Source organism: Diceros bicornis, chromosome 7 (assembly GCF_020826845.1).
Source record: "Diceros bicornis minor isolate mBicDic1 chromosome 7, mDicBic1.mat.cur, whole genome shotgun sequence".
Classification (NCBI taxonomy): domain Eukaryota; kingdom Metazoa; phylum Chordata; class Mammalia; order Perissodactyla; family Rhinocerotidae; genus Diceros; species Diceros bicornis.
In genome coordinates this window covers 32,299,168-32,371,256 of record NC_080746.1, presented here as the reverse complement: position 1 = coordinate 32,371,256, position 72,089 = coordinate 32,299,168, and the positions used below count along the sequence as shown (strand labels likewise).

At 39.3% G+C, this 72,089-nt stretch overlaps 2 protein-coding genes across 2 annotated transcripts; both read right to left on the bottom strand.

Annotated features, from left to right (window-relative positions):
• Positions 1-41,848: 41,848 nt before the first annotated feature.
• On the bottom strand, positions 41,849-53,625 carry MMP27 (matrix metallopeptidase 27). Its single transcript, XM_058544515.1, has 10 exons — positions 53,524-53,625; positions 52,462-52,700; positions 51,153-51,301; positions 50,931-51,059; positions 46,692-46,853; positions 46,394-46,514; positions 44,704-44,834; positions 43,714-43,873; positions 43,051-43,154; positions 41,849-42,090 (listed from the first exon to the last, which is right to left on the bottom strand). The coding sequence occupies exons 1-10, from the start codon at positions 53,623-53,625 to the stop codon at positions 41,849-41,851; spliced, it is 1,539 nt and encodes a 512-aa protein (XP_058400498.1).
• Positions 53,626-58,673: 5,048 nt separating this feature from the next.
• On the bottom strand, positions 58,674-68,528 carry MMP8 (matrix metallopeptidase 8). Its single transcript, XM_058544514.1, has 10 exons — positions 68,343-68,528; positions 66,440-66,684; positions 65,646-65,794; positions 65,433-65,558; positions 62,655-62,816; positions 61,196-61,313; positions 60,296-60,429; positions 59,570-59,723; positions 58,940-59,043; positions 58,674-58,783 (listed from the first exon to the last, which is right to left on the bottom strand). The coding sequence occupies exons 1-10, from the start codon at positions 68,451-68,453 to the stop codon at positions 58,674-58,676; spliced, it is 1,413 nt and encodes a 470-aa protein (XP_058400497.1). The 5' UTR covers positions 68,454-68,528.
• Positions 68,529-72,089: the final 3,561 nt, after the last annotated feature.

Here is a 72,089-nt window from a genome sequence, read left to right as displayed (position 1 = left end):
TCTTTCCCTCTCCTTGATGTTTATCTTAACCTGATTTTATCTGAATGCAATGGCAGCGGCGGTGGTGGTGAGCTATACCTTCTTAGGACTGACTCTTTCTGGGGTATTCTGTATCTTCTAACTCTATCTGACCTCTTGGACAGTGAGGCCACACTTTGACTTACACTGCAAAATAATCTGACGCCAGGCTGGCAGCCCTCATGGAGTTATACTCCCATTTTTGGTTCAGAGCCTTATTCTTTCTCTCATTTGGCATTATCATCTACTGTTATCGTTTTGTTGTTTGTCTCCACAAGGCTAAGTTGATAGGCTTGTCATGTTTTGATAAGAAGGCTAACAGGATACAGTAGTACTGCAAAGGACATGGCTTAAGATTTGTGAGTAAATGTATCGTTCTATGTCTTAAGGGGGAATTTTTTATTAGGTAGCATTTTCACATAATTTCGTTTCAGTACTTATCTCCTTTTATTTGGGTTATTTATTGTATTTCTGTCTCCCAGACTAGATTATGAGTTCTCTAAAAGCAGAAAAAACATTTTACTCATCTTTGATTCCCCGTCCTGGTAAGATCTAGCACAAACTGCAGAGAGCAGTTTAGCAAATATTCGTTATATCAAATAAATTATAACAGCAGCAAAAATATTGACTTGGAACCAGAATGATGTTCTGAATGCCGAAGTATTTACCTTTTTCTTTCCTTGAGAACCCAGGATCTGTTTTAAAATGCTAATTTGCAGTTTGAAGCTGTTTAGGTGAAAAATACAAGAAGCAGCAGCAAAAGAGACGAACAGGCACTTTTGGATATTATAATTACACCTAAGGTTTGTTTTTATTATAGTTCTTCGGATTTAATCATGCTCTTGATTCTGTGAAATGTCATAGAATCACAGGACTGAGAAGGGCTCAAAAGGTCTTTTAGTCTCTGTCTCTAAGGAGACATGAGTTTAAACTTCTGCAAAAGTTTGCTTACCCTATAGTTCTCTTTTAAAATATCTGGGAAAGGAAAAACACATAGAGATCCAACATTTTTTTTTTGAATAAATAATATTTTACTTAAGCCTTTTTTTGTTATGTTTTAACCATCCCATATATCCTTAGTTCTTCCTTTTCTTGCCACTTCTGAGAGTTTTCTTTGATCTCTTTTTCCTTCTCTTTTCAAAGAGAACTTTAAATTCCTCACTTCTGTACTATACAGAACAACTTAGCAATCAATTCTTGTTTCTTGAGCATGCGCCTACAGGATGTGGTGATTCTCACCTTTGACTGGTGGTGGTTAATTAAGACATTTATTCCAGGACAAATACAATGCTTCCCCTAACAGGGATTTTGGTGACTAAGATTTTTCTTCATCTCATTACATTTTCATGTACTCTTCTTCTAAATAAATGACTCCATTCCTTCATTCTTTCAACATAGCTCTTTCTTTCCAGAAATATAATACAACCTTGTTTCCTCCCTTTTTGGTCTGCTCAGGTCAACACCCATCATCTAGGTTTAGACCCAGAGCTGATTACAGGGTTCTAAAAAAGGCCAGACCACTCCAGATTGTAGCATTCATGGGTGGTTGAAAGTGCTGATGACTCAGTTCCTGGGATTTGCCAAATATCGCCACTGCAACGCAAACTATGTTTTGTCATTATTCTTTTTAAATCTTCATTTGTTTTCCATCAGATTTCTAGGTTTTTCCACCTTACTCCCTTTGTTCTATTTTCAGACTTAGTAGAGTAAGGCTGTTCCTTTTTCTTTACTTTTCAAGGCCAAAAGATTCTAAGGTTAAAATAGGGTATATGCTGGTTGTTCGACTGGTTTTCTTTGGTCAGTTCAAGGTATGTGGATTGTACCAACTCTGATCATCGTGGTTGTGGTCTGCCTGGCCCACAGGAAGACTTTTGATAAATGTGGTAATAGAAGGACCATGCAGTGTGCTAAGGGAGCAACATGGGAGGGGAACCTTTAGGTGTGGTAGTTAGAGAAGGCTTCCCAGAAGAGGGGAACTCTTTCTGGTGTCCTAAAACCTGAGAAAGAGAATGCCAGGTGAAGAGGACAGGAGAGTAGAGAGAGAGGGTTGCAGGAAAATAAAAGAGCGGATGAAAAGACCTGAGGGTGAAAGAAAACATGGCCGTGTTCAGGGAGACTTGGGAAAGTTCAGCATGGCTTAAGCATTAGACACAAAGCTGGGTGAGTAAAGGGTGAAGAGGAAGCAAGGTATAGACTTTTGTCATGTTGGGCCTTGTAAGTCATGTTAAGAAGGCTAACAGTGATAGAGAGCCATGTAACGGTTTTAAGAAAGGGAATGACATTATTAATTGTATTTCAGAGGGCTTCCTTTGGCCTTGGTGTGTAAGACTGGAGGCAGTGGGATTCTAGTAGCTGGATGTAGCAATAACCCAATAGAGAGATGATGGTGGCCTGAACTGAGGAGGGAAAAAATTAGATGAATTTGAAAAATATAAATAAAGTAAAATGGACACATGAGACAGAATACACTGCCACTCCCATCATATTTGCAGTTAAAATTATACACCAAGACTTAACCCTAACCAGTGGAATTGGGAGCTATAGTAAGCTCTCGTGGGAGGCGCACTGAGGAGCAGGAGTTCCTTGGTTTCTTTGATTGACAATTTGCTTCTGAATAAGCACTGTCTGGAAGTAGAGTAACCAGTATTATGGGGCATGAGATTCCTGCCTTGCATGTATGCTGGGATTGGATGACCATCCTGCAGGAGATGAAGTGCCCTCCCAGATGATTCATTGATCTTAGGGCTGATCAGAACACACCTGAACCATTGTGACTAGTTCTAGAGCTCACATTTTAAAATGGTCATAACTGGAACCTCTACAGAGAGAAATCAGAAGGTAAGAGGCACTAGGGAATATAGTCAACAATATTGTAATAACTTTGTATGATGACACGCGGTTACTAGTCTTATCAGGGTGATCATTTTGTAATGTATATAAATGTCAAATCACTATGTCATACACCTGAAACTGATACAATACTGTTTTTCAACTCACTTCAATGAAAATATAAAAAATAAAATAAAGTAAGGGGAAAAAGTTCAAACTGCCACAAATAGAAAAAGGAAAATAAAAAAACACATCATGTAAGGAATAGTTCAGAAAGTAAACGTATTAAAGAAGAGAGGAAATCCCATGGAGATACAAAATAGCTCTCTTCGAATACCTGCAGGGTTCTTAAACTTGCCCTGTGTGACCTCAGAGGCTGGACTGGATCAATGGAGGGACAGAAGTTCCTAGGGGATAGATAACAGCTCACCCTGTGATCTAAGTCTTGGAGCTGGCTGAATAATGGAAGCAATGTGCTCCCTGCCAATGTCAATATTCAGCAAACCAGGCTAGGACCTCAAAGGTACCTTCCAACTCTGAGTCACTTCAACTCTGAGTCACTTCAGTTTTAAAAATACTTCTATTTTCCCTTCATTCATTCTGCTATTGATAGACCTTGCACAGAGCAAAATAGGCGATATCTTGCCACTTGCATTGCACATAATAAATGATTAATAAGCATATATTGAATACTGCAAACACTTCCTGTATTATCGTCTCGGAGTTGTCACCATATTCTCTTTTTGTCTGGATCTTTATAAGCCTATCTTAGAATGAGGTTTCCCAATTATGTATCAAGATATGCTGAAATCAGTAATGATCTTTGTCTATACTGACGTCCTAGGTTTCCTATTTGTGTCAATCTTTGCCAGAAGGATTGAAGGTGGCAGTGGGCATGGGAGGAGGGTAATCATGATGGAGAAAGCAGGGGGATGGTTGGGAGGGAGGGCATGAACGTATTCATATTACAGTCCACATATATAGGCCATCTCATTGGCAGTTGAAGGATGCAATATCTAAACATCTGGCCCACCTTTTATTGAAAAATTTAATATCTACTTGCTCACATTTCTTATTAAAACGTAGTCTCAAAGATTAAACTCCTTGCTCTTCCTCTTTTTCCCTCTTTCCCTTTCTTTTTTTTTCCTTTTTCAAACAATTTAATCCAGAAGGCATTAGGTGGAGTCAAAAGGTAGGCATCTGTGCCAGTGGGGGGAGAACTGTGGTAGTCCAAAGCAGGATATCAGAGCCTAAATGGGGTGAGGGGGTGTCCACCAGTGGGGAGGCCCAGCACAGTGTACTCAAACATGAGTGAGGTGAGGAGGGTGTCCATGCAGGGCTGTGGTGATGGCAACCCAGTGAGGGGCGTTGGAGCCTGAGAGGTGTGAAGAGGGCATCTGCATGGGGTCCCAAGGCACCCAGGAGATTTGTTACACACAGGAGAATCAATTAATTAAGTAAATATTGTAAGAATAGTGGGAGCCAGGTTTCTCACAGTCAGAGGATAGGATTATAAGGATGGAAAGAGAAAACTAGGTGTTGGATTGGAATTGGAGATATTAGTGTGAACTCATGGTTTTCAAATATGTATAGATAAAGGAATAAATATAGCTGTAAAAGTCTGTGTGTGTGTACACATATGAACATGTATGGTATGCATATGGTTGGATGTACCTATATTCCCTAGCTTTATCTGATGAGAGTGTCCTGGAGTAATGACACTCCAAAAGTAATAAACACAACTAGCACCTAGATCTTGGTTTCTAAATATCATTCTCTCCTCAGAGGGACCAGGGATCCTAGAAGAAATGACTGATCCTGGGATGGATATGGAAAAAACACAAGATGAGCCTAGAATATCTTGTTTGGCTAGAGAGTAAGGAATTGTTTAAACAATAACAGAGACTTTCAAAAGGATGCAATAATCAGCTTGAATGGATCCCGCTGGCCAAATCTGGAGCACTTTGAGTATCAAAATAAATAATAATAGTAGCATAGTATAATTGAATAAAATAAGACTCCATTAGTCCATACACATATAAATTTAAAAAATAGGTAGTTTAATGACATTTGAGATATTTCATAGTCTCAAAGTACTTCCTTATGAAATACTTTTTTAGTTATAAAGAGAAAAGGAGTAACTCAAGAATTGAGAAAATGAAAAAAGAAAAAAACCTCACAAGAATTTTGAGAGAGGGGCTAAAGTCCTGAAATCCTATATACAGGGAATAAAAGGCAAAAAAATTTGGACATCAACGTTACCGGGACTGTATTTATACTTACAAGTTGGTGAGGAATGTGAGTATTCAGATTAAAAGTACATGATCTTGTTTAAGTTTATCCTCACGACAACCATAAAATATAGGCATTATACCCTCAATGTCCATTCATGTTGTCACAAATGGCTGGATTTCATCGTTTCTTATGGCTGAGTAGTATTCCATTGTGTATATATACCACATCCTCTTTATCCATTCGTCCCTTGATGGGCACTTAGGTTGCTTTGAAGTCTTGGCTATTGTGAATAACGCTGCAATGAACACAGAGATGCATGTATCTTTACACATTGGTGTTTTCAAGTTCTTTGGATAAATACCCAGCAGTGGAATAGCTGGATCATATGGTAGTTCTATCCTTGATTTTTTGAGGAATCTCCATATGTTTTCCATAGTGGCTGCACCAGTTTGCACTCCCACCAGCAGTGTATGAGAGTTCCCTTCTCTCCACATCCTCTCCAACATATGTTGTTTCCTGTCTTGTTAATTATAGCCATTCTGACAGGCGTGAGGTGATATCTCATTGTAGTTTTGATTTGCATTTCCCTGATAGTTAGTGATTTTGAACATCTTTTCATGTGTCTGTTGGCCATCTGTATATCTTCTTTGGAGAAATGTCTGTTCAGGTCTTTTGCCCATTTTTTAGTTGGGTTGTTAGTTTTTTTGTTGTTGAGATGCATGAGTTCTTTATATATTTTGGAGATTAAGCCCTTATCAGATGTATGGTTTGCAAATATCTTCTCCCAATTGTTAGGTTGTCTTTTTGTTTTGTTGATGGTTTCCTTTGCTGTGCAGAAGCTTTTTAGTTTGATGTAGTCCCATTTGTTTATTTTTTCTATTGTTTCTCTTGCCCCGTCAGACATGGTGCTTGAAAATATGTTGCTAAGACCGATGTCAAAGAGTGTACTGCCTATGTTTTCTTCTAGAAGTTTCACAGTTTCAGGTCTTACATTCAACTCTTTAATCCATTTGGAGTTAATTTTTGTGTATGGTGTAAGGTTAGGGTCTACTTTCATTTTTTTGCATGTGGCTATCCAGTTTTCCCAACACCATTTGTTGAAGAGACTTTCTTTTCTCCATTGTATGTTCTTGACTCCTTTGTCAAAGATTAGCTGTCCATAGATGTGTGGGTTTATTTCTGGGCTTTCGATTCTATTCCATTGATCTGTGTGTCTGTTTTTGTGCCAGTACCACGCTATTTTGGTTACTATAGCTTTGTAGTATATTTTGAAATCAGGGAGTGTGATACCTCCAGCTTTGTTCTTTTTTCTCAGAATTCCTTTAGCTATCCGGGGTCTTTTGTTTTTCCGTATAAATTTTAAGATTCTTTGTTCTATTTCTGTGAAAAATGTTGTTGGAACTTTGATAGGGATTGCGTTGAATCCATAGATTGCTTTAGGAAGTATGGACATCTTAACTATGTTAATTCTTCCAATCCAAGAGCACGGAATATCTTTCCATTTCTTTGTGTCTTCTTCAATTTCTTTCAGCAATGTTTTATAGTTTTTGGTGTACAGATCTTTCACCTCTTTGGTTAAGTTTATTCCTAGGTATTTTATTCTTTTTGTTGCAATTGTAAATGGGATGGTATTCTTAATTTCTCTTTCTGCTACTTCATTGTTAGTGTATAGAAATGCAACTGATTTTTGTATGTTGATTTTGTATCCTGCAACTTTACCATATTTGTTTATTACTTCTAAAAGTTTTCTGGTGGATTCTTTAGGGTTTTCTATATATAAAATCATGTCATCTGCAAATAGTGACAGTTTCACTTCTTCCTTTCCAATTTGGATCCCTTTTATTTCTTTATCTTGCCTGATTGCTTTGGCTAGGACTTCCAGTACTATGTTAAATAAGAGTGGTGAGAGTGGGCATCCTTGTCTGGTTCCCGTTCTTAGAGGGATGGCTTTCAGTTTTTCACCATTGAGGATGATATTAGCTGTGGGTTTGTCATATATGGTCTTCATTATGTTGAGGTACTTTCCTTCTATACCCATTTTATTCAGAGTTTTTATCATAAATGGATGCTGTATCTTGTCAAATGCTTTCTCTGCATCTATTAAGATGATCATGTGATTTTTATTCTCCATTTTATTAATGTGGTGTATCATGCTGATTGATTTGCGAATGTTAAACCATCCTTGCATACCTGGAATAAATCCCACTTGATCATGGTGTATAATCTTTTTAACGTATTGTTGTATGCGATTTGCTAGTATTTTGTTGAGGATTTTTGCATCGATGTTCATCAGTGATATTGGCCTGTAATTTTCTTTTTTTTTTGTTGTCCTTGTCTGGTTTTGGTATCAGGGTAATGTTGGCTTCATAGAATGAGTTAGGGAGCTTCCCCCCCCCCTCAATTTTTTGGAAGAGTTTGAGAAGGATAGGTATTAAGTCTTCTTTGAATGTTTGGTAGAATTCACCAGGGAAGCCATCTGGTCCTGGACTTTTATTTTTGGGGAGGTTTTTGATTACTGTTTCGATCTCCTTACTGGTGATTGGTCTATTCAAATTCTCTACTTCTTCTTGATCCAGTTTTGGAAGGTTGTATGATTCTAAGAATTTATCCATTTCTTCCAGATTGTCGAATTGGTTGGCATATAGCTTTTCATAGTATTCTCTTATAATCTTTTGTATTTCTGAGGTGTCTGTTGTAATTTCTCCTCTTTCATTTCTGATTTTACTTATTTGTGCCTTCTTTCTTTTTTTCTTGGCGAGTCTAGCTAAAGGTTTGTCAATTTTGTTGATCTTTTCAAAGAACCAGCTCTTGGTTTTATTAATTTTTTCTATTTTTTTTTTTTGATCTCTATTTCATTTATTTCTGCTCTGATTTTTATGATTTCCCTTCTTCTACTGATTTTGGGCTCTGTTTGTTCTTCTTTTTCCAGTTCCTTTAGGTGCATTGTTAGATTGTTTATTTGAGATTTTTCTTGTTTGTTGAGATAGGCCTGTATTGCTATAAACTTCCCTCTTAGAACCGCTTTTGCTGTATCCCATAAATTCTGACATGTCGTATTTTCATTTTCATTTGTCTCCAGGTATTTTTTGATTTCTTCTTTGATTTCTTCATTGACCCAGTCATTGTTCAGTAGCATTTTGTTTAATCTCCACATATTTGTGGCTTTTCTGATTTTCTTCCTCTAGTTGATTTCCAGTTTCATATTGTTGTGGTCAGAAAAGATGCTTGGTATTATTTCAATCTTCTTAAATTTATGGAGACTTGTTTTGTGGCCTAATATGTGATCAATCCTGGAGAATGTTCCATTTGCATTTGAAAAGAACGTGTATTCTTCACTTTTTGGATGGAATGCTCTATATATATCTACTAGGTCCATCTGTTCTAGTGTGTCATTTAAGGCCAATGTTTCCTTATTGATCTTCTGTTTGGATGATCTATCCGTTGATGTAAGTGGAGTATTAAAGTCCCCTACTATTATTGTGTTACTGTCTATTTCTCTTTTTATGTCTGTTAATAATTGCTTTATATATTTAGGTGCACCTACATTGGGTGCGTAGATATTTACAAGTGTTATATCCTCTTGTTGGATTGTTCCCTTGATCATTATGTAATGCCCTTCTTTGTCTCTTTTTACAGTTTTTGTTTTAAAGTCTATTTTGTCTGATATGAGTACTGCTACCCCAGCTTTCTTTTCATTGCTATTTGCGTGGAGTATCTTTTTCCATCCCTTCACTTTCAGTTTATTAGTGTCTTTAGGTCTGAAGTGTGTCTCTTGTATGCAGCATATATATGGGTCTTGTTTTTTTATCCATTCAGCCACCCTATGCCTTTTAATTGGAGCATTTATTCCATTGATGTTTAAAGTAGCTATTGATAAGTATGTACTTACTGTAAGGGCTATATTCTGATGTTAGACATTGCTGGGGCCTTTGAGGAAGACCCAATAAGTAGTTCTTAGGGAAAAGCACATGAGACAGCATTGATTTCCTAAAAAGTTTAGAAATCTGTAAGATGGGCAGCCCCAGTCACCAGTTTTTATTTGAAGTGTCTTCCTTTCTTATCCAGTATATTCAAACCTCTTAATTCCACTTCTCTTCCTTTCCTGTATTCTGAAGCAATTGAAACATAAGGCAAAGAAATAGGACAGGTGGGATCAAGGTATCCTCTTTATTAAGCTGATATTGGTAAATGTAGCTTATATCTGCTAGTTCCCTTGTACTCAATCCAAGAATAAGGCAGCTTGCCCAATCAACGGCCTCCAGCAGAGGGGAGGAGAAGGGAATATGTTTCCCTGTAGGCTCCAAAGCAAAAGAAGGAGCACATGGAAGTACTAAGCATTACCTTTTGCCCCTTCCAACTCATCAGTCAGGGGAGTGGGTGAGCTGGTGGACACTGCATTGTGGCTGTGGAGCTTCCTCCCATGAAGGAAACATCAGGAGCGAAGAGGCAGTACCGTCTCCTCCACCAACAATCCCCAGCTTTTGGTCTATCAGTGCAGAGACTGGAACAATAAGCCTGTGATTAACCAAGGGCAGGCTATGCCCTTCATGGGAGAAGATCAGCAGTCTTCACGACAGACCTGTTCACACTTTCATGAGGCCTCTGCCTCAATAACAACCTCTGTTCTTCTGGGTCTGATCCTGGGACTACTGAGCTACAACGTGGATTTTTGTCTCCCGAAGGTTCTGAAGTAAGTCAGAAATGTACATTAATCAAAACAATTTTAAGTATCCTCTGCATCCAAAGCTAAGAAAAGCCAATCCTTTTTCTATTTCCCATACCAAATTATATCTAACTATATTCCAAAACTTGGCTTATCAGAGAATGGTTTACCAAGGGTGGAGAGCATACTCTACCAAGGGTAGAGTAGTAGTCTACCCTTGGTGCAGGTAATAGTCTGACACCTTATTATCACCATGCATCAATAATTCTGAACAACATCATGGTTAAAAACATTCTTCCCCCTGAGAAACTCTTTTTTCAGTTAGTCACTGTTATCAGATGTTCTACAATGAGATCAAATGGTATCATAAAATGCTCCAAAATGAAGTTCATAAACACTCTCTAATAATAAAATGCCTGCAACGTAGAGATATAAAACTATTCCCATCATCAAATTTCCAGATAGAAATTAAAGTCTAAAGATCGAATCCTCTCACAAGCTAAAGAAGACATTAAAGTCTGAGGGAATTAAATTACCCTCAGTAATTCAAGTTCTCCTACTGTTGTAAATTAAAAATCTACAGAAATGAAAGTGCCTTCTTCACTTGCTTTTTCTGCCCAATCTTAGTGAGTGAGGGGTTGGGCTCCTTCAGCAGTTGCAGCCTTGGACCCCTCTCACTGGCAGGAGTGTAGGTCCTCAGGGAGGCCAAAATTGTTTTGTATCAACAACTTTGGTTCTTCCTTAACATGATGCATGCATTTGTCAACACTGGCCACATCCACTAAACTAAAAAATCAATTAATTCCCAGGCCCTAGAGCAGTTATCCTAGGGACACTTATTTCTCCAGAACCCAGTACTTTATGTTACCAAAGATTCCAAGTTTCCTGAGTGGAAAATAGAAAGAGAAAACCTTTGTTTTAACTTTGCTAAGACATCAGAAGGTTGATGCCTGAGCTTCCAGAATCCTTTTGACAATGTATGCTTTAAGCCAAGGATAAGCAGGGAGAAATCTCCCAGAAAAATTATTATGACCTTGTGTGTCTACCATATCTTGGAGGAATAGCCACGTATACAAACATTCTCCTCTTTTACAGAGTAGCATTTGAAATATCGTTGTCTCCTTAAAAAGTTTAGAAATTTGCAGTGGGAGCCTTCTGAGTCTTTGGAACTTATTAGAAGCCTTTATTTCTCCTCCACTATATTTAAAACCTCCTATGTTCCATTTCCTTACTGTGTTTTGGCACCCCAGTGTTAATATGAGTGTGGGCTCTATCTTGAGTGTATGCATAGATTCCACCATATGAGAAAGCATTCTTAGTCCTCTGCCAAGTGGCTGATTCCACTCCCTCTAGCTATGGAGGTTGTGGGGGTCAAAGAAAACTGCCTCCTGGGGAAGGTTTCTTCATCGTATTAAATTACTCAAATGGGTGACACTGAATGGGGGATAATTCTTGAGTCCATGTATGAGGCTTCTTAATTCCCGGTTAGACCTTGTTGCAGATCTCCCCTGGGGAATGTAGAATGGATGCTGGGACAGCCAATCTGTAGCACTGCTTATGTGGTCCAGACATGAATAATATAAAGTTAGAACCTCTCTAGTGCTCTATAATGCACATGGATTTACCTTCCTTTCATTTAAAAGAAGCAAATGCTATTCTAGCACTAATGTCTAAGATGCCTATGGGAAGAAAGACTTGAATTTCCCTATAAATGAATCCTTGCCTCAGATGCTCCTGCTGATTCAGGCCTCCCAGCGTATCCCAAGGCATCTGCAGAGGCTCCTGCTGCCCACACAGGTGTGTTACATGTACTTGAATGTTGAACTGCATTAGTCAATACCCTGAGGCTAGCTGCACCTACTAAAGGCCTAGAACGTTGCTGAGGACAGAGAAGTCAGTTTGGTTGCCAGCCCCTGTGTGAACTGCCTCTGAGTGAAGTCTTCTCTCTGCCACCAGATATCCTTCCCAGTGCTTTTGCTAAGACCTGTGGGCTCCAGTGTCTTTGCCGAGGCCCAAGTGGCCTCCAATTGCCATTTTTCTGAAACCACCCATGGATCAAGTGCTGCCTGTGGAATTAGCCTTCTTAACCTATAATCATCCACAAAAGTCAAAACACGATGTGGCCCAGATTCAAAAGCCTCCTGTGCAGGTTGCAGCAGTTAAAAGCCGATTCCCCAACTGGAAAAACCTCCGTGCAGCCAGCTAGCTCCCAAAAGAAGAAAAAAAGAAATGGATTGGGCTATGTATGCCCAGCTTCTCCCTCCAAATTCATCAGTGAGATAGTGGACAGTCACAGGTGTTAAAATTATTGGCGCTCCTTCTCAGAGAAGGAAATATCAGGGGTGGTGAAGAAATGATCTTCTTAACAGATGTTGCTGCTACCAGAGAAGTAGTTTAAAAACCTGGATAACATCCAGAATCTCCTGAGGAGCGTATGGGGGATCAGAATTGGCCACCCCAAAATGTATCTCTTTGCTTGATTATTTTTAAGAACAAAAGACTCTGAAAGAAACTTTGGCCTTCCCCCTAACTGCCTAAAAGAATTTAAGATATAAGGCCCCAGGATGGGCCATCACCATAGATAACTCTGGGTATCTAGACTGGGAGGGTCCTTGCTAAGCCCATTCTTATCAAAGTTCTGTTTACCAAACATTTGCTTTTCCCTTTCCATGTGAATTGCCTTCCTCCCCTTTGAAGTCCCAAACCACTACCCCCAACATCCTCCTTTGTCTTTAGCTGATGATGGTATTTAAGATGAGAGCCTCCACTATTTTGTTGAGTTACCCAGTTTTCCATGTATACATGTTATAAAGCTTTGTTTGATTTTCTCCTGTTATTCTGTCTCATGTCATTTTAATTCATACCCCAGCCAGAAGGACCTAGAGTGGGTAGAGGATATGTTTTCCTTCCCTACAAATGTTTGAGAAATACCAACTCCCAGGCCTGACAGTGGAGAAGGGAAATCCTAAATACTACTGCAGCTTGTATTAGTTTACAGTAGCTGCTATGACAAATTGTCACAAATTTGGTTGATTAAAACAACTGAAATTTACTCCCTTAAAGTTCTGGAGCCCAGAAGTCTGAAATCAGTTTCACTGGGCTGAAATCAAGGTGTTTGTAGGGTTGTGGTTTCTCTGGAAGCTCTAAGGGAAGATCTGTTTCTGGTTTCTTCCAGCTTCTGGTGGCTGCTCACATTCCTTGGCTTCTGGCTGCATCATTCCCATCTGCTTCCATGGTCACATTGACTTTTCCTCTTCTGTCTGTTTCAAATGTTCCTTTACCTCTCTTTTGTAAGGACAATTGTGATTTAATTTAGCATTCACACTGATAATCCAGGGTAATGTCCTCATCTCGAAATCCTTAATTTAATTGCATCTACAAAGACTCTTTTTCTAAATAAGGTAACGTTTACAGGTTCTAAGAGTTAAGATGTGGACATATCTTTGGGGAACCATTTTTCAGCCTACCACAGGCTTCATGGTCATTTGCAGAAATAAGGATAGTAGCATCTAACAATGTTTTCTTTTATTATGTATCCCAGACAGTTGAACTAATTGTCTTCTTTTCTTTCCCTTCTTCACCACCTTCCACTACTTAATATTTGTTATGGTTATCTCTACAAATTAGTCTGTAGATGACAGGATATTGAACGGGAGAAGGAATTATAATACGACCATAGGAGAATGAACATCACTCAGAGATCCTGGACTTGGAATGGAAGCAACAAATAATTATGAGACTTTGGGTTGACTATTTTTTAAATATTGGGACAAAGGATGAGCATATTTTCAGTTGGACAAGGGATGGTTGGTTACATTATGTTATGTAGGAGCATTTGTTTTATAAGTGTAAATATGGAAGAAGGGTGGATATTGGTGTAGGACACATAAAAGGGTGCACTTCATTGGACATTTTCATCCTTTGCAATTGCCCAGTATCTGAACTTATCCTCTGTTTAGAAGATCTATTACTTATGAAACAGAATCAGCCTCTAATATTGAAACTGAAATTGCCAGGCATTTGCTTACAGCTAGAGCATGATCAGCTTCTCCACACTTTGAATGAGCATCTAGTGACAGGAAGACTCGGGTACTGCACAGATCCATTCTGGTGAGTCTGGCAGTTGTAGTTGCAGCTATTTCCAGCTTCCAGAGGTAGAGTGGAAGAGATTGCAGTGACAGCATACAGTATCCAGTGTTAGTGCATTGGCAGTGCAAGCTGTGGTGACTATGCCCAGTGATGATGAAGCAGCATATTTATAGAACAAGTTCTGTAAGGTATTTGGGTTTCTTGGCTGTTGTAGCCTCCAAGTCTGTTCTTTAGTCTCACAAATGCTCTGCAAGCTACTCCAAATGTTTTAAGTACATTCCTTTTCTGTTTAATTAGCCTGAGTTTGCTTTTCATGCTTACAACTAAGTATTCTGACTGATACAAATAAATTGGTTAATTTTGTTAAAAATATAAATAATAGATAAAATGAAGACTGTTGTCCAGAAAATAGAATAAAAATATGAAGTGGTAAAAAATTGGAGAAAAAAGATAAGAAAATTCGAGATCAAACCAGGACAACTAACAGCCAACCAAGAAGAGTTCTAGAAAGAGAGAACTGAGAAAACAGAGAGGAAGAAATGATCGAAAAATTAAGATAGGAAAATTTCCCTCTGAAGACTGAGCATTTCTAGACTGAAAGAGTCCACCAATTACACAGATCAACAAATGCAAAAAGGCCCATATCAAGGCATATTATCTTGAAATTCAGAAAAACAGAAAGAGAGAAGGAACAGATCATAATCAAAGGGTAAGAATTCAAATGGCTAGAATACAGAACTCTAGAAGACAATGGAGAAATGTCTTCAAAATTCTGAGAGAAAATGACTGACAGGTTTTCATACCCAACCAATCTATTAAGATACAAATTAAGAGGTCAAAAAACTAATTTTCCATGTATCTTATCTCAGGAAGTTACTGGAGAAGATGGTTCAGTTAATTGATAGGATAGAAAGAGAAAGACACGGTATCTGGGAACCCGGGAAGCCAATAAAGAAGAGAAATGAAGGGAAGTTTCAGGATAAACAGTTGAGCATCGAGGTTAGAGACCTACCAGGTCAGGATGAATAGCTCCATCCTCAGTGAGGAAAAATAGAACTCAATTAAATTGCTGGATAGTATTTGAGTTGGATAATTATTGATAGGCACATATCAAATAAGCTGGAGCATTGAAAAAACTTGGAATGGACATACAGAAAGCTAAGCAATGAAAAATAAAACAATAACTAACTTTTAGGAAAACAAACTTTTTAGGAAGAACAGAAATGGAAATTTATGTAAATGGAAATTTAATCTTAGTAAACTATTTTGACTTAGAAGTAAATATTTACATAATCAAAAATTTAAACACTATTGATTAAGTAAAAAATTTTGATATGAGTAAAGAGGGAGTGTAGGGAGGAAAAGGGGTGGAGAGTTGGGAGAGTAATAGAGCTAACTCCTCTGTTAACAGAAGTCAGTGGGTAATGTATAAAGTATATCAATCAAGAAATAAATGCATAAACATATTATTTAGGGAAATGAAGTGGAATACCAGAAGATACAATTAAATATGTTGTAGTAGTTGCCTCTGGGTTGTCAGACTGGGGCATAGCAGAAGACACAGCTTTAAGTCTTTTACTACTATTTGATTTAGTTCTTGAGGAAAATTATAAATGGTTTTGCATCACACACCCTGTTAACTTAAATGCACCCCAGCATCAACTCTCTTCCTCTTCTCTCCCTTTCCCCTATCACATTTAAAGAGGACTTCCACTTGACTTGGGTAAAGGGAGCTCTCACTTGAAAGACAGAGAGAGAGAAAAATCACTTCTTTGCCTTTGAGCTTTCAAATCTTCAGGTTTTGACAATCAAGGATTATTCAAAAGTAATTTTGATTTGGCTTGAGTTTTGCAATAAACATTAATTTTATAACCTAATCCCAAATCATATTATAAATTGTTGAAAGAAAAGATAATAAATATTCATCCTCAGAATTATGGTTAAATATTATTGGAGGTTTGTCATGTGCCAGGTCCTATTCCAGGCATTTTATGTATTTCATCTCATTTATTCCTCATAGAACCCCTAAAAGTAGTAGTATAATTACCCTCATGTTTAGTGGAAACTGATGTTCATGTTGTCCGTGGATTGTGAGTGGGAAGAATCCCTGCTCTCTTTTGCTAATACCCAGTAATCTGAGATGATGCACTTGGATCTACTTGAAAAGGTTGGGATGTTGTGAGTTTCTCATCCAGCGTATAAACCTTAAAAGTCTGATGATTACGGTTGCTGTTCTCTGTTTATTTTACTGAAACATGCAGTGGAGCAGCTGCAGATCAGGAGCCAGGTTGCAGGCAGGGTGTCTTTCTGTAAGTGCTCAAGGTGGGCTCAAGGTCCAACAAACTCCTTTTGATTATCTGAGACTGTAATGCCAGACATGAATGCTGTAATTCTTTCCCCTTCTGTACTCATGGAAGATAGAACTAATTTCTCATAAAACTTTCTGAGTCTGCATATGGCTTCAGGATTTTTTTTCACAATGCAGCACTCCAGACAGCAGCTCTTCAGTGAATGGTGCTGTCCCTCCAGGCAAAATCTATTTGCCTTCCTTAGTCAGTGAGGCCCTTGTTAAACATAATCCTTAGTTCTAAACATTCGCATTCAAGTAAGGTCTGGCTTCCTCCCACTCTCAGCTGTCACATATATTGTTTTATTTTATCAGCATAACGACCCTTTGAGCTCTCATGTATTAAATATTTATTACCCAACCAATCTATCAATCAAGATACAAATCAAGGAGCCAGGCAGTCTAAAATGTACTAACTTTAATCCTTCTAGATGGGTATTGATATGCCCATTTTATTGATGGGAAAACAGGCTCAGAGAAGTGAAATGGCTTGCAAAAGCCCACCAGCTGGTAAGTAGCAGAACCAAGAGTAGAACTTGGACCTCTTGCAGGGCAATTTCTCAGTTTCTTTCAAACACTGTAACTACCTCTAGGTTTCCAACCATTGGAGTCAATTCCAGTCCTGTAGCCAGATGCCTGGTGGAATGTTGTCATTGTTCAGTAGGAGTGTTGCCCCTCCGCGTGCTTCCACTCCCTTCCTCTCTTAGTGTGTGTGTGTGTGTGTGTGTGTGTGTGTGTGTGTGTATGTATGTGTGTGCCTGCATGCGCACTAATCCACTACTTAAGCTCTTGAAATCTAACTAGGTCTCCTATTTGGCCAACCACCGAGTTTAAGAGTCTTGTAAGCACAATTATTTTTCTTATGAGACCCAGTTCTCTACCTCTTAGAAAAATCTGTCTATATAACTGAAAAATAAATCCCCAAGACTGCTCTTAACCTGTGGGATGATTCTGCTGACAGCAGCTCAGTGAGTATAACTAAAGGGTATGTAGATGCCTAACCTTATATTAACAAAGAATCAAGGTGAATAAATGTGCAGACAGCCTTTCTTCAATTTTCTGGACTCTGTCTTTGCCATATTTTATCTAAAGCATTTGGATCCTTACTGGAAAGGTATGTTTTAAAATGGAAACATGGTTATTATATCTCATTTTCTGTCTCTCTCACCTCTAGATCTTTCAGTCAAAGTTAGATTTCCAGGCACTTCTTTCTATTGAAATTGTAATACTCAATTCTTTTCTTCTTTCTTTCTTGCAATCCTTGCAAGTAGAATCTGTCACAATATGTTATAGCTATTCTTAAAAAAATTTTCTTTCTAAGACATGCATTTAAATATTAGAAGCAGTAATCTTGGGGGCAGGCAGAGGTTATGCATGACTATTGTCCTTTTTCCTTTGTGCTTTTATGTATTTTGTAATTAGGAAAAAAGTTACATAAAAATATTTTTTATTTCAGACCATGCTTTTTAACATGGTGATGAATATCTCCATAGAAATATACGTGTACCCGGTTATACCTGAATCTGTAATATTTTTATGTTAAGCCAACACAGATACAAGTGAAATAGAAAGCAAAATTCAGATGAATTTTTAAGCAAAAACAGCTATATTCAAAGATATTTGCTTTTGCAAAAATGGTTTGTACTTCACTTATAACTTCTTTGCCAGTAAAAATTATTTCCTTAGGGCACTTTGGAGGAAAAATGTGAGAAGCACTGAGTATAAGAGAAGTACTCTGATAGGATTGTTCCGAAGAGGATTTCTACGCTTATAGGAGAAGTATGATGGCCTCTGAGATCACTTTTAAGTCTTAGGTTTTCTAAATGCCTTTAAAAAGTCAGGCACAGCCTTGAAAAAAAAAAGCAAGGAGGAACCTTAGATTTCTAATTTTGAGGTGATTCTACCTCAAGGAAGATCATTTGTGTTAACTAGCTTTTACTTATACAGCAACTTACTTTTCTTCTGTACAAGATCAGGTCATAAACTAAATGATGCTTTTCAAGGGCAAAATACCCCTTCTTCAGTTGCTACAAGAAGTTCATCACATTTCCCCACATGTCCAAGACATAGATAAACTCTCTAGCTGGTGTTTATGGTGTTCACATCTTATATTTGTTTCATATCCTTAGCTCAAATTTATTTGCTGTTCTGGCCATGACCCATCGTCTTATATCCCTAGAGCACGGAAAAGCAAAAGTGGTTGTGTGGGTGGATTCCCCACGTCCACCACTAGGTTCCACGATTCGCTACGAGAACTCATAGGACTGAGCATGTAGTCCTACTTGTGACTATGATTTATTATGGTGAAAGAATACAGAGAAAAATCAGCAAAGGGAAAAGGAGCATGGAGTCAAACCTAGGGGAAGCCAGGTGCAGGTTTCCAAAGGTCCTTTCCCAGTAGATTCACACAGGACACACTTAAATCTCCTAGCAACAAGTTGTGACAACATGTGTGAAGTGTTGCCAACCAGGGAGGCTCATTAGAGACTCATTGCCCAGGGTTTTTATTGGGTGCTGGTGACATGCTCGCTCTTCCTGCTTCTGCCGGGCATGCACCCAAAATCCAGACTCTCGGAAGGAAAGCAGGTGTTCAGCATAAATCATATTGTTTGCACAAACAGTTTAGGCACAGTGAGCCACTCTTACTCATTAATGGAGGGAATCCTTCCAAAATCCAAGTTTCTAGAAGCCAGCCAAAGGCTAACCTTGCAAGCAGAGCTTTCTAAGAAAAGCAATTCAGGCCTGCTATGGTAACTCTTTTCTGCACAGTGGTCCTTTAGACATTTTCTGAAAAAGAGTTCTGGTTTTGCCAGCAAAGGAAGGACCTCTGGCCCTTATTTTGTAGTTTTTTGGAGTGAGTGTAACCACTCTACAACTTCTCTTCCTTTCAAAACCAGAAAGGACAGGAAGAATTACAGTGGGAGAATCAGTAGGAGGATTTTTTTTTAAATCCTTCAAATGGGACCAAATAAGTAGAGGCTTGTCCACATGAGCATCACAGCATGGCCCAGGTAAACAGCCATAAAAGAGATCCCTCACCACAACCCGCGTCTGCCTTAAGTATGTGTTAGAGCAGGAAAATATACACGTGCAAGAGCCACAGTAAGCACTTAGAGGTATCCTGCTGGCTTACTGACAGGGGCTAAATGCTGATTTCAGGTTTAATACACAGTCATCACATTAAACAATGTTTACTTGCCAGGATCCTATTGTGTCTGGCTGGTGCAGCTCCTTGATGCTCTTTCCTCTCCTCACCTGAATGCCACATCTAGCACATCGTCTCTCAGCTCTTTTAATTGCCTCCTTAAATGCTATGGGTCCCCTGTGTATATTCCCCAAGGTACCATCACTCTTATCAAGAGAATGGCCATAGTTTCCTTCCTCCGTTACTTACTGGTATCTCTTGGGAAAACCTGGCTCTACTGGTTATCCAGTAAGGGAATGGTGGTGGGAGAAAGAGAATTTGGTGGGGAATAACCGCTGAAAGGTGGAATGGGTTGACTAGGTGAAGAAGGGTGAACAGATGACCACTCCCCTCACCCCAGCCTCCTGGGCCCTTGGCAGTCAGAGAGCATTATGGCATTTTTTCTTGTGTCCAGCACAGCATTCCAGGCAGCCGTGGCCAATTCCTCAAAATAGGCATATAAATTGTAGCCTACTTGTTCCAGGAATAAATAGCCTTTAAGGTCCTTTTTGTTTAGAAAATAAATTGAATAATTATTTTTTTTAACAAAATAAAATTTCAGTGTGCTTGATTTTCACATATGTTGACAAAAAACCAAGAGTAGTTATATTTTAATTGTATTATATGCATCCCCAGATTATGTTTGTTAAGCAAAGTGAAAAGCAAAATGCAGTAAAATAAAAATGGTACCATGCCTTTCTTTAGCAAAGGGACTCCAAGGACGTGAATAAATGCTTGAATTTATGGGAAAAATAACTATCACCAGCAATATTGGATTGTTGTGTTTGTGTATAGAAGGGACATTGATCCCGTGTGAAATCCTGGTCAAGTTGAGTCTCAGAAGTGATGTTCTTTGTGTGAGACCAGGATGAGACTTGGGAACACGCTCGAAATTCTCAGCATATGGGATTTTGTAATATGCAAGTGGAGACTGCACTTCTCACTTTCTCTAGTCAGAAAATACGTAAGTTTTCAGTCTTTTGTTCCCAAAATAAAATTTTCTGGGCTGCATCTTCACTGTTATATATGCCCATAATAGAAAGAAAACTCTGCCTCTCTGGAGAATAGCTCAGTCAAGGAAATTCCATTTTTATGAGGAAGCACAGTTTCCCTTGAGAGGGTTGATTGGGTTGGAATCTAATGACAGTTCCTACTGGAGTATTGACAAGAGCTTTTCTAATGGTCCTGTATTATTATAATTTGATTCTGATATGAACATGTTATTATTAATTTGCTAAGTAATAATTAAAATATTGATTTATAGAGTACTTTACATTTCTTACAATATTATACCATCTGTTACTAATTTTAATTTTTCCTATAGAACCAAGAAGAGGTTGTAACACTAATCCTTCGGAGAAGGAGTATAACATGTGGCATTATTCAGGTGTAACAGATAAAAGAAAGTAACTGTTGAGTGAATCGTCAAATGTACCAGAACTATTTAAGCAGTAGGCCGAAGTCTAGAACTGAGGTCATATGAACTGAGCCCTGTATTCTTTTAGCTACATAGTTCTGGCTCTCTCTCTCTCTCGCTCTTTTATTCTTTTGTAATTTTCTTTTTTGCTTTCTCACTTTTTTTAATTGTAAAAAACTCATAACATGAAATCTACCTTCTTAACAAACTTTTAAGTGTACAGCACAGTGCTGTTAACTATACAGCAGATCAACTACTTTAATCTTGTAAAGCTCATGTAAATAAAAACAGGCTAAGCAGCATGGCACAGTGCTGTGTTTACCAAAGACGGTGAAATGTTCAATATTTTTAGGTGAAAGGTGGACAAATATTTAAGAGTTATGTATTTATTTTAATGTGAATTAGGATAATTGGCCAACACATGAATCTCATTTATGAAAGTGAAATAAACTTTACATTTATACTATATTTATTTAAAGGAAAAAGAGCCAAATTAAAGAATATTTAGAAAACAGTGTACACAGGTGGCAAAGTCACATAAGTGGTATGCAATTGACTGAAGTTTGGAAAGAGAGACAGCTTTGGGTTCAAATTCTTGCTCCAGCACTTCCTGCCCATGTGAATTGGGGAAAAATACTTAATGTCGAAGGGCCTCAGTCCTCTTACCAGCTGAAGGAGGAAAATACGGCCTCCTTCCAGTGTTGTTACTGGAAGGATTAGATGTAACATATGTTAAGTTTCTAGTTTCACAGCTGACATATAATAAGACACTCAATAATAATTAGAATTAATTGAATGCTTCCTATGTTTCAAGATAGTTCCAAGACTCTACATATATTAACCTAATCCTCCAAAAAAAAACACCCTCATGGGAAAGATACTACTATTAGCACCTTTTTGCCAATGAGGAAACTGAGGCATAGAAAGGTTAAGGGAATACTTTGCCAAGTCACACAGTCAGTAAGTGGTGGAACGGCGATTTGAACCTAGGCAGTCTTGCTCTAGAACCTTTCCATTAACTAATATTCTAACATTTTACGTGTTATCTATGATCATGAACTAAAGTTTATCATTCAGGGGCCTTCCTAGTGCCTGACATGTGCTAACAGGGACACCTGGGGTGTTCAGCCTGGCTGGGAGTGGATGGGGCATGTAGGGAAGCAATTAAGGGACATGCTGGTGACCTTGAATGATAGGGCAAGAGGCTTGGAATTTATTTGGTACGTAATGGGGACCAATTATGGGCATCAAAATACTCCAGATCCATTTTTACGTGTTGGGCATAAAAATACCCAAACAAATAAATAAGATGTGGTCCAGCCCTCAAGGACCTTCTAATCTAGTGTGAAGCAGCTGGCTAAAAATTTATTGCAATGAAGAGTAATAGATACTGTGAGAGAAGTCTACTTGCTACCGTGGAGACACGAGGTAGAGAGGGTCAGTTCTACTCAGAGAGGCTGGGAGAGAGAAGGCTCCATAAAGGAGATGGAATAAACTGATGCTTAAAGGGTCCATAGAAGGTTTTGAGCAGAAGGTCATGGTCAGAGCTGTGCATTTCATTAAATAGCCTGTTGCAACAGCCCAGGGAAGTGAGGGCCTGACCCTGGATGGTGGTAGTAAGAGTGGAGAAGAGGCGTGCCCGAGGTGGGATTATTAGGAGATGATGGTCACATATGAGGTCCAAGGACAGCAATGACCTAAAGTTCCGTGACTGGGGTGCCATTCTCAGGGACAGTTTATGGAAGAAGAGAGCAAATTTATTTGAGTTTGAAGCACCTATAAGCATAGAGATGCAGATAAAAGACTATATGAAGGAGATGTTGGGTTTTGGCAACAGCTTTCTCTCCAGAATGACTCTATTAAAAACCATGTCACTGATTAAGGAAAGAAAAGGGTCATTCCTGACTTTTCCCCATTATCTCAGGTTAGTTTATTAGCCTTGCAATTGTCCCTGGAGGCTTAAGGAATGTAGGAGATGAGAAGTGATTTCCAGAGGTGAGGGGTAGGGAACCCTGCAGCATCTAGCCTGGGCTGGTTGGACATAGAGTCTCTCCCGTTCACTTGCATCTGGATTCGCTTTCTTGAGGGAAGGAGAAAGGGTGTTGTTTCAGCTAGTAGATGAACAACTTTTGAGAACTTGGGTATTCATTTAACTTTCATATGACAAATATTTATTGAGCAAATGTTTATTATTATGTAGTAGACACAGTTCTTGAGGTTCTGGATGCTGTGGGGAACAAAACACAGGCCCTGCTCTCCTGGGACTTACATTATGGAGATAGGGCAGTAAGTAAATACATAAAGGAGTGGGCTATACAAATGGCTGGGGGAAGAGGATCCAGGAAGATGGGATAGCAAGTGCAAAGGCCCTGTGGAAGGAGCAAACCCAGGTTAGTTGAGTGCCGTTGTGGAAGAAGTCATTGCTTTTTATTCTGCTGGACCATCACTCTCTCCTTCTTTGAATTTCAGGAAAGGGCCCTAAATTTCTTAGTTACTAGAGAACAAATTCTCTTTGAGGGGCCACCTGTCATGTGGTGTCACTCTAGGCCCGATTTGTACCCTGAAAGTGAGACTTGAAGAAGCCTTGGGGATTTTACTTCCTTTGAGCTCTAATGCTCTGGGAAGCAATCGCCATCTAGTGGTAAAATGAGGAAATATACGTGGTAGATTGAGAAGAGGGAAGTTCAACCTTCAATCCTTGGCTGTGCAGTTACTCTGAAAATTTGCCAATTTCCCATTCTTACAAAAGTCCAAGCAGGCTGGACAATTAGCCCAAAATAACTTCTATCACAATTGTTTTCTGACCGAAGACATCATTTCTTTGAGATCTACTTGGCATTTTACATGTTTCCACATTTAATCTTCACAGCAACTCTGCAAAGTGGCTGTTTTCATTATCCTCATTTTTTAAAAAATTATTTATTTATTTATTCATTTTTGTGAAGACGATCAGCCCTGAGCTAATATCTGATGCCAATCCTCCTCTTTCTTTCTTTTTTTTTTTTTTGCTGAGGAAGATTGGCCCTGGGCTAACATCTGTGCCCATCTTCCTCTACTTTATATGGGATGCCGCCACAGCACGACTTGACAAGCAGTGCATTGGTGCATGCTGGGGATCCGAACCTGAGAACCCGGGGCCACTGTAGTGGAGCACGCGCACGTAACCCCTGCGCGACTGGGCCGGCCCCTCATTATCCTCATTTTGAATATGAAGATACCTAAATACTAAATCACTTTTCCAATGTCTTAGAGCTTTTAAATGACAGAGTTTGCGTTTAACCCTAGTGGACAAACTTGGGTTACATTGCCTACCTGTAGGTAGCTCTGAGCTCTTAGTAAAGGAACTAGTTCTTTTTTTTTTTTTGTGAGGAAGATTGGCCCTGAGCTAACATCTGCCAATTCTCCTCTTTTTTTTTTTGCTGAGGAAGACTAGCCCTGGGCTAACATCCATGCCCATCTTCCACGAGTTTATATGAGACACCGCCACAGCATGGCTTGACAAGCGATGCGTTGGTGCGCGCCTGGTATCCGAGCTGGAGAACCCTGGGCCGCTGCAGCGGAGCGCACGCACTTAACCGCTTGCGCCACTGGCCGACCCGGTTGGAACTAGTTCTTAACTGGACACCAGCGAGTCCAATTAAACTGACTCTGAAACCAAGTCAACTAAATCTCAGCGTTGTGCAGGAAATGCTCAGAACTAGGATTAATAGGGAGAAATCACCACAGGTAAATGTCAGCTCAGCATCAGGAACTTTCTAGCATTTAGACTTGTCTACTGTGGAACAGGATGCCATAGCAAGCAGACATAGATGGGGTTGCTGCTGGGGGCTGGCAGCACATAGATGTGTTTTGTGTGGCCCAGGCCACGTCTTGTAAACATTTGCATTTCGATGCCTTGTCTTGGAGTTCTTTCCAGTTTGTCACAGTCTCAACTGTTTCCTAATTACTACACCTGGCCCAATTCACATGTCAACCTTACCTGCCTGGCCTGGTAGGCATTTGAGTTGTTGACCACCAAGTAATTTACAGGTGTTTTATGAGATGTCCTATTGTATATTTGATGGGCTAACAGCGTTTTAAAACTAATGTATCAATTCGTTTTCAGTAGGAGGGTTAATGTAAATAACTTAGTTCTTTGTTACCATGAACATTTTTTTGTACCTAATAGATAAAAATATAAGGAAAAAAAGACAATAACAATGACTGACATTTATTGAATACTTACTTTCAGTGACCATAAGCTCTGATTTTCCCAGTTTTGTCATTGTTGATGCTATTGTCCCCGTGCAGTTATTAACAGAGCCCTCTTTCACCTTCAAAATTGTCTCTTATTCTAGGTTTCCTCAATCTCTCTCCTGCCCAGGAGCAGCCTCTGCTATTAGTCTCTTGACTATCACTTAGGAAATTTCTATAGGTATGTAAGCATATGCGTACATAGCCTTTCTGAAAGAAAAATAAATAGGAGCACATTACATTGTACATCATTCTTGACCTTGCTTTTTTCTCACATAGGGTCTTTTAAAGATTTTTTTTTACAACACACAAATCAAATGTTAAATTTAACATGAATATCTGTCTGTTTTTTTAAAAAAATCTTTTATTTTAAAATGATTCTAGATTCACATGAAGTTGCAAAGATAGTACAGAGAGAACCCATATACCTTTCTCCCAGTTCCCCCGAATGGTTACATCTTATACAATTATAGAACAATATCAAAGCCAGGAAACTGGCGTTGGTACAATGTTTGTGTGTTGTTCTATGTCATTTTACCACATGTGGAGACTCATGTAACCACCAGTGCAATCAAGATAGGGAAATAGTCCATCACCACAAAGATCTCACCACAAAGCAACCCTTTGATAATTACACCTGCCCCTTCTCCCCAACCTCCCACCGTCCCTAAACCCTGTCAACCACTAATCTGTTTCCATCTCTATAATTTTGTCGTTTAGAAAATATCATATAAATGAAATCTTATAGTATGTGACTTTTGAGATTGGATTTTTTTTTTGTGTGTGTGGAGATCAGCCCTGTGCTAACATCCGCCAATCCTCCTCTTTTTTTTTTTTGCTGAGGAAGACGGCCCTGGGCTAACATCTGTGCCCATCTTCCTCCACTTTATATGGGACGCCGCCACAGCATGGCTTGCCAAGCAGTGCGTCGGTGCGCGCCCGGGATCCGAACCAGCGAACCCCGGGCCGCCGCAGCGGAGCGCGCGCACTTAACCGCTTGCGCCACCGGGCCGGCCCCTGGATTTTTTTTAATTGAGGTCATATTTGCTTATAAGATTGTGTAAATTTCAGGTGTACATTATTATATTTCAGTTTCTGTATAGACTGCATCAGATTCACCAGCAATAGTCTAGTTTTTGTCTGTCACCTTTCATATGTGCCCTTTTGGCCTTCCCCCACCCCCTTCCCCTCTGATAACCATCAATCTGTTCTCCTTATCTATGTGAGATTGACTTTTTTCACTTAGCATTGTGTCTTTTTGAGATCTATCCAAGTTGTTATATGTATTAATAGTTCATTCCTTTTCATTGCTGGGTAATGTTCCATGGTATGGGTTTACTACAATTTGTTTAGCTGTTCACCTGTTGAGGGTGAACTGGAAACATATGAGTTGTTTCCAGTTTTTGGCTATTACAAATAAAGCTGCTGTAGCAATCATTTATTGATTTTGTGTGAACGTAAGTTTTCATTTCTCTGGTATAAATGCCGAGGAGAGCAATTGCTGGGTTGTATAAGTGTATGTTTCGTTTTTCAAAAAACTGCCCAACTGATTTCCCAAGTGTACCATTTTACCTTCCCACCTGCAATGTATGAGAGATCAGTTTCTCCACATTGCCAGCATTTGGTATTGTCACTATTTTTCATTTTGACTGTTCTAATAGATATGTAGTGACATATCATTGTGGTCTTCATTTGTGTTTTCCTTTTGGCTACATTGTATCTTCTCCTGTGCCATCCATGTATTCTCTGTAAATTGTCTCTTCATGTCTTTTGCCCATTTTCTTTCTTTTTTGCTGAGGAAGATTCGCACTGAGCTAACATCTGTGCCAATCTTTCTCTATTCTGAGCCACCGCCACAGCATGGCCGCTGATGAGTGGTGTAAGTCTGTGCTCAGAAACTGAACACGGGCCGCCGAAGCAGAGCGCAGAACTTAACCACTAGGCCACAGGGCCGGCCCCCTTGCCCATTTTCTAATTGGATTTTTTTAAAGGGAGGCTTTGTCAGATATGTGGTTTGCAAATATTTTCTCCCAGTCTGTAGCTTGTTTCTTTATCCTCTTAACAGGGTCTTGCATGGAGCAAAAGTTTTTCATTTTGATGAAGTTCTTGGAGATTTTTCTTTATAACAACTATATGTTACCTTATTCTTTTTTTTTTCTTTGTGAGGAAGATCGGCCCGGAGCTAACATCTGCCAATTCTTCTCTTTTTCCTGAGGAAGACTGGCCCTGGGCTAACATCCATGCCCATCTTCCTCCACTTTATATGGGACGCCGCCACAGCATGGCTTGCCAAGCGGTGCATCAGTGCGTGCCCAGGACCTGAACTGGCGAACCCCGTGCTGCCGCAGCGGAGTGCACGCACTTAACCGCTTGCGCCACTGGGCCGGCCTCTTACCTTATTCTTTTTAATGGTTGCATTGTATTCATTTGTATGGATGTACAATAATTTATTTGATCAGTCCTTTATCTAAGTACATTTAGTTGTTTCTGATAATTTACAATTTAAAACAATGCTGCAGTGATTTTCTGTGGCTATTCAATTTTGTGTATGGGTGCAAATATTTCCTTAGAATAAATTCCTGGAAGAGGTATTGACTGGATCAAAAGATGTGTGTATTTTAATTGCCCATCAACTATATTGCAACAGTTTACATCTCTACTAGCAGGAGGTTTGAACATCTTTTATCTACATTATGTGTTAAGACATTAAAAAACAAACAAATAACTTTGATGATCTGAGAGGTAAAAAAAAAGAATCTCAATGCTTTTTATATTTCTTTAATTATGAGTGAGATTGAGCATAGATTCATATGTAAGCCCTCCTTCCACTGGCCATGAACCTCATTTGACCATTTTTCTGTTGAGCTGGTGGTCATTTTCTTACTGATGTTAAAAGAGCTTTCCAAGTCTTGGCTATCGTGAATAAGGCTGCAATGAACACAGGGGTGCATGTACCTTTGCAAATTGGTGTTTTCAAGTTCTTTGGATAAATACCCAACAGTGGAATAGCTGGATCATATGGTAGTTCTATCCTTGATTTTTTGAGGAATCTCCATACTGTTTTCCATAGTGGCTGCACCAGTTTGCACTCCCACCAGCAGTGTATGAGAGTTCCCTTCTCTCCACAACCTCTCCAACACATGTTGTTTCCTGTCTTGCTAATTATAGCCATTCTGAAGGGCGTGAGGTGATATCTCATTGTAGTTTTGATTTGCATTTCCCTGATAGTTAGTGATTTTGAACATCTTTTCATGTGTCTGTTGGCCATCTGTATATCTTCTTTGGAGAAATGTCTGTTCAGGTCTTTTGCCCATTTTTTAATTGGGTTGGTAGTTTTTTTGTTGTTGAGATGCATGAGTTGTTTATATATTTTGGAGATTAAGCCCTTATCAGATGTATGGTTTGCAAATATCTTCTCCCAATTGTTAGGTTGTCTTTTTGTTTTGTTGATGGTTTCCTTTGCTGTGCAGAAGCTTTTTAGTTTGATGTAGTCCCATTTGTTTATTTTTTCTATTGTTTCTCTTGCCCGGTCAGATGTGGTGTTTGAAAAGATGTTGCTAAGACCGATGTCGAAGAGCGTACTGCCTATGTTTTCTTCTAAGTGTCCATCAAGGGACGAATGGATAAAGAAGCTGTGGTATATATACACAATGGAATACTACTCAGCCATAAGAAACGACGAAATCCAGCCATTTGTGACAACATGGATGGACATTGAGGGTATAATGCAAAGTGAAATAAGTCAGAGGGAGAAGGTCAAATACCGTATGATTTCCTTCATTAAGTAGTAGATAATAACAACAATAAACAAACACATAGGGACAGAGATTGGATTGGTGGTTACCAGAGGGGAAGAGGGGAGGGAGGAGGGTGAAAGGGATAATTTGGTACATGTGTGTGGTGATGGGTTGTAATTAGTATTTTGGTGGTGAACATGATGTAGTCCATGCAGAAATAGAAGTACAATGATGTACACCTGAAATTTTTACAATGTTAAAAACCAATGTTACTGCAATAAACAAAAAATTAAAAAAAAAAAAAAAAAAAGAGCTTTCCACATAATGGGCTGGCCCAGTGGCGCAAGCGGTTGAGTGTGCGCCCTCTGCTGCGGCGGCCTAGGGTTCGCCGGTTCAGATCCCAGGCGCGCACCGACACACCACTTGTCAGGCCATGCTGTGGTTGCGTCCCATATAAAGTGGAGGAAGGTGGGCATGGATGTTAGCCCAGGGCCAGTCTTCCTCAGCAAAAAAGAGGAGAATTGGCAGATGTTAGCTCAGGGCCGATCTTCCTCACACACACACACAAAAAGAGCTTTCAACATAAAGAAGGAAACAATCCCTTTCCGTACGCAAATATTTTTCGTTTTGCATTGTTTATAGTATTTTTTTTATTGATGTCATAATAGTTTATAACATTGTGAAATTTTAGTTGTAAATTATTGTTTGTCAGTCACCATATAAATGCATCCCTGTGCCCCTTGTACCCCCCACCACCCCCTTCCCCCTGGTAACCACCAAACTGTTCTCTCTGTCCATGTGTTAGCTTATCTTCCACATCTGAGTGAAATCATGTGGTGTTTGTCTTTCTTGTTTATAGTATTTTTTGCCATGGAGAAATTGAAACTTTTATTTGGTCAAATTTTTCAGTTTTTCCATTGTGATTTCTGGGTTTGTGATTTAGATAGAAAGGAAAAAATGTTTTAAAAGATTCTCTCATGTTTTCTCCCAGTACTTTAACATTTGTAATGTAATCTAAAACACCAGTTTGGGTGGAATAGATCCTTTGTACTTAAAGTGTTGTTTGGAGAATCTCAGTGTGGGCATCAACTGGAAGCTCATTAGAAATGGGGAATCTCGGGCCCCACCCAAGGCTCCCTTGTATCAGAATCTGCATTTTACCAAGCTCCTGGGTGATTTATACACACATTCCATTAGAGAAATGGTGGAGTAGGTTGTGCATGTTTGCATTTTCCCTTTTATTAAACAGTGGTGGGACCCTAGAGGATAGATGAAGGAACACATTTTCAGCTCACTGAAGTTTTCACTAGGTGGCGCACGGAGAATTTAAACAATGCTTCAGATTCAAAGATTTAAATTCAGAAAATTGTGAAAACAGACTTGACCTACTGGGTCCACTCAGCTATGAGAGTTACAAGAGGTTAAGAGAGAGCTAATCCAGGACTGTGCTTAGCAGAATGCCTAGTTCTGTGATCTGGTTCGTTCTTTTCTGATTATTGGTTTGAATGTTCTCTCACTGGCTGAATCTGGTGTTTTCTTCCTAATAACTCCATGGAGATTTGTGGAACCTGGCTGGTTGCTATCAAACTCTAAAAATGGGGGTTTTGACTTTCCCTATGGAATCACCCTCTTTAGTAATGGCCCAATCCAGGCTGAGCCCAGCTCATATTAGCAGTTGGCTAGTTCCTCTCACTGCCCCGGGCTGCCCAGGGCTGTCACAGACACTGGAGATGCATTTACTTTGCCCTCTCCTTCTTTCACTCAGAGCCTAAGGGGCAAAAATAGAGGAAGTGATTAATGGCAGCCAGAAGAATAAATCAGGAATTCTCTCACCATTAGGCACTTCCCATTCTCCTCACTAGCTAGTCACCCATCACTGTAGAGAGAAAAAGGCTGGCTCTGTCCTCAGATTATCCTTGTGAACAAGTTCCCTTTCAAAGTAGTTTGTAAAACTGATTTAATGAGTGCCCTGATGCTTCAAACAGATTCCTGAATCCTCAGAGTTCAGGTGGGTGTTGATCTTTTCTGGGAAGGATCTTCCACAGCTGGCTTTAATCACTCACTCCAGTGTTCCAAACCTTAGGGCCAGCCAAGGGAGTTGCCTTTTTTCTTTGGGGATCAAGTGGCTGCTATTAGAAAGCCCAAGTTAATGTGAGGCTGGATCCTGTTTGATAAACACATGACACACCAGTGGGGACTGTTGGACAGAGGCAACTGCTGGCAGCCTTGATCCAAATCCTGAAGTTGAGTTTATGCAGCCAGACCCAGAACAGTCAGAGGGATAGGGGCTCTCTCCCTGTCTTCCTTGGTCTTGCTTTCTATGCTCTCAAGTCTTCACCCTAGTAGCCACAATGGAATTAGAAGGATAAAAAAGGTAGGTGGGGTCAGGCGTGGGGTGGGGGGGCACCACACACTATAGCGGTTTTCAAAGTGGGGTCTCCAGACCAGCTGTATCAACATCACCTGGAAACTTATTAGAAATGCAGAATCTCAGGCTCCACCCTCTTGAGATTCTGATTTAACTGGTCTGGGATAAAGAAGCTTAATTATTAGTAATTTTAAAAGCTTCCCAAGTGATCCTAATTGTGCATGGTTATGGACTGAATGTTTGTATCCCCTCCAAATTCATACGTTGAAATCCTAATCCCCAAAGTGATGGTATTTGGAAGTGGGGCCTTTGGGAGAGAATTAGGGTTAGATTAGGTCACGAGGGTAGGGCCCTGATGATGGGATTAGTGTTCTCATGAAAAGAGGAGGAGACAGGAGATCTCTGCACACATGAACAAAAGGCCGTATGAGGACACAACCAGGAAGAGAACTCTCACCAAGAATCTGACTATGCTGGCACCCTGATCTTCCAGCCTCCAGAACTGTAAGAAATAAATGTTTGTTGTTTAAGCCACCCAATCTGTTATAGCCACCAGTCTGTTATAGCAGCCAAATTGGCTGAGGCATGCATCTGGGATTAAGAACTACTGCTCTAAGGAAGAAACTGTTATTAAATGCATTTTATGTTTTCTGGGAGAAAAGGTGGGCGCTTCTTCACAGCTATTAAAATATGTAAGTGATTTTCCTTTGCAGATTTACTGGAAGTCAGTTAGAAGAGCTCAGTTATCCCTCCTTCAGGGGTGATAGGTGGTAGGTTTCAGAGTTTCAGCAGAAGATGGCCTGGAGGAATCAGACCAGGTGTTATAAGTGGCACAACATCAGCCAATGATACTTTTAGGTTCCCTCAAGGGAATGAAGCAAAGCGCTAAGATCAAGCTACTACAGTGTGAGGTGAAGGCCAGGAAAAGCCAAAGTGGGGAATAAGAAAAGGAAGGCCCAGCAGTTCAAATTCAACTCCACCTCAGCCCAGGGTCAGCAGCCTAGGGGCTGCAACCAAAGAGAAATGTGGGCAGGTCTCAGCATGAGAGGCGTGGGGACTCAGCCTGGACTCTGCCTGAGGGCCGGGGCCAAGGTTAGCCATAGAGAGGCCAGGCTCAGGGGAGAAGGGAAGGCGGTATCTGGGAGCGCTTCAAGACTGTCCTTGCCAACTGGATGGCTGTCAGGACTGGCCTGCAGCCTCCCCAGGAAAGATCAGTATCTTGGTCATTCAGGTTAACAAACCGACTGTGTGTGTATATGTGATATCTTAAGGAAGCTACAGCTCTGTGATTTTGTGAACACCTGTTCCCACTTAAGGCCTGCTTCCAGTGTGTTATAATCCTCGGGGTGACTGGCAGCTATGCTTTTGGGTGTTAAATTTTAAATTTACTGAATGATCCTCTTCTTTGGATGATGCAAGGCAGTGAGCTGGATTTTAGCATTCCCCAAACCACCACTGGTACCCCAGGCTTGTGTCTGTTGGAATAAATGCAGTGAATACGAAGGCCCAAACCAGATCATGGAAGTATGACTGCGAGGTCATTTATTTCAATCATATTCCTTGAGGTCTCCTAGGTATTAGACACTATCCTAAATATAAAGATGCCTCAGGCATGGTCCCTACATTTAGGAAGGGAGTCAGTTAAGACTAAAACAAATAATCATCATTAATAACAACGACAAAAAGAAGTTGGAGAGGCGAAGAATGTTATACAGAAACGAGTTATAGTAAAAAGAACACAGAACCACTAGCCAGGGTGTCTGAATATGAATTCCATCAATTTTATCAGCTCATTGTTTCTTACCTTTCTTCTCTGTAAAATGGATTGATCACCACTAGCATTGTCTTTCTTACCTCCCAGGATAGAGAACTGAATAAGATCATGGATGTGAAAATAATTAATGAAATACAAACTTTTAATTGTCACGATTGTCATACTTTGCTTGTGTAGTTCTATACAAATAACTTGCAAACCCATATTTTTAGTTATTTTTGTTATTGTGAAATAAGGGAGTTCCAAGCTCAGAGGCTGGAGAGTTGAGACACGGTCGGGTTCCCCAGAGCCTCTTTGACAATTGCATTCAGCAGGAATGTCTTCGTGGAAGGATGCAGGCAACACTGGGTCAAGCATAACCCAGGTTACTATCTTTGGTCACTTGGTGTGTTATAGGATTGCTTAATGGGGAATGTACTGTGTTCTTTCTTTTTCCTTTACACACGTTGAGAAAATAAACCACAGCAATCGTGAAATCAGAACTTTTTGGTGAAACATGTTGCAGAAGAACGGGGAAACATGTTGCAATGGAGCCTGCGGGGTACTGCTGCAAGTTTGGGGGTGAACAGGAGAATCAGGTTCTTACAGGTAGACAGATAAATGTGTACAAGAGAGTTTTGTATTGTTTTGTTTTGAGTGGTGGTGATTACAGGGCATGACAGAGTATTAGAACATTCATATTCTATAAGAAGATTGAAACTGTGAATATATGAGACAGGATTTGGATCCTAACATTTATCATGTAACCTTGGGCAAGAAAAATAATCTCTCTAAACCTCATTTCTTCGTTTATAAAATGCAACAATACCCACCCTTATAGGGTTGTTATGAGGACAAATGAGATCCCATAAAGTAACCAGCGTATTGTGTTTAATAAATGGTCACCATTACTATGATTATTTGAAGAGTCCTTATAGAACTAGGTTGCAGATAAACTATCTTTAACACTGAAGACGGGGGGTTAAAAATATAGGAAGTCATTTTCCACTTGAGTGTCTGTTCCAAACAGGATGGTACTCCATTCTGATAATGTGCTGTTCTCGCCACCGGGAGTTAGGTCTGAAAGCAGGATGTTTTCCTAATTTGAATGCGATGACTGAGGGAAAATGATCCAGTGAGTTTTGTTTTGTTTTGTTTAGAAATGTTGCCTCTAATTTTAAATTCTTGAATTGATTTCTTTGTTGTTTCTTAAAACAAGTTCCAGTCTTGTAAAAAAGAAAAAAATGTCAGTAAAGTTTATAACACATATTAAAATAAAGTCTCAATAGCCCACAAAGCCAGAAACTCAGTAGACCATTTACCAAGGACGTGAGGCAGAATTCTCCTACGTCATAGACAATAGGTCTCTCCTCAAGAAGGTATGATGGAAGTTTTCTCATTTTGTAAAATTTTCCATATTAATGAAAAATGTATGATCTTTTTATATATTTACTAAATAAAACTCTGATGTACATTGTTGACAGATGATTACACGTACTTTTGAGAGTTCCACTTTGTTTAAATCTGGGAAGCTAGGGGCTAGTGCCCTCCCCTCCAACCCCATCCTGTAAGACACACCCACATTCTGGGTTGGAGAATCCACTAGAAGGGCTTAAGAGTTGTGGTAAGTCATGCAGGGTGAAGTAGTGAGCTCATGGCACAGCATGGAAAATGAATATCCAACAGGAAGAATGTGCCCATGTGCATAAACAGAATTGCTGTGGGATCAAAATGTACAACACAGTTTATCTTTAATCTGTTAATGACTAGGGAGGGACCGGTTCTCAGTTTCTTCTTGTCTCTATCTGGGTCACTGCCTCAGTGACCTAATCCAATCCTGTGTCTCTACACAATGACAACTCTCAGATTTATACCTCCATGTTCGGGCTCTCTTCTGAACTTCAGACCGATGTATCCAACTGCCGACAGCACATCTTGATTTTCTCCTCAAATTTGTTCCTCCCTAGACTTGATCACCTCAGTGAATGGACACTCCATTCTTCCAGTTGTTCAGGAAAAAAAGCTGACTCCTCTCTTTATATCACACCAGACATCCAATCAATTATCAAATCCTGTTGTCCTATCTTCAAAATACACCTTCAGACTATTTGTTGCTGCTAGCACCATCATCTGCTGTTGCAGTACCTCCTGATATATCTCCTGTTTCTGCTCTTCTGCTCCTGTAGTTTATTGTCCTCAGAGCAGCCAGAGTGATTCTTTTAAAATACAAGTCAAATAATAATGTTGGTTCTCTTCTTAAATCTCTCTAGAATCCAAAGTTTATATAATGGCCTATAAGGCCTTACATGATCTGTCATGTCCTGTCACTTCTCCAACTTTATCTCCTTCCCCCTGCCTCTACCCCCTCCCTTAATTTCTCCCCAGTCACTGGAGCCTCCTCACTGTTCTTCAACCAAGACTCAGGGCCTTTGCACTGAACCGTTCTTCCTGGAGCACTCTTTTCCCCAGATATGGTTTGCTTGCTCACTTCCTTCAGATTTAGGTCTCAGGTCTTCACTAAGAGCTCTGTGTAATTCATCCCCAAACACCTCATGCCTGTCATTCTCTCTCTAACCCGGCACGCAAAGTATTAGTCAAATGTCAACGGGAAAACAGAAATCATTCTGTGTATTTGAAACAGGGGGGATTTAATGCAGGAAATTAGTTCTATGAGTAATGGAAGAGGCTGAGAAGCCGGAGGGGACCATGAAACAACCCAGAAGTCAGAAACAGAGGGAAACCGCTAGTCCCCCTCACCCCAGGAAGGAGGGAGGAAGGCACCCATATCACCTGGAGGAAGCAGGAACCACAGTGGTTGTGGCAGAAGCTGGAGCACTGAAGAGACAGCCACCACTACAGATGCTGCCGTGGGAGAGAGAGGGAGAGACATCCCGGCTTCTTCCTTCCTCCTGCTCTCTAGTCTCTTGGCGCCTCCCGTTGGAGGAACTCACCGTGAGGTGGGCTAACGTGAGGCCTCTGCGTAGCCTGCAGGGGGCAGCACCCACCAGGCTGTTCTGGGCAGAGGAACGAATCTGAAGGCAAACAGGCCCAGCTCTGGCACAACCTGCTCTATTTTCCCTCAGAGCATTTATCATCCTTGACATATTGACAAATTTTTATTTGCGGTTTCTCTACCTTGATTGGAATATGGGGTCCATGAAGGTGGGGGCTTTGCTGTTTTGTTGACTACTATATCCCCAGCTCCTAAAATAGTGCCTGGCTCATAGAAGGCACTCAATAAATGTTTGTTGAATCAAAGAATATCCCTCAACCGACGATGAATCTATTCATAACACGCATTGGATAAATATATATTGGATAAAAGAGACTTATTAACAATTGTAATACCAAGGTAAGTGTTATGTGAAAAATAACAAGGTGCCATCTTAGTTGAAATGCTTCTCAACAGATTTTCTAACATGAGACTCCTGAGAAGATCACATTCATTTGAAGAGCCTTATAATTTATGGTGCATTTTCATATGTGATTCCTTTGACTCTCTAGTATCATATTTCCTGAGGGCTTTTAGACTCATTTGATTTCCATTTCATTTTTACAAATTTGCCTAGTTGAAATGCTCCCTATTTGATTCTTTTTGCTTCTAACCTTTAAAAATCATTCAGGAGACCTGAAACTCTGAACTCAGTTTGTTGAAAAAATAAAACAACCTTGAAAATAAATGCTTGTACTATTTATTCCTAATAAAATTGAACACTAATTCAGGAAAAAATGAACAAAAATCATTATTTTATTAAATCTCAAGATTAAAATCGGATCTGGCTCTGTGGTCAATTAAGCAATAAATACTGCATGAAACTATAAATAGTGTTGAGACAGCAACATTTCACTGTTCCGGAAACTTTTGACCTTAAGGAAGTCTTAAATTCATTGTTGACTATCTTGTTTGTATTTTCTTGGTCTCTCCTAGAGATCAAATTCTAAGTGATTCACATCAAGAATAGCTGGATTTTTATTTTCCTGTGGAAACTTTGGGTAGATAGTGGTATCTGGGAAGTGAATGAATGTAGATTTAAAATTTATGATTTTGTGACCAATTTAAGTATGTTAAGATATTTTTTAGCTACTGATCTTCCTTTTTAGGAGTCTCTAGATCTGAAGACAAATAAGGGACTAAATTTCAGCCTAAAAATATGTCATGTGTTTAAAATAACTACAAGACCAAAAAAAAAAAAAATCCTGTTTTCCTCTGGGACAAATGATTCATTCCAGTGAGCCTCTTAGGAGAGTCCACCCATGATGAACAATAGAAGGTTATGATGAGTTTCTCTCTTTGTCCCTGGGCAAGAAAAAATTCAAATATGTTCTCTCTGTATGAATTAATTTCTGTTACATCTCAAAACAAAACGAGATGCTGCTCAGGTGTCCAAAATGAATAACTATTGTCAACAAAGTCTTGTTCGTGCTTGTTTTTTAAGCTGTTTTTTTCTTTCAAGAGCCAATTACAGGCCCTTGAGAAAACTAGAAATGACACAGCAAACTGGAACAAAGTTTGATGTTCCAGTTAATTTGTTCCCAGTAAGCGTATATACAGCAGGGAAAGAATTGGATCATATTGTATTCCAATTTTGAGAAACTCTGAGATTGGCTTCTAGTTGTTCCAATTGATTGTACTTTTGGATGAATTGCTTAACATAATGAATTATAATAATGATGGCTCACACTTATCGAGTACTTACTACGCCTCAAGTACTGATTCTATGCTCTGTATGTTACCAGCTGTTCAGACTCTGAACAACTCTAACAGCCTGGATCTCTTACTATCCTCATTACATGAATGGAGAAACTGAGGAACAGAGAGGTCAGTAATTTGGCCCAGGTTCCACAGCTAATAAGTGGAGGAACTGGGCCACAAGCCTAAGCAGTCTGGCTCCAGAGCCATACCCTTCCCCAGCCTCTAAGCTAGCAAAGGGAAATTAAAATGTCTTCCTTTTGAAGCAAGGTGAAAGTGTGTTTTGACGTTCTTTTCTAGGAGAAAAAAATACCTTGTTAAGCTGCTTTTCCAAGAAAGGGGAGGCCCTGATGGCATGTTTAAGAGACAATAAAACAAAGTTTGCAGCGTAACTGCTTTACATTTAAAAAGAAAAATAATTAAATAAGTAAAAACTTAGCTTTCTCCTAGAGGGCAAGGCAGGCCAGACAGAAGAGCAGGAGGCTGGAATCCGGGGAGAAGTGTCTGGGGAGATGACTTGGGAAGTGGGTTGGCCAAAGGACATTACGAATAAGAATTTTTTTCCCCCAATTGCTTGATGGAGGGCCTTAGAATCCCTATAGGATTTTGGAAGTCAAGTTAATTTAAATTACAAAGGAAGAGTGATATCACCTGACCTCTGGGTTGTACTTATAAATCTTTAGTATAACTCTAATAGTCAACATAAATTCCTTGGAAAACTGTGTTTTTAGATATTCCACTGGGTTTTTAATTAATTAATTAATTAATTTACTTATTTTTTCCCCCAAAGCCCCAGTAGATAGTTGTATGTCATAGTTGCACATCCTTCTAGTTGCTGTATGTGGGATGCGGCCCCAGCATGGCCGGAGAAACGGTGCGTCCGTGCGCGCCCGGGATCCGAACCCCGGGCCGCCAGCAGCGGACCGCGAGCGCTTAACCACTAAGCCACAGGGCCAGCCCTCCACTGGGTTTAAAATAGGATTATTTTTATAGTTGTATCTTACCCTCTCTTATGGATCAATTTTTTTCTTGAAAATCAAAGAGAAAGTAACCGCCCATAAGCAAATTTGAGTGCAACTTCAGATGTTCTCCAGATTGTAGTATCACAGATATTTATGCCACAGAACTGAGAATAGATGCAAGGAAACAAAACAAGCTTGACCAACATCTGAGAATCTGCTACATGTTAAGTACTAAGCTGCACTACTTTTTTTAATAGACAATATTGAAGTAGAATTAACGTATAATAAATTCACTGATTTTATGTGTACAGTCTTAAAAAATATATTCAGTAATGTCACCACCACCATAATCATGATATAGAACATTTCCATAACTCATGTTCCTTTGTAGTCAATCCTTTCCTCCACTTCTGGCCCCTGGCAGCCAGCGATCTACTTTCTATTACTATTGTTTTGTTTTTTTAAAATTTTCATACAAATGGAATCATATGACATGTATCTTTTGTGTCTGGTTTCTTTCATTTACCGTAATGCTTTTGAGTTTCTTCCATTTTATTGCGTGTGTAGGGGAGAAGAATTTGCCAGCCCAAAATGTGTCTCTTTGGCTTGATTATTTTTAAGAAAAAAGACTTAGGAAGAAACTTTGACCTTCTCTCTAACTGTCTGAAAGAGTTTAAAATAGAAAGCTCGTTCCAGGAAGGAGCTATCACCATGGATAACTATAGTATAATATGAACTAGGTGTAAGAGGGAGGAACCTAACAAGGCTCATTTGATCAAAGTCCTCTTCATGTCCCGTTGTATGGGCATGTATCATGCCCATACAAGGCATGGCAAACAGCTGTTTGCCAAATATTTGCTTTTCCATCTCCATGTGAATATCCTTCCCCCCCTTTGAAGTCCCAAACCACTACCCCCCACATCCTCCTTTGTCTTTAACTGAAGATGGTATTTAAGGTGGTGGCTTCAGCCATTTTGGGAATTACTCAGTTTTCCTGGGTTTCTCCCATGTATGCATGGTTTTGAACTTTGTTGATTTTTCTCCTGTTATTCTGCCTCCTGTCAATTTAATTCTTAGACCAGCCAGGAAAACCTAGAAAGGTAGAGGAAATTTCTTCTTCCCCTACACACGTATCAGTCATTTGTTGCTTTGTATTGCTGTGTAGTTTTCCACTGCCTAACCGTACCACAGTTTGTTTATTCATTCACCAATTGATAGACATTGGGTTGTTTCCAGGTTTTAGCTATCATGAATAAAGTTAACATGAATAAAGTTTATGTATAACTATTTGTGTGAGCATGTTTTCATTTTTCTTGGATAAATATTTAGGAGTGGGGTCATTGGGTCACACGGTAAGTGTATGTTTAACTTTATGAGAAATAGCCAAACTATTTTCCAAAATGGTTGTATCATTTTTCATTCTCACCAATTAAGCACTCTAAGAGAGTTCCAATTAATCTACATCTTGTCAACACTTTATATTTTTAGTCTTTTTAATTTTAACTATTTTGGTTAAATGTATGACATTTGTAGTGGCATCTTATTGTGGTTGTAATTAGCATTTCCCCAATGATTAAGATGTTGAATATCTTTTCATGTGTATATTTGCTACTCATATAGGAAAGGTTTTGGCCATTTAAAAAAATGAGCTGTTTGTCTTCTTATTTTTGAGTTATAAGAATTCTTTTTATATTCAGGATACAAGTTCTTTATCAGATATATGTTCTCCCAATGTGTGGCTTGATTTTTCATTCTTTTAAGATTGTTTTTTTCAAGAGCAAAGGTTTGAAATGTTGAAGTTTAATTCATCAATTTTTTCTTTTATGGGTCAGGCTATTTATGCCTTATTTAAAAATTTTTGCTTAATTCAAGGCCATTTAAAAATATTTTCTTCTAAAAGTTTTATATTTTTAATTCTTCTGTTTAGAGGTCCATGGCTCATTTTTAGTTAATTTTTGTGAACAGTGTGAGGTAAGGATCAAGGTACTTTTTTTTATGTGTATGGATATTTGATTATTCCATCACTATTTTTTGCAAAGACTAACCTACTATCTACTATGTACTAGGTATTAAGCTGTATTTCTTAAAATTTACTTTCTGTTTCAAACATGCAATAAGTCTTTTCTTTTAGGAATCTGGGAACACTGAACTCAGGTAACAATGTGTGAGTGGGGGACTAGCTGTAGGAATTCCCAAGATTTTCTATGCTTATTTTCTATCAGTTGACACCTGCTCAATCTTTCACCTCACCTCATCAGAATCAAGTTCAACTGACAACTTTCCATCTTCTGGGTCAGAAAACTTATGAAGAGCTTTGCTAAGCATTCAGCTTTAAGGGTGTAAAGGTAAGACCTAATCATGAGAGTTTAGAAACTCAATCAATACCTGGTGTAACAAAGAGGACAGAAACTTTCCACCTGTAGGTTTAGGTTCAGGTGACCCATATATCTCAAACTCAGGGAGAAAATCTCTACATTTCCTATATATGAGATCAGTGTGCACAAAACTCTATTTTAAACTCTCAAAGGAATGGTTAAATGCACTGGTCTATGCTTGGGGGGTTGGAGGGAACACTACTTTCCTACTCCTGCCAGTTCCTTAATTGTTGGGGGATCACCTTTAGTGTAACACTTCCTGCATCACTCTAGGCGCTCACTCCTCTTTTTGGGAGGTGGAATAACTTAATTGATTGGTGAATTCGGGAACAGAAACTGGGCATATGTAGCCCCATCCTCCTTTCTTTCTCCCTGGGCTCCATGCAGCCTATAGGGAACTCACCTTCTTGGGGAGGCCTGCTGCTTTCCAGTTCTCCCAATGACTTGTGGGTAAGTATGTCTCATTCTAAAATTTGATATTAGGAAAATTGCTTGCTCACAGATACGCTCTCCAAAAGAAGCTTTATCAGTAATAAAAGTGGTCTTTTGTTCTCCCCACTGTATGTTATTTCTCAGTGGGTTTAGAATATGGGTAGGGATGAGGAATGCAGTTTATCAGGCCTCTCCAAATCCAAAGGTACAGACAAAATAGAATGCTAAAGATTGGTTTAATAAGTGACTTCAATATTTAGTTGTTTTAAGACACAGGGCTTACTTCTTTAAGTCTACAAAGCAAAAAATAGACTTCAAGTACAGTGAGAGTTTTGTTTATACATAATATCTTCCTATAAAAAGACTCAAGCAGCTCAAAATAGCTGTTGAATCTTTATCCAATAGACATTTAAAACTAGGACTGGCAACGTGATGTTAAAGAATAGTTCTCTTCTACTTTGAAGCAAAGTTCAGATTAAAAGACCTCTTGAGATGTATTTTAGGTCTATGAATTTATTAATAACTGTAGATTTTTTTTAGCACATGAACAATACTGAAAATAAGCAAGTTTAAATTCTTATGATGAAACATCTCCACTCCTCCTGAATGTAATTCTTTCTTGCTGATATTAAAATCAGATGATGAGTTTAATGGTTCTTTACATTGAAACCAAGTATTGGTTTTCATCATTCGGGTAATGCTCTTTGCCTTAGGGTCATATTCAAATTGCTTTGATCTACGGAAGAAATAAAAGAAACCTAGAGAGAGAGAATCATGTTTAGTTATATTGCACAACTACACAATGGTTCCACACTTTTTATTTTTAGAGTATAGAATCAAATAATTGAACATTATGGAGACAAAATAAACTTGTGTAGTTATATAGATATATTTTACTGTACTACTGTCACATGAGAAATATTATTTCGTTTCCTTGAGGAAGAGGCCAATGTATGAAACATGAATTTTAAGGAGCTTACTACCTTTCTAGCCAGACTGTGGTTTATGCCAGAGGTTCTCAAATTAGGTTTCAAAAAAATCATCTCAGTAAGGGGGAGAAGAAGATCTCTGAGGGTATGGCCTTGGGGCCTACATCCTCATTTCTCCAGGGGTGTTCTGCTTTATCTGTTTTAGATTTTGAGATTCTGTATTAGATTTTATTGGAATAAAAGATTGTGTCACTCAGAAACATTTTTAGACTCCTGCTTATTCCAGGGTCTAGGTCTTTTTCTTTGAAGTTATAGTAGCTGGACTGGTACATTAAATTAACTGAAATTCTTTTAAACTGTAGGTTCCTGGATCTTACCCACAATCTTACTGCCTCAGAAACTCTGTAGTTTTGCACACAAACCCCAAGCTGTGCGTATAATGTATACATTATAGTTTGATAAACACGGTTCAGTTCCTGTGCTTAGTCATTTTTCACACTTAAAACTCTTCAGGGAGTGTATAAAAGATACCAAGGAGGTATCTTGGATCAATGATAAGTAAAACTAATCTTGGGACTTTTGGTACAGCTAGAAATAGTATAACAGAGAACATAATTCAGGACTTAGTGATTCAGTTTGTGACAATGCCCACAGGGTTAACGTTTATTATTACATGTACTCAAGAGTAATAAAATTACATTAAAATTGAAACATTAAGCTTTTGTGCTGTCTTCCTTCACAGTTAATAAAGCCTTCCCAGTATCCTATAGTTAAGGCACTGCTACTTACCTTTCTGCTGAAAAGCAGCATCAACTCGGAGACCAATTCCCGGAAAGTATTTTACCACCCTCCGTGGATACCCTTTGTCCATGGTTTGGGTCACTTCGTCATACCTGGAGACATGGATTTGGAAGGTTTCCAGGGGGTCTTTGTTTTGGGAGCTTAATTCTTCTACTGCCTAATTTGGAGTCAAGCTAGGATATGGAGAAAAAGGAGGCCTACTAGAGGAAAACTAATTGGATCAATAATAAAAAATATGGCAAAGATTATGTTTGGCTGAATCATTTATAGTGTCTTGAAAGGAAGAAATGATGAGGTAAAGAAGCCACATCATTTGTCAGATTGATGCTATTCTGTGGAACTGATCAATCAAAGTAAGGGCTCAGCTCAGAGCTTTCATAGGTTTTGAATGGTATGTTTGTCATTGGCAATTTGATTGGCATCATCAGCTTTATTATTTTATCTTATCTTCATTTTTTAAGTTGGAGAAAGATCTTTGGACTCATTGAAACGTTCTTTTGTTTGATGAATGTCATCCACCCGAGATTGCTTTCAACGTAATTCACTTTAAGAAGACTATATGTTAGTTTTATTTTTACCTGTGTTAAAGTGATGCTATGTGGATATTTTTCTCCAGAATAAAATGAAAGTGTCAATTGTCTGTAAACTTACCTCCAGCACCAAATGCCCACAAAGAAGTAGGTTTTTCTTGTGTTGTGGTCACAGACAGCTGCATCAATTTTCTTTACATGTCTTGGAAAGCCAAGTGTGTAGATGGATTTGGGATAATCTGGCAAGACAGCATATCCTCTGATCATCCAGAAGTTGTCATCTAGGAAGAGAGAAAGTGATTAACTTCTGATCTATTTCCTAAAAGGAGAAATAGATGTCTTAAGAAGTTTAAAAATAATTAGATACCTAGTTTCTCTCAGGTTCAATACTTAGAGATTTAGTAGTTTTATGTCTCCATTTATTCTGACCACTTTCTTTAGCTGCTTATATCATTAATATAACACAAATAATGTATACCTATAGTTAATAGTGTCCATACCCATGTCAATTGGTTTCACTATATTGATTACTTTTCTAACTCTGACAAAACAGTCAAGTGTGTTTGGACATGTTCTCCTAAATTTCAGCACCCAAGTGTTCTCAAAGGCAAGTAATTCGATGAAATCCATGTTAAAAGTAGGGTTGCTAGATTACATACAAGATACCATTTAAAACTGAATTTCAAATAAACAATGACTAATTTTTGGTATAAGAGTATCCAAAATATTGCAAAAGACATAGTTATACTAAAAAATTATTTGTTGCTTATCTGAAATTCAAAGCATCCTGTATATTTATTTGCCAAATCTGGCAACCCTAGTGAAAAAGGAATATAGAAGAGAGATGGGTTACCTTTATTTGGCAAAAAAAGACTGCTTTTTAGTTTTTGTCATACAGGTGTCTTTTAGCTCCTGTGCAATTGGGATGGCGTTTATCTTTACAGCCACAGAGAATTCTTGGATAGTTGTTCTTTATGATATGAACCTAAGATGAGGTCAGAAGCCCTGTCCATTTGGCTCATATATGAAGATTATATTCCTTTCATCAAAATACCCACTGACCAGTTCAGGCATCCAGAGGGAAAAGAGGAATCATGATGGGCAAAGTTACCTTTAAAAACCAGAATCTTATCTTTGGGGTTCTCATATGCAGCTTGAATATCAGCTGGCAGAGATGGCCAGAAGGAAGAGATTAATTCAAATTCAATATTGGTGATATCATAATAGATCCTCCATACGTGCCTGTATTAAACAAAAATCACTTTACACATACAGCCTATATATATCTATTTCATTCAATGGAAACTTTGCAATCTTAGGCTTGTCTTTTATCTAATGGGTTGATATTTTCCTCAAGTAATTTAGAGCATTAACACAATTTCCCTCGGCAAGTTTAGGGGGTTGTGAGTCCAGTTCTACCCTTTGGACTATCAAAGTCCGGATGTGTGTTTGTGCCCACTCTCTTGGGTACTTAGAGTAGCAAACTGTCCGTGGAAATCTCATAAAAAGTTCTCAATGTGCTCAATGGCTTGTTTTTGCCAAAGCAGCAATACTCAACATTCTAAGCCAACACTAAGCATTCTAAGAAGAACTTTTCGTGCTGATGTTTGCTAGATTGAAGAAATGTTATCATCGGCATGGCAAAATATTTCCTCAGATTTTCCCTTCTGGCTGTAAAGTTCTGAGTCTAAGAAGGAGACTTGAAAAGCCCTTATCGTCTATTTCCCTTCCCATGCTGGCAACCCCTTCCTGACAAGTGGTCTCTCAGCCTCTGCTGTTGAGAGAATGGTAGTGAGAGCATGTCATTACAGTGCTATACAGCTGTGGGTGGAAGGAGTCTGATTTCAGGTATTTTTGTCCTTTGCCCCTATATCCCCTATGTGCTCAATAGCTTGTTGACACATATATTGTCAGATGGTGTAAGTCTTGATACTTTCTTCTGAAAATATGGTCATGGTATACATAACTGATACACCATGCTGCAATTTAAGTCCTATAAATGATACATAATGAGAGAAGAGATTTCCTACTACAGCTAACACTTTATTGATGCAACATTAAGGAAAGGTCTGCTGATATGTGTTTAACAGCTGGCTCTCCAGGTAGGAAAAAGATAATGATAATTTTTATCATTTGCTGATTTCCAGGGTGTAAATACTCCACCCATGGACAGTTTCAAACTACCAAAGCAATGTGAACTGGTTTACAAAATTCCTGAAAATTTAACAATTGGATCCTGAAATAGTATAAGTCAACTCCAACACATCACTGGGATTGTTGTATCATTTTAGCTAAGAAGTCACTGAAAGTAGACTCTACTTCACTTGCTTAAACAATGGCAATTTGAAAATTTGCTTAAAAATATTTAAAAATTAATTTATCAAGGGCCGGCCCCATGGCTTAGCGGTTAAGTGCACGCACTCTGCTGCTGGCGGCCCCGGTTTGGATCCCGGGTGCGCACTGACACACCGCTTCTCTGGCCATGCTAACGACACACCGCTTCTCCGGCCATGCTGAGGCCACGTCCCACATACAGCAACTAGAAGAATGTGCAACTATGACATACAACAATCTACTGGGGCTTGGGGGGAAAAATAAATAAATAAAATTAAAAAAAAATTAATTTATCAAACAAGTAAGATATATGCCCATAGTACAATATTCAAACAGTGTGGGCAGTTATAAAATGGAAAGTAAAAGGTACACATTCTCACTATCCCCATGACTCTCTCTTTATTCCCAAATCTCTGGAAAAGAAAAATCTTCATAGGAAGTTGAAGAGCTTAAGGAAATGGGTTTACCTGCCTTTAAAGAACATTACTTCTCTGCGGAAAGTGGTGATAGCATCAAAAGTCACATCAGGGTCACAGGCATGGGATACAGTGGGTTCTTTAGGCTTAGTAGGTGTCTTAGGTAGACCTCCTTTGATGAGAAAAGAAATACCACAGTGAATTAAGAAGGCATGTGGAAATATCTACAGAAGGATCTTACCCAAGTGAATATTTTCTTCATAAAATTTCAAGAAGTGATTTTCTCAACTTCCTCTTTGGAAAGCTTCCTATTTAGTTCACATATATTCAGATTTATGATGTTGCTCACCATAAATGGATTGGATTCCACTGATATCATCCTGAGAAAGTGGGTATTTGCTAGGATCCAGGGAGACATAATTTGGGAACATCAAAGCTGTTGGATCATTGGAGTGAGAGAGCCCCAGTGAATGACCAAATTCATGAGCAGCCACAAGAAATAAGTTGAATCCTTAACAAAAACAGGGAAAACATGAGTACATGAATCAATCAAAAGGAGAATGGTTGCATCTGTGATTAGGAAGTAGCTACGGGGAAACAAGAAAGGGCTTGCCATACAGCAGATAATTCTTATAACAAATGCATCATCACTTCTCTGGGAAATATTTCAATAGTAATAATTGGTATTAGTCACATCATGGAGCAATATAACCCAGAGGATGCAAATGGCAGGAAACAGGTGTCTCAGAAATGGACAGTATTAAAAAAGAATAGAAGTCATCAGGTTTTGATTGTTGCTAAGCTATCCTGTATGTGATCATGTTTCTCCTACATATATTCTTCAGAGGTTCTCCATTGGCTGTAGGATAAAGCGCAAATACCTTAACATGGCCCTCCATGATCTAGTCCCTTCCTTTTTTTCCAGCTCCATATTTTATTTTCATATTCCATGAGCTTGCCATATTGAATCATTTGCATTTCTCATCTATGTCATGTTCTTTCTAATCTCTGTGTCTTAATATCTCCATCTCTTTTTCCCAGAATATTATCTCTCCCACCTCCTTTTTGCCTAGTTATCCTACTTATTCCTCAGAAATCCCCTCTAGAGTCATGTCCTTCATGAGGCTTCCCTTATCCCCCCAGTCCCTATCCAGGCTGAGTTAAATGCACCTCTCTGGGCTTCCATAGACTCAGTGCTTAATTCTGTCATAGCACATAAGGGACTGCATTGTTTATTTCTTTCACCAAGCTGTGTACCCTTTCAATACAGAGACCATGTCTTAACCATCTTTTATTCCTGGTGACTGCTAAACTGCTTATCAGTAGGGGGTGCTTAGTAATGGTTGCTGGATATCCAGGTGTTTATTTGAAAGAACAGTTAGATGCACCTCCTACACGAGATCACAGTACCCTGTGCTTCCCCCTATGAGAAGTCTCACTATGCATGGTGGAATTGCTTTTTTATTTCTCTCTCTTCCACTAGTCTGTAAGGTTATAAATATAAAAGACTGTCCTTGGACTTGCAACTAAGCCTATGGATCCTGAAGAAAAGTCTGAGCCTTTCATAATGAAGCCTTGTCCAGTGATGTTTGCACAAAACAAACATGAATGGCAAAAGATTATTTCATGGTCTTTCACACTTTTCTGCTCTGGCCTTTGCTGCTGCCTCTTGTCTGGCTGGCAATATCACTGGGTGTGCTTTTGGACAAGGGATGGGACAAGTGAGTCTTTGAAAAAATAATTCAAACTCTGTTCATCTATATGAAGTCCAAACCTTTATCCTGGCTTTCAAGACCCTCTATAATCTGAATCCTGTTCATTTTAGCCTTCTCTTCCGCCACAATTCTAATACTTGAGTTCTTGGGCTATTCTGTCCAGATCACTCTCTATTCCACTTTGCCTTCTGAGTTCCTGCTTAGCCTTCAGGTCTCAGGTTTGACATCACTTCCTCCGCTGACCTCCGTATTTGCTCCTATTACTTGGCTATAGTTTCCTTTAGCCCAGTGTTGATCATACTGGTTTTAATTGCCATTTGATTGCATGTGCTCCCTAGACTGTAAACCCCTTGAGGGCAGAGTCTGTGTCTTGTACATTGTCATACACTCCATTTCTATCACAGAACCTGGGTCATAGTGGATGTTGAGTAAAAGATTGTTGAATGACTTCATTTACCAAATATTTGCAGTGCTAACCATACTATGGGCCATGTGATACTGTAGGAAAAAGATATCTCTGCCTTCTTGGAGATGTGATTAAATAGATAAATCACTGTAATCATCATCATAACCAATACCAATTATCACCAACATAATTTTCAATGTCGAACAATTTCTGAATGTTCTCTGTGGGCAAGTTCTTTGCAAAGTGGTTTCACCTTTATTACAGGTAACTTCTGTTATCTTCCTGCAAGAAGGGCATTATGATCCTTATTCTACAGGTAAAGAAACAGAGTAAGAAAGATAATTAACTTACCCAGGGCCCCTCAGGTAGTTAATGGGAAGCCCTGAAAGATACCAAGGTCAGGCCTTGGTTGTTCTTGCCACATCACAACATGTGCACCCGTAAGGCCTGTTTCAGTTGTTTAGTGCACATGTGTGTGTAGCACATACATACTCACACATGGGCTCGACACTGGCCTCATTTTAGGAGATTCTCAGGAAAATCTCTGTATTGCTTGAACTCCTCTGACATTGCCATGCAATGTCTTGTCCTTCCCTTAGGAAGCAGTGGCATTAGCAGATGACATTGTCTATTGCCCTTAATCAAGTTACACTAAGACTTTTGTACCCTTTCCAGAGACATAGCCTACATAGTCCAATAAAGGAGGTAATGATATATTATATATTATTGCCAATTTCCCTATTAAAAATACCAATTTTATTGGAGATTACATTTGCTTGAGGTTTTATGTTTTTATTAGAGAACAGGAAGACATTTTCCCTTTTATGTCAGTGAGCTAAGAGTTATACGATTGGGTGTCCCCTGGGGCCCACATTTTCGACCCTGAGGGAGTGTAACAAAGCAATTAGAAGACACTCATTTTGGTATGTTGCCTGGTTATCCACCCAGAACTTGGTGGAAGCCTCTATTTACCTCCTGCCTAGCTCAAGAAAGTTTTACCAACTTGGGGCCCAGAACTCTTTGGACTTTTTGATAATCCACTGCAAACATCCCCCTTGGCAGAGAGCTTATAGCAGTGTTGGTAATAGTAATTACTACCGAGTACTGGATTTAATAGAGATAAAAGAAACAGTGAAATCTATGATTAATCTCTGCCTCTAGATATGAAAATAAAGCCTGGCTGAGCAAAGAGAGTTACCCTGATTTTGGCAAGCAGTAGGATATTTCCTATAACTGCCTGACTGAACATATCCACGCTGCCTGTAGGCCAAATTCAAAGAAATATTGGGACATGTCTCAGCAGAAGATACACAGCAGACATGGTCCATTCAACTCCTCTGTTGTTTGGATGATGGTGTCATCCTATTTCCTTCATCCTCTTGTCTGTGATGCTAATTCACGGAGCAATGGCAGCAACCAACCCCAGACTTCCCCTGGTGCCTGAAGTCCAGTTAATACTGACTTCTTTATCTTCCTTGTTCAATAGCATTTGAAAGAACAATTGTATCACATGTTCAGACTTAGCAATGAGTGGCCACAGACCATTTTGAGTTACCAGCTTTCAGTTTTGCATAAACTATAAAATAACCCACAGACTATCTGGAGTTACTTGGTCAAGACTGAATTGTGGTCTTGTATACCACCCATCAGCAGAGCCACAGCTTCTGCTTTCCTGGTACCCTGGAAACCAAACACCAGACCCAACATGACTATTGTCAATGAAAGAAAATAATAGTGGGGAGAACCTGAGAGTCTACTGAGGCTGCTCCTTTGATTGACACACATACTTTAACCGCAGCAAAGTTTCATTTTTTGTTTGTAAATTTATAAAATATCTCCTATTTTAGTGCCAGAGAGGTTCATTAAGAGAAAAAAAATTCAACCCACTTGGTCTGAAGGAATAGGTCAAATATAAAGATTAGGGACTGATTCCTTGGCAGATGGGCAAGAGTTAGAAGAGAAAGTTCATGCTTATAAATAGACCCTCTATGGGCCATGAACCCACACACCATCCTTCAACCATTAACTCAAAATTACCACCTCCCTAGAGTCTTCTTTCAATCCTCAAGCCCTAGATGACTTCTACCATTGGTACAACACACAGCACGTTCTGCCTTATATGGTGGTATGTGGACCTAGGCCACATGAACCTCTGAAGGGCTAGAACTTTTCTAGCACAACTTTGTGGTCCATACAATACCTTGCATAGTTCCAGGCATGTAGTGGACCTTCAGGCATTGTGAGTGTATAAATGAATGCATGAGTAAGTGAAGAATGCTCTGATCACTACAGGATTACCAACTTTATAAGCAGTCTGAATAGCTATTGAACACTTTCATCAATGTCATCTTGGAATATGGAAAATTGTGGAGAAATTGGAAAGCAAAAAGAAACTAATTGCAAAGCTATTCTTTTCAGGGATTATTTAGAATAATAAAATTTTGTTCATAAAGAAAATTGGGCTCACCTACTCCATCCTTGGTCCAATTTTCATCCTCATCGAAGTGAGTGTCTCCACCCAGACCCAGACCAGGAGGAAAGGCATGGCCGAGGACTCCCAAGGGGCCATCAAAATAACGAGGACACTGCCCATGGACTGAGATACAATTCATGGGGGAAAAAAAGATCAGTCTCCTCGAAGCTCCTGAGATGAAAATAGCCATACTTTTCTCTCCGTTGAAAATCTTACCTCGGGTCCTAAACGCAATCATGATGTCTGCAATCCCCTTGGAAATCTTGGTGAATGTTAGTGGAGTAACTGTGCTCCACACTTGTAAACCTTTTTGGATAGCCTCGTCTACATCAGCTCGTGCCATATCTGGAGTATAGTTCATAATTCTTAAAAATTAACAAAAATATATCAATTTGTGCTTGTACGCGTGGGTATGCACACGCCTACTATGAAAAGAAAATCATTTCTATTTTATCAATCATATGCTACAGCAACTTTTGGTATGGTGCTATTCTTACATTTGTATGCATACATTTGTATAATACTTTACTATTTAAATAAAGTACTTTTATATGTGCCACATAATTCAATCTCTCATCTGCCCTATTAATCAGGTATATTGTAACACTTTAACAAATGAGATTCAAAGAGGTAAAATAACTTCCATAAGATCACACCCTAAGTGGGAGAGCATTAATCTCATGTATGTGTTTGCTGTGTATATGACTGTATTATAAATGTGTTCTAAAAAGAATTGAGATTTATTTTCTCAAACGACTTGTGGAAATCAGTCTTATGCACGTGTCATATATTAACAGTCTCAACTTGAGAGCCACAAAGAAGAGTTAGTTACTCAGGAAAAGATTTCCCTCTTGTTTCTATTTCGTATCTTGCTAAACCTATTTTTAACCCAATCCCTAAGACCAATAAGAAGAAGGAAGAACTATCAGAAACTCTTTAGGGCCAGCCAGGAGGGCTGTAGAGCGGTGGTCAAGGTCACTGTTTATATCTCAGGTTACGGGCACACTTCATCCTCTTCCTGCCAATGATCCAGCCCCCCTTCCTTGAGATGTCTGGGGGAAAACTCCTTACTTCACTCCCGGGACCGTCTGAGATTTGACAACTCTAACTCACATACGTCTCTAACATAAACTGGATGTGCTCCAGGGTCTTCCCATTTTCTCTTGAGCACACTTCATCTGTACCTTCAAGCGTCTGCAATCAGATGGCAGTGCTTCTGGTCCCAAGGTTATATGGATGTGGCAGAGGCTAAAGGTTAGAGCATCTCTGCCAGAACCAGTCTGCTGATAAAAGCTATGTAACCTTGACTATGGTAAATAACCTTTTGCTTCAGCTCTTCTGTGTTTAAGGTGGCAATAACAGTGGTGCCTACATCACAAGTTTGTTGGGAGGATAGAATAAATGAAATCTATGAAGTGCCACGCACATAGGAAGTACTTGGTAAAATAAACTATCATTATTTTTGTTCCTTTGAGATTCTATTGTTTCTTTAGATTAGGGGGAAATAAGTTGGCAGAAGCGTTACCTGTACGTGAGATTGTATTTGTTCCACCCAGGCAGAGTATAGCCATACTGACCCACATCAGGCACCCCACACCTGGGTGTCTTCATGATCTCAAGTGTGTTTGAGTCCAGTTTTCCAGTCACTGTCAATCCAAAAAATGCTTGCATTTCTTGAATTTTGCCATCTATAGGACTCCTGTTCGTGCTTTGAACAAGATGACTCCCTTCTATTTCAAGAGAGTAGAACTGGTTGAGATACGCCTGACCAAAAAGACAAAAAAAGGCACAAACTACAAGAGGGCAAATCTCCATCTCAGGTTAAAACAAAATTGTCTGAAATCCTTTTTGACAGTTGGGGAGGGGAAGAAAGGAAATAGGTAATGAGGGAAAGCAAGGAGTGAGGGAAGAAAGAAAAAAGGAAGGAAACAGAGAGGAAAGAAAAGTGTCACCCTGTTTTTTCAGTTTGCATGGCCTGATTGAGCTATGTGTGACCAGAATTTGCCAAACCACACAGCCCATAAAAACTCCAAACTTCCACAGAAGAGATTCAAGCTTCTCGTATATGTTAAATGATCACATATCTTACATATTTTTGCTGTTACTTTCATTGTGGTGTTTCCTTGAAACAAATTCTAGAAGAGATAGGTTTTCATTCATTTTGCAAATTTAATTAATTTAACCAAATATGGCAAATTAACTGTACTGATTTTTAGAAAGAATCTCAAAGCAATGTATTATTCCTATATAAAGGGATAAGGGGCTCCAAATCCTAGTTGGTCTCAAAATGCTTTTGTAGAGATCTCTATTTCTTGCAGGGCTGTCCCGTTTCTCCTCTCACTATCTCCTCATTGGTAACCATTGCTTAATGTTGTAGCAAACCCTGCCTTTTCCCCCACCCCGCCCCCACTCTCCACCCCTCACACAGTTCCTTGACGTGCTTAGAGCCAGGGAATTGAAAAGCAGCTCCTTCTCACAAGAAAGTTTAGGATGCTTTTATAGGAATTTGCTGTCTTTTTAGATCCCAAGCCAATCAATAAAATGAATGTTTTTTGATAGTTGTTAATAATATTTCTTGAGACAGTACCTCAGCCAGCTGCATGTTTTCTTCGTTTTCCATCTTTTGGTCTGTAGGAAATGCAGAAGAAAATGTTATAAAGAGCAAAAATAGAAGCAGAAGCCTCTTCATTCCTCTTTCTTCAGTTGAAGCCTGGTTCTGTTTGCATAGAATTTAGAAAATAATAGTGAGACGTGGCGTGCATTGGCCTGTATCATCCTTTAATTAACAACAGAAAAGGGCATTTGCCATGAAGTGTGTCATGATATGCTTTTTTTTTTCTTAGATTGACTTGATTTTGCAATCATGATCTGCAGTTGCTTAGGAAACACAGTCATTGCTCATTATTGAATTGAATATAATATGAAGTCAGCCTCCAATTTACTTTTGTCCTTGCAGAACTGGAGGTTTTCCTATCCATAAATTCTTGAGAGTTTATGAAATGATTTCCTTTGAATGAAATTCCAAAATATCTTGAGTAGCACAGTATCATGAAAAGACAATTGAGTCAGGAATCAAATTACCCTAATTAACTAGGGTAAACATCAAATGTTTATTGAGCACCTACTATTTGTCCATCACTGTAAATGTAAGCATGAATAAGATACCACTCCAATTTTGTTGGAGAATTCAGACATATACAGGACTAATATACAGACAAAATGGAGGCAAGTGGCAAAATGCACAGTGAAGGCTCTGGAGACTGAGAAGGGCCAAAAGGTGGAGAGATCACTGCTAATGGGTGTGGCCTAGAGGCTTCAAGCAGGTGGGTCTTGCACTGAGTCTTGAAGAATGGGTAGAATTTGGAGCCCACAGAGAAAGGGAGAAGGTGTGTGAATGGAGGGAGGCCAAGGAAGCAGGTACCACAGCAGAAATGAGCTGTAGGAAATCTGGTCTGATTGGAGCCAATATATATTATGGACCGCCATGGGAGATGGGGAAGGAGGATCTAAGAAAGGGTGCGAGGAAACTAAATGTTTTGAATCTTTTCACGGCTCAGAATGCCCTTTATTCCATCCTCACACTTGATTGAGAGTGTGTCTGGATACAGAATTTCAGGCTGAAATAAATTTCTCTGGGAACTTTGAAGGTACTATTTACTTTTTTTTCTAGAATCTAGTGTTGCTGTTGAGAAGTCTTTTATTCCGATTCTTGATATTTTTCTTCTGAAAAATTTTGGAAATCTTCTCTTTACCCAGATATTCAGAAATTTCATAACGACGTCTCTTGATGTGGGTCTTATTGCATTAGTAGTGCTGGGCAGTAAGCAGGCCCCTTCATTATTAAAACTTCAATTCAAGGAAACTTTCCCATATTATTTCTTTGATAATTTCTTCCCATCCATTTTTCTCTCTTTTTGGAATATGTATCAGTTGGTCTTCCTGGATTGAATCTCTGTGTTTCTAATATATCCTTTACTATTTTCCAACTCACCTATTGAGTTTTTTATTTCAGCTCTTTAATTCCCAAGAGCTCTTTCTAGTTCTCTGAGTATCCTTTTATTTATTGTTTTACTTTTTTGCATTTTGTTAGTGTTTTTGGATATAAAATATGCTTTATTTTTCGAGAATGTAAAGTATTTTTAAGTTTGACATTTTCTTTTGCTCCCAGGATCATCTCTATTTCTTCAAAGTTTCTTTTTTGGTGTCTGTTTTTCAGATTAGAAACCCTTTTTCAAATGTTTGAAGACTTTGTGCTGCAACCTGTTTAAGAACTAGAGATGAGAAAGCTGACTGGAAGCTCTGTGTGCCTGGGCAGGGCTTGTTGATTGATCACCTTCACCGCAAGTAGGTGGGGTGGCATCCAGACAGTTCACGTGACGTATTAGTTGGAATGAGATTTGGTTGAACATAATGGAAAAACTCAAAATAACAGATGATTAATAAAGTAAAAACTTACTTCTCTCTCACACAAAAAAAGTCCAGATTTGGTAGTCCAGGGCTTATATGACAACTCCGCATCATCAGGGATGTAGGCAACATCTACCTTGCTATACCACTCAAGTGCAATGCCTCCTGGTCCCGGTGGCTTCCCAACCTCTGGTGATTGTATCTGCATTACAGGCAGCAGGAAAGAGGAATGCAGAGAAAGTAAACTGCCGGTATCTTTCCAGAAGGCCACACAATAATCTGCTTACACATTTTGGCAAAAAATTAAACACATGGCCACATTTAGCTGTAAGCGAGGCTACAAAATGTAGTCTTTTAGCTGGACGTATTGCTACCTCAAATGAAGTTGGGGTCTTATTGCAGCAAAGGAAAGGGAGAATGGTGTTAACGTAGGCAACTAGCAGCCTGTGCCATATTGAGATTTCTACAGTGTCAGTATCTGTAAATCTTTTTTCTTGGGCTAATAAGTTTCTCCAGAGAAGTCTCCTCCAATTTCCTATCATTTTAATCTCCCAACAACAAAGATGTAGGAGATGCCTCTGGTGCCCTGTGTCACATCCCCTCAGCATACCTCTGGTGTTGGTTGCAGTGGTGGTGGATAGGTGTAACTCATCTTGCTCTGACGAAGTCCAACCTTAAGCATATACTGTGTATCTTTTTGCTTTCTGCCCCCAGGGGATTGAGATGCCACAGAGCCACACTCTGGGGGAGGGAACTGAAGGACGAATGTTCCAGCCTCCCATCCACTAGAGATTTGAGCAATTGAAAGGTGTTCTATAGGCTTCTCAGGAGGTCTGGGTGGAATTGAGCCCCAGGTTGCCCATAGGAGAAACCTTGATAACATGTACTTGTACTGGCTTTTCCTCCTTCTCTGTTTCAGTCTGCTTACTACTTCACTCTTGCTTCCTGGGACCATGTCCCAAATAAAATAACTACATCAAAGTCTTGACTTAGGCTTTGCTTTCAAAGAAACTCAACCTAAGATAAAATGTAGTCTCATTACTTAAATTTTAAGCTTAGATTCCTACAGCTATTGTACTCACATAAAACTTCAATGTAACAGCCAGAAAATACCACATTGTTAAGAAGAGAACTTTAAAAAAGGGAATATTTTTTTTCGAATTCTTTGTTACACTTCATATTGCTGTTCACTTTCCATGACTCTGTGAAATATAGTTAAAGAAATAAGATGCACTCAGTTCTCATCTGAAAAATGTTTAGATGAGATTTGAGCCAAGAATCTATCATAACTAGCTAGTATAACTAGCAGGTGTTCTGAGAAGATGAATCTCCCATCTTTGCGCCTATCAAACTGGCATAAGTTCGAGAAAATATGATAGTCTGAAATTGACTCTACTGTTAAAAATGAAATACTCTGTTCTTACAGGTCCTTTCACTCGTTACCTTGATGCAATAAATTACTTACGCATCTCTCTCGCTTTTCCTAGCACAGTACCTGGGACATGTAGGTAATTAATTTTTGTTGAATAAATGAATGAATGAATGAATGAATGAAAAGATAGTATGCTCTTGTTTGTTTTCTCACTTGTAAAATAAGTTGAGAATAATGTGCCGACATATTTGAGGGAATTTTTTGAGGACATCGAATATTTACAAAATATTTCATGACCCGTGAAGCAATATCTAAAAGTTTAATATCAATGTTATAATAATTCTGACAAGAGAATAAATGGCTGAAAATATATCAAAATTTGCTATTCCTTTTTATACTTTAGATACACTATGTGGTAGTATCTTAAGAAATTATAGTAGATCACAAGTCAGTCATTTAAAATATTTATTTTGAACTTATTTAATAGATAATTTTTGAACCAGAATAAGGTGCCAAATTATGCTCAATTATATATGGAATTTAAAAACTTTAACAGAAAAAGAAAATAGGATGTGCTAGTGATAAATATATTTTACAATTCACATTTATTATGTAATAAGCTGCATTACATTCTAACAACTACAAATATGACATTATAATGATTTTTGATGTCTAGACTAGCCATTATGGTCCCACAGGTCTTACAGTTCTTAACAGAAAAGAGTCTTTAGTAAATGTATGCATCTAAGCTCACTTTAAGTCAATTTAATGAGATTTATTGAATTTTGTGCCCAGCACTGTTCTGTTTGTGCAGACCCTGGTTATCTATAGATGGTGTCCTCCTGAGTATCCCAGGAAAAAAAGAAATAAGGAACATCAGATCCAACTAGCCCATTTGCTTAGACTCTAGAAGGAGAGTGTAGGGAGGAGGCAGGAGAGGAAGTAGTACCTCTCCTTTTTGCTGCTCCCCTGGAAAGATGCCAATAATCCTTACAGGGGTTCAACTTTGTCATTCTGGGTTGATTCATTTTCTTAAGTGCAGATGTACTATATTAGCTTCCTAGGGCTGCTGTAATAAAGTATCACAAACTTGCTAGCTTAAAACAACAGAAATTTATTCTATCACAGTTCTGGAAGCTATGAGTCCAAAGTGAAGGTGTCAGGAGGGTCATGTTCTTCTCTCTGAATGCTCTAGGGAGGATCCTTCCTTGCCTCTTCTGAGCTTCTGGTGGTTGCTGGCAATCCTTGGCATGTAGATGAATCATTCCCATTTCTGTCTCTATCTTCATATGGCCTTCTCCACTGTGTGTCTGTGTCTCTCCTCTTCTTTTAAGGACACCAGTTCTTAGGCCCACCCTAATCCAGCGTAACTTCATCTTAACTAATTACATCTGCAAAGACTCTAGTTCCAAATAAGGTACATTCATAGGTACTTGGCGTTAGGACTTCAACATATCTTTTTGGGGAACACAATTCAACTCATAACATATATCAACAATATTTCTTTCCAAGAGTGGAAAATAGCACATTTTTGATAAAGGCAAGGGGTACTGTCTATGTTGTTCATAATCCTTACTTCTAACCTAAATCCAGTGCTAAACTGCATGTAGCAGATATGCTTAATACATGTTTAAAGAGACTTAGGAATATATGAGCATTATAGAAGTCAGATAAGCAAATAATGAAATAGTGAATAGTGAAGTGACAAAGAGGGTTTAATCTTCTTCTTGCGATGAATTCACTGACCCGAGATGGAATGCATAAGAACTAAGGCAGCCTCTGCAAACAGCGGAATTTTCAAATGTGTTTTCACTGAAGACAGGTCCAATGAGTACAGTGATAACAAACAACATTATTTATTGTTGAGAAAAGTATAAATAGGTCACAATTTAATGGATATGCAAATTAGACTTCCCTGCCTTATTTGGAAAAGGGATACAAAAAATTTTGATTTTGCTTCAACTTCGTCTACAGTTAAGCCATTTATTGCTTCTTGCAATCCTAGTAACTCTACGAGTATTAAGATCAAATGCATAATAATATGGTCCGCTGAAGAAAAGGAAGTAGTCTATAAAAAAAAGAGATAACGTATTGAATTAGCTTGTAGAAGATCTCAGATGTTTTCAATTAAAGAGACCCCACTCCAGTCCCAATATGACATTCAAATGCAAATGTACTATTTTAAAAAATAAAACACATTTATTAACAGTTTTTTTCTACTTACGATCTTGCTGGAAAACTGCATCAATTCTCCTTTCTATTCCTCCAAAGGCACTTGCTATGCTTTTGGGAAAACCTGCATCCATGGATCGTCTTTGGTTATCAAATCTGATGAGAAAAAAAATGTTCTGTGTTTTATAAAATGTATAGGTATCATTAATACTAAAACAGGCTTCTGATTGCTGGCGCAGTGTTACTTTCAAGAAGAAGAGCTTATATTTTTACAACTTTTACTTAATTGGTACATAGTCTCTCTCTCTCTGAATAAATGTAAATAATAAGTCCAACTTGGACATCAAATTCTGTATGCTATCTGGATAACATTAGCTTGCGTGTGCTACAATTTAACTCATAAATGAGAATTAGCCTGTTTCTTTGCATCCCACCCCCTAGCGTTTTATTAAGGTTTGCTCTGTTCAGATATAGAATCCTCAATACCATGATGCAGGCATTTTAATTTTATAAAAATGAAAATTTCAAAAGCCATAACGACATCAATCATCTTGTGAAAAAGAATGCCTATCAAAGACCACCTAGATTTTTAAAACCTTTAGATGCCTGATTGTTAGTGGTTTGTAGACAGGGTAAAGCAACATAGGTTTCAATCTGTAACTAAAAAAATAGTTTCCCTTACCTCCAATATTGGTCTTTTACGAAGAAGTATGTTTTACTCTCATAGGAAACAGCTGCATCAATTGCTCGGACACTGCTTGGGAAGCCGTAGTTGGATATATCCTTGGGATAACCTGGTTGAATGTCATAGCCATTCAGAGCCCAGTATTTGTTGCCTGCCAATGATTCAGGTTATATGTTAGATAAAGTTCTTACACTCCTACAAAACGTGTACCACTTCTTCGTCTTTGCATAAATTCATCATAGAAATGAAAATGGAAAAAGTAGTGTTTAAAAGATAGAGGTGGTAGAGTTAAGTTCATTGGGCTATGATGGCCCTTGTGGTTGCCCAGCACCTATAAAAAAATTCAAACTTCTTAGCCTGACATTCAGGGCCCCACAATTGGATGTCTGATCTCATGTGACTTCTATACAGAGATTAAATTACAGCCCTGGGGAATCTTGGGAAATTACATCTGGGATGAGGGTAGAGGAAGACTAAAGATGGTCTCATATGGTTTTCTTATCTTGTAGATGAGAAACTGAGGCCTGAAGAGGGTACAGTCTGCTAAAGTTCACATAGAAGTTCGTGGCAGAGATGGGACTAATCCAGGTCTCTTGACAAAACCTTGGCCAGCGTAACAATCTCTCACTGGCTCACCTCCTCTGCACCTGGAAGGGACCACAAAGAAGTCTTTCTCCTCCCTTCAGGTAGAACTAAAATAAGATGAAAACCATAGGCAGTTACCTTTAAATAGGAAAACTAGGTCCCTGTCAAAATCCTCGTAAGCAGCCTGTATACCATTTGGCAGGGATCGCCAGAATAGAGAAATAAAATTGAGTTCCACACTTCGTAGCTGGGGATGCCTTCTCCAAAAGTACCTAATGGAACACAGGGGACAAAACCACACACACAATAGTCTAAGTAGGCAGCTTCTGTGAGACTTGGGCTAGTATTACCCCTTATAAGATTGCTGGAAGGACGTGACAATATAGTGAATGCATAGTTTCCAGCACAGTGACCAACATACAGCCAGTGCTTTAGGGTGATATTGTCCATCCTGTGAGTACTTTACAGTTTTCAGAGGATGTCATAGAAGTGACCTTATTTGGTTATATTTTGCACTGTCCCCTCCTCACACGTTGATAAGTCTTATTTTGTTAGTCTGTTTCATTAGTGTTCCTACAAAATGATGAGAATATTTAGAATATTCCAGCAAAAGCAATACAAGTACACTCAGCCTGTGATTACACAATCACAAAATAGCCAATGGAAAATTGAAAAATTCTATCAGTTAGATGATTTTCCCTGAAGCTTATTAAGTGATAATTTTCATTTACTTGACTGAATTTGGGTGGAATTGAATGCTCTTTTGGTCTTGGATAAACCCAGCTATGGAGTTCCTAAGCAGCTAGAGCCCATGTTTGTTTACAGCTGATATCACAAACATCTGATGAATGTTTCGGTTACTTTTCTTTCCCTGCATGTTTTGAGTTACCCAGAAAACACTGTAAATTCCAATGAGCTGCATATGCGTAGAATTCAAAAGGAAAAGCTGAGTAATGTGTAATATGTGACTTAGTTAGAATCCAGTTTTAAGTTATGCCAGTAAAAGAAGTCAAAGGAAGGAATGGTTCAATCTTATACTTGTCTTGAAAGAAAAGTATTTCTCCACGGAGTGTGACTATAGCATCAAATGTCAGCCTGGGGTCACAGGCTGTGGGTGTGGTTGATCCAGTTGGTTGGATAGGGTTGTTTGAAGGTCCTGAAAAAAAAAAAAAAAAGGGTCCAGTGTGACTCTTAGTGTACTTCAGACACTTCTTAGGATGGTGAAGCGTCTTCATATGAAGAGAAATGCTACCAGACTATCCCGCAAGGCATTAAAGTAACTGTGCATTTGGCCCTCTTAAAGTTGCTGTTGTGTGTGTGTTTTTTTAAGTACGAGTAATGGTGATTTTCAGGGACAGTTCTAGGTTAAGATGTGAGGTAAAGAAATTTGAATTCTATGCTTCCCCCCTCTTTAAAATCCTAATTCCCTCCTTCTCCCCATGTTGGTTCCTCTTTCTGTGTTTTTGGTCACTCAGTATCTACTTCCTCCTTCCCCACCAAAATCCACCTTCAGGAAAGGAGCTGATATGAGTCTCTTACCCCACAGCATAAATATAAGTCAAATTTTAGCAATAATTTTTCTATAAGTATTTGTATTTTTTGTGTGCTTTCTCATTGTAGAATTAAGTGCTATCCTAACAGTTGAGATAATTTAAAACATAGGTTAGGCAAGGGAAGGAGGTGTTTTCAGGAAAAAAGGAGTTGTGGGGTAGAAGCAGTTAGAGTAGGTCTCCTCATTCCTGAAAATTCTACCATCATGAAAAAATTCCCTAGTTGTGTTATCCTGGCATGCTTGGTTTTATAATGCTGTCCCACTGGAGAGGGGAGAATGCTTTCCCCGCTCCACTCCACTCTTTTCCATTCCATTCCCTTCCCTTCCACTCAAAACTTTTTTAAAGACCCGCAGACCTCTCCTCTGGTTTCTTTTTCTTAAGCACAGCCAGTAGGGGGCAGAAAGGCAAGAGGGAGGACAGATGCAGTACCTAGACAGTACTTCTTATAACAGGGCCAAGGGCCTCTATCCCTCCTTGAAGTATCAATCACTTCTCTAAAAATGTTTCTTTCTGTCCATGCTCCATTCTCATTCCCCTCCTTCCCCCACAGACAACAATCTTAATATGTTCAATATATATCTTTCTGTTAGCACGTTACTTGAAAATGGTTTGCTTTGTCTACATGCGTTTTTAATTTATGTAGTTTCATATATTTTGTAATGTAATTTATACACTGTGTAATATGTATCATTCTGTTTATTTTTCATGAAGCGCAATGTTTTAAAGACCCATCTGTGTTGTTGCCGTATGTACTTCTAATTGACTATTTCTAACTGCCGCACATTACTCTGTGGCATGTATTCACTACATTTTACCTGTAAATTCTCCTCCTGAGAGACTCCCAGGTGCCCTCCAACTTCTACCACCACAGACAAGATCACAATGAACATCCTTGACATGCCCAGGTCTCACCATGTACTGCAGTGTTCTTCAGATGACCTTACCATAGATGGCCTGAATGCCATTGATGTCATCTTGGGAGAGCGAGTAGGTGCTGGTTTCCCTGAAAGCGTAGTTGGGATACATCAAGGCACCGGGGTCAGAGGAGTGAGCGAGCCCCAAGGAATGGCCAAATTCATGGGCAGCAACAAGAAACAAGTTGTAATCTGAAATGCAAGCATGTGTGGTGAATGGCTCTAAGTGGAACCAAGGGCGGTGGAAATATGATCTCAAGGAATGCAGTTTTCCAAGCCAGAATTGCCTGGGGAAACAGCCCTTCCTGCACCTTTTTCATTTTCCCTTCAGGTACCTGAAGAAATGGAAATTGGAAAGAATCAGGGTAGAAGCTATAGGTTAAGATTAGGTGAGTATGAGCTTCTCGTCAAATCTTAGAAGAAAAGTTGCCTTTATTCCGATTCCCATATTTCATGGATGTGGACCTGAGGTTTAGAGAAACGATGGCAGAGCCATCACAGGTCTCGTGACTTTCAGAAGCCCTCTCCCCTTGTGCGCTCACATCTACCTCTCGCCAGGCCCTCAGGCCCTCAGCCCCGTTAGTAGAGTCTCGGTGAACAGGTAGGTAGAAAACGAGCTTGCCAGGCAGCAGAGTAGCCTCAGATGCAGAGCTGACTCACTTTGGCTCCCTAATCCCCCACAGGCTAGCACCAGCTTTTCCCTGATTCTGAGCTCTCCAAGCAGCTCCAGACACTCCACCAGAAAGAGACAAACCCTGACTCTTTTCTTCCCTTTCCTCCTCTTTTAATTTCCACAAGCAGAGTGCCTTTCACAAGTGGGAACTTAAAAACTCCCAAGGCTCCTCGCACTTCCTATCAAATAAAGTCCAAGCTTCTTTGCCAAGTCCAAGACTTCTCCACTTGGCTCCAGCAGCCATTCGAGGGCTTGACATGTTATGTGAATCCTTCACTCCAGCCAGTCTATGTGCCATCTTACAAACACACCTTGCATTTCCCTACATGCCAACTTAAAAAAAAATACATAGTTGTAGAGTACTTTCTATATGCGAGGAAATGTAATATTGTTTAATTCTCACAATATTTTTATGAAGCATTGTTAGAAATATTTTTACAGTAAAGGAACTGAAGCCCACAGATTTTGTTACTGGCAACTAGTAGGTGGGAGAACCATGGTCGAACCCAGATATGATGGCAAGACCCGTGCTCTTACTAAAACATCCCACTTCCTTTTGATAATTAGCCTACTAAAATTCTACCCAAGCTCCAAGACTTGCTTTCTTGATCATCACACATCCCTCCATTTTTGCATTCATAAATGCATTTCAAAAAATGTTTTGAGTGCCTGGAGTACTAGATGAGAGAGCAGTTGGAGGAGAAATAAAGGCCGTTGGGATTCTGAGGAGGAAGGCCTCATTTCCAGCTGAAAGTAAAGACAGGGGGTGGCATTTGACATAGCATGGAAAGAGAGAGATTTTGAAGGTGGGGCTTAGGGTGTGGGGAAGGACATTTTAGAAGAGGACAATGTGAACAAATGTAGGGAACTTGGAAAGCACATGGAATGATCCAGGAATAGTGAACGTGCAATGTGGCTGGTGTGTGCGAAATATGAAGACAAGTCATGAAAGATGAGATTGGAAAGTCATCAAGAGGCTTTAATGCCAAATGAAGGTATTTGGATGTTATTTTGTCCAGAAAATGTCAACACTGAAAGTTTTAAGCAGGAGAGTAAGGTAATCCAAGATGGGCTTTCCAAAGACAAACCTTGCTGCAGTGTTGGGAAAAATTAGAGGGAGCAGAGATTGGAGGTAAACAGTCCAGGTGGGAATCTGGTTCATTTAGTTCAGGTAAGAGGTAATGACTATCTGAACTAGTGGGGAGGGCAATAGGAATGCAAAGTAGTGGAGAGTGTTATTTATCTTTGGGTACACATAGCCCCTAGCACAGGGACTTAAGTAGAATAAATACAACACATATGTTGAGAAAACGATGAGAGGAACAGGTCTCAAGCAAAGGTAAAAGCTTCCTTTCCTATTATTTTCTAAAAAGTGTTCTGTGGCATATTGTTACCCCATGGCCTTGTGAAGTACCATGTGGTCTGGATATACCTGTCCTTATCCTCAATCCTTCCCTTCAGGTGGTCCAACTCTTATTATTCTGAGTCTTCTCCTGAAAGGGGTGTTTGCATACCATTGAAAAAGAGCTCCAAGAAGATGAAATAACTAGAAGAAAAAAAAAAAGAGGGCTGCTGTCTTTTAAGTAGGACAGTTTTCTGAATCAACTCAATTATTTCTGAATTTCCAAAAATAGAGACCTTTTTCAAACATCATTAAATTTTAGAATATTAAAAATATATATACGCCATACAGCAATGGTCAGCAAACTTTTTCTGTAAAGGTCCAGAGACTAAATATTTTAGGCTTTGTGAGCCATATTGTCTCTGTTGCAACTACTCAGCTCTGTTGTTGTAGCATAAAAACAGCCATAGATGATACATAAACAAATAAGTGTATCCCTTTTCCAATAAAACTTTATTTATACAAACAGAGCCAGGCAGGATTTAGCCATGGTCTGTAGCTTTCTGAGTCCTGCCCTAGGAAACAAGGTCAGTTGTTAGCTTCAAGATTTTTTTTTACACCTAAATTGACTTAGTGTCTTGAGGTAGCAAAAATTTTAAATGGTCAGTTTGCATGAGTTTGAAATGTTACAATAACTTGGATGTGTGTGTGTCTGTGTGTGCGTGGAGGGGGAATTCTAATGTGGCAAAAGTTCATTCAAAGCTGCAATGTGGACACAAGCTTGTTAACTTACTTTCATCGTCTGTGGTCCATGTTTCATCCAAATCAAAATGAGCATCTCCTCCAATACCTTGGCCTGGCTGAAAGGCATGAGCAAGGATTCCATCAGGTCCATCAAATGGAGAATTGTCACCATGATCTGAAATAAAACAATTTGTTTTAGGTCCTTGCCAAGTCTCAGCTTAGCCAGGGAAAGCAAAATTGAGCATGACTGCTTCGAGCCTACCTCCTCGGACAAAAGTAATCCTGATGTCTGCTTCTTTCTGTGAGATCCTTGTGAATGTCAGCGGTGATGCTTCACTCCAGAGTTTAAAGGCTTGCTCAAAAGATTTCACCACGTCAGCCCCTGATAAGTCTGGGGGATAGCTAATAATGCTTCAAAATGAGAAGATGTGTGAAGTGCTCATTATTATTTAGAACAGCAGTCTGTCAACAGACTGAGTTACTCTATTTTGGAGTGAGTTGCATACATGATGCGCTACCACTGGAGACGGTATAAGGAAGGAGTACAGGACTCAGGGTTGAAGAGAGATGTGGGTTCTAGAGAAATTACTACATGTCTTGAAACTCAATTTCCTTATTGATAAAATGAGGATAATAAAGTAGTACCTCTCTCATAGGGTTGTTTTGAGGATTAAATACACATAAAGTATTTAGTTCACTACTTGGCTAATAGAAGTATTCAACAAATATTGGGTATTGTCATGATCATTATCATCATCAGGATGCATGAAATGTGGGGCTAGATTGTCTCCAGCAACGATTAAGCCTAACATTGCCATTGGCCTCTTTAGATTGTTAGAGAAGGAAGACACAAGTGGCAGACTTTGCAGTGAAAAGAACCAATGGGGCTTTTACCCTTTCATTCTCAGACTCATTCACCAGAATCTAAACTCTATAAGGGCAGAGATATTTATTTGTCTCCAGTGTATCCCAAGTCCTAGAACAGGGCCTGGTACATCATAAGAGCTCAGTAAACACTGGCTGAATGAATGAATTCTGACACTCTAGAAATATTACCTGTAGGTCAGGTGAGTTTGTTGCCACTTGGGGTTTCCTGGGGTTATCATATAACCGCCACTATCAGGCACTCCACAGCGAGGCTTTTGCATCACCGCCAGAGTTTCCTCATCTGGCTGCCCCGTCACGTTCAACCCAAAGAATCGTTGCATTTCTTTAAGCTTTTCAACAATCACACTAGTGCTGTTCTTCCTTGCAGATCGATGTTCTCCCTTTGGTAATTGGTAGAAATTTTCTAGGTAATTCTAGATAAAGACAAACATATAAGGTAACTTGCTGTGAAATTACCTGCAGTTCTTTGGGCATTTTGCGTTCCTTTCTAAGTTTCTGCAGAGGTCAAACTGGGGCTAATAACCTGATAGCCACAGGAACAAAACACAAATTGGTAGGTTGACTTTGAGGGAACAGTGCCTATTGGAAAGAATAGCCCTCTTGTCAGTACTCCAGTTAATGTTTATGCATAAAAATGGGTATTTCATAAGGATTGAAGTCCAAGTCCTCATGCAAAATGCTAGTATACAGTCAGGAGACTGCCTTCTTGTTTTTATTGAAAAAATAGCACTAGCATTTATTGACTTCTTGAGGCATTAGTTGCATCAATGCCGATTGGCTCTTTTACTTCTCTTTTCACTATTGTATTAATCATCCTCATGAAGAAATGGAGGCGCAGAGATGGAAAGAACTTGCCAAGATGACAATTCAGGCCTCAAGTCACCATGTTGCTTCTCAAATGAAAGTTGACAATTTCAAAAGAAGAACTCCAAATATGTTTTGGGGCAACAGCGGCATCTCTAACATTAGCATTTTATCCACCACAGTCACTCTTTGGAAGGAGCCAACACTCATGAGGAGGTAAAGTTTCTGAGGCGGTATTAAGCCAATTGTAAGACTTCTTTCTCTCACCTTAAGCAGCCTGTGAACACCTGGCGCTTTGCAAGTGACATAGGACAGAGAGCTTTTGTGCTCGCACAGATTTTGGGATCAGATATGTTTGGGTTCAAATCTTGGCTCTACCACAGATTAACTGTGAGTCCTTGGACATATCACTTAACTGACTTAAGATTTACTTTAGTCTCTGAAGTGGAAATGATAATACCCCCTTCACAGGGTTGTCGTGAGGATGAAATGAGATGCTTGTGAAGTGCTTAGCAGGGTGCCTCATGCAGAGTAAACACTTAATGAACTCTAGCTGTTAGTCCAGGAGTCACTACTACCACTGAAAGAGATTAAAAAAAAAATAAGTAAAAGAAAAAGCAATGAGAATAATCATTTTCTAAAATTGTAATACTAAAAAAATTATGCGTGACAAATTTGTGATAGCATTCCCTGTGTTTCTTAAAAATGTAGCCTGACTTTCATACTGCAAAACCATGGAAAAAAGCTATTGGTTCCGCTTTTATAGCACTTCCAAGAGTTTATAAACAGCCCCATAATCTGGTATTAGGAAATCTGATTACACTATGAACTGATTTCTAGTCCCTTATAATTTCCCATCCTCATGCTCATTTCTACACCTGGGATTTTTGGCTGCAAAGGTCCATATAGAGAGCATCAGACATGTAGCAACTGGGTTTGAGATATACTGAAAGGGAAAATCCTAGGTAAGTGAGAAAGAAAATAATTTAGTTTTGTAATTAAAACCATTTCTTTTAAAAGGCCTCTCCAACTGGAGGCAGCTCAGCAGCAGTATTTTCCCAGGGTTTGAAGAGCCTGGCTTGTTTTCATGCCCAGCCTTTAGAGGGCCCAGCTTGGAACCTTCCAAATCACTGAAACAAGACATTCAACCTCAAATCATCCAGAGAATTTCTTTCAGGTTCTTTTAACTAAAAAGAGAGAAAAAAAACCCCACACAATTTCCTAATAACTGGCAAATCAACCAGCCACCAACTGATAGTCAATTTACCTGGACAATTTTTGTATTTTTCTCTTCTGGGGATTCAGAAGGTATTGGAAAGGCCTTGGAAAGCTGTATGTCGAGTAAGAGCAGAAGTGGAAGCGTCTTCAGAGTGAACATGGCCTTTTCTTCAAACGCTACCTCTCCTGGCCTGCCTCTCTCCCCCTCTGGGTAGGGTCCTTCCCCCGGTGGGTGCCCTGAGGTTCACAGCATCGTGTGTCTCTCTTTTGGTCCCTTATAAAGCCATGTCTTAAACAATTGCCACATCAGAAATGTGAAGCAACATGGGTTAATTACACTCTGACTATTTTGCAATGTTATAATGTGATTTAGTACCCACAACTGGGGGAATGTTTCAACAGAGAAAAGCACAATTTGCTAGTCTTTGCTTTTGGAGTTTTTAGATATCTACTTTTGCAAAATTATCTGTTTAAGGAAAAGGAATAGGAGACTATTCCTGAAGTTAATGAACAGCAGTTATCTATGGGTTTACATTTTTGGGGTATGTAAGATGCTGCGGCTGTATTAATTTATGCAAGGGAATATTGTTAGATTAGTGGTAGGTGTCTTGGGACGAAGGAGTCCAATTAGAGAATCTCTGTATTCATCTATCTTGCTGTATGTGAAGAGAGGGTGTGCCTGTGTGCATTGTGACAAAGCAGGCTTTGCATGTGGGTCCTGGAACAGCTTCTGCAGGATGTGATTTTGGCATCAATGTCTTAGAAAATCCCCAATCTGCAGGCTGGATTTTCCACAAGAAAGACAAAGAAAGCAATACTGATGATGATAATAAACATTTGCTGAATATTCATTAAGTCCCAGACATATATGCTGTGTATATATATTACCTCAGTCCATCCTCACATGGCCTTGGGAGGCAGATGCTACTGTTATCTGTATTTTGCAGATGAAATCAAATCCAGGGAAGTGAGATGATTTATACAAGTCACAAGCTAAATTCGTGGAGGAGCCAGGCTTCAATCCCAGGTGGTATGTTGAGAGAGACTGAGCTGGCAGCTACTCCGTCAGGCTCTGTTTTGTAGTCTCCCACTCAAGTGCCTGGCTAGCCCATAGTGGAGCAGTAGCTCCAGGCCTGTAACATCTGGAATCCCTTGGCTTGTGTTCATGGAGAAGGAGATAAGGCAGAGGAAGAATGAGATGTCATATATATTCCCCAGGGAAAACGGTGAGGGGATTTTCAGACAATGTGGCTACATAGGGGGCTATATTGGTCAGCTGTCCTTGGGCATGCTTTCCAAATCATGTCACCTGGTCTCACTTATTCTGACTCTATGTGCATGTAGATTATGTTACCAGACAGTCTTTGCATATATTCATGTACATTTATTTATATATAAGAGCAGGTATTCTTGTGTAGAAATGTTTAAGTCAACATGTATGAAGTATAACATCTGTTAATATGTAAATGATGTCCTTGTTTGAGATGCTGTGGTAAGTACTGCAGTTCCCTGCTGATGTTTCTTATAAGCTTTGTAAACAATCCAAGGAAATGTATCTTGGGTTAGAACTTATTTGGACAGCAGATTAATGTTCATGGTGTAGATTCCTGCATTCACTCAGTAAGCATTTCCTGCCACCCACCATATGCCAGGTGCTGTGATAGGTACTAGATTATTGGGGATGTTAACAGTGGTTCAGATGAAATGCTGTGGGAGTCTGGAGGAAAGTACAATGGCAGAGGTTGGTGGAATCAAGGAAGGCTTCATGAGGGACACAACGTTTGAGCTAGACCTTGAAGGAGAAGCAGAATGTGGACATGCAGAGATGTGGTGATCCATTCCTTGTACGTGAGTGGTAGCTTTCCCCCTAAGTTGTTCAAGCTGTTCTATGGTTGTGATCATGTTAACCCTCCCTGAGTACATGACTTAGTCATGATGTGGCTTCCTCCACATTAAGTCTTTAGTAGGAAAAAACCCTTTTCCTACTGAATGAGAATGACCTAACGTTGGTCTACCTTATGTTGAGTTATTTTGATGCCCTGGCTTGTTTATAAAGTTTGTAAACTTACTTTCTTCTGAACATAATAGTAAGTGATTTAAGCAAGAATCCAAAATTTTGGTGAACTCAGTTTTCCGGCGTTTGTGTAAATCTTGTGTCAAAAACCAGAGTTGTTGGATCTGGATCCCTAACAGGTACAGCCCCAGTGCAGGGTGGAGAAGGCCACATTTGTTTTCTGGGCCTCCAGCTTCTGCTTTCTGAATCCTTTCTCCACACCTGACTGCCGCTCACCTCCATGGTGTCTGTGCCTCACCCCTTCTGGTACCTAGAACCCAGAATTCTCTCAGGCTGTCTCTACTTGGAAAACCTCCTTCAGGGAAAGGATCAGCTATCAGTCATTCTACACCTCAGTGTGAACTTAGGGTCTATTTGTCTTTTAAGTCAATTTCTTACTAGAAAAAAACCAAACAAACAAGCAAACAAATTTTTAAAAATGAAGACTTTGTTCTTTATAACATCAGTTTCAGAGCAAGTAAGAAGATGGAGGAAGTTTAGTTTGGACAGAAATAATGCAAGGCAATGGAGGATCTTTCTGTCTCCCCAATGCCACCCCTTGTAGGCAGCAACCTAGTCTGATCATCCAATGTGCTGTTCCACAGCAGAATAGCAAGTTGTATTTTTATAGCTCAGTTTTGCTTTTTAGGCCTGAAGAGATGAAGTTGATGGACAGATATATTTTGTTTTCTCTTTAGTTAAAACAAAAAAAAAAGAAGAATGAGTCCAGCCAGCTGGGATGGGCATAGGTAGCAGAGAAAGCTGCCAGGAGGTGTTCATGTGTGCCTGAATCAGAAGGATGAGTAGGAGTTTGCCAATGGGAAATGTGATCCAGTAGAGGAACTAGCACACTGTAAGCACAGAAGCGTACCCAGTGAAGCATACGGCTAATTTGATTCATATAAGCCAAGGCATAGTATCCTCTGCATCATGCATTTTTGAACTCTGGTGATCAGGATGGAAGTCTACACACCGTGATCAAGTTAACAGGATAATTGTCGGGATCATAACTGTGGTGAAGGGTAAAGAGCATTGGACTTGAAATTATACTAGGTAGGTTCAAATTGTAGTTCTGTCACTTCCTACTTATGCAACTTTTGGCAAATCATCTAAATTCTTCTGAGCTTCAAGTTTCACATCTATAAAACTGGTGCATGAACATCTCTCTCCTACAGCATCAAGAGGATTAGATGAGATAACATATGTAAAAGCTCTGTGTAAGCCCTCCAGTGTGGTGTCCTCTTTGTATTATGAATGTGATAAAGTCATGGCCGTGCTAGTTCATGTGTCCATTCTGTGAATTGAGTTAGCAATGTTGAAAGTGTCTTCTTTTCCAGAAAGAGAACTACTTCAAAGTTAAACCACCAAGTGATGAAGTAACTTCCATACAGTTTCCTTCAGTGTGCAGTGCTCAGTGCAGTCAGGGGACATATGCATGTAACTTACACACTTTGCACTTAAATGGTTAAGTTAAAATCGTACAAACCATCATGTACTATACACTGTGGTAAGCTGGCAGTCTTTACTATCAAGTGGTGGAAAGGTATGTGTTAAGTGTCTGCACTCTGTAGGACTCTGTCTTAGAAATTCACTATCTGTTATCTCCCTTAAGCTTCATAACAACCCAAAGAAGTAGGGGTTATTATCCCCATTTTAAAGATAAGGAAACTGATTCAGACATCTGATTCAAACTTTTACCTTTCCATTTATCCTTCCTAGTAATCCCTTTTGTTCTCTCAGTGA

What these genes read in the sequence shown, in the direction of transcription:
- MMP8 (XM_058544514.1), bottom strand. Translation starts at nt 68,453, where the DNA reads ATGTTCACTCTGAAGACGCTTCCACTTCTGCTCTTACTCGACATACAG. An exon ending in CAAACTCACCTGACCTACAG is followed by an intron (nt 65,795 to 66,439) that starts GTAATATTTCTA and finishes CTCATTTTGAAG; the next exon opens with CATTATTAGCTATCCCCCAG. An exon ending in ATGGACCACAGACGATGAAA is followed by an intron (nt 62,817 to 65,432) that starts GTAAGTTAACAA and finishes CTTGCATTTCAG; the next exon opens with ATTACAACTTGTTTCTTGTT.
- MMP27 (XM_058544515.1), bottom strand. Translation starts at nt 53,625, where the DNA reads ATGAAGAGGCTTCTGCTTCTATTTTTGCTCTTTATAACATTTTCTTCT. An exon ending in TAAGATTCTGGTTTTTAAAG is followed by an intron (nt 43,874 to 44,703) that starts GTAACTTTGCCC and finishes CTCTCTTCCTAG; the next exon opens with ATGACAACTTCTGGATGATC. An exon ending in GTGGGCATTTGGTGCTGGAG is followed by an intron (nt 43,155 to 43,713) that starts GTAAGTTTACAG and finishes CCATGTCTCCAG; the next exon opens with GTATGACGAAGTGACCCAAA.